This window comes from Dermacentor albipictus, chromosome 4 (assembly GCF_038994185.2).
Source record: "Dermacentor albipictus isolate Rhodes 1998 colony chromosome 4, USDA_Dalb.pri_finalv2, whole genome shotgun sequence".
NCBI lineage: Eukaryota > Metazoa > Arthropoda > Arachnida > Ixodida > Ixodidae > Dermacentor > Dermacentor albipictus.
Window position 1 is genome coordinate 42,984,517 of NC_091824.1, and position 72,089 is coordinate 43,056,605.

Genomic DNA, 72,089 nt, shown 5'->3' on the forward strand with positions numbered 1-72,089 from the left:
TCCCCCCACCATTAGTGTCTGTCAACGTCATGTTGGTGCAGGCATGTACTATTCCATTTTTACAAGGAAAGCTCATGACAGTAGCAGATGCATTTAGAGGTTTTAGATCCACACTTCTATGTAACAAATTAGATGTAATTATTTGCCTGTAATCAATTACATTTTTTGGTAGTTCTGTAATTGATCGATTATTGATTTTACTGAGGAACGCTTACTGTAATTCAACCCCATTTTCCAGTACCAATTACATATAACCAGTTACTTTATTGACGAACACGAAGGAAACCAGGACACCGTGTGCTCTTTTCCTTAGTTTTTCGTGTCTGCTTTCGCGTGGTGTGCTATTCACCATCATGAGTTAACAAAGCGCAGCGCAAGTCCTATGGCCATTATCATCATCATCAGTTGACTCCTCGCTTATCATCATCTTCTCGCATGACCTAGAGCAGCTGATAGGAGAATTAATTCCCACTATAGACGTTTCTGGTTGTTTCCCGAAGTCATGCTCCATTTCGGTGATCTGACTGACAACCGATGCGCGCATAATAACGAATGATCGCGTCGACCTGCACGCATTTGCAGCGAAAAAGACGAGGAAAACATGCAATCTCGCATGAAAGCAGAATGCAGAATATTTGTCATTTCATTTCTAGCACAGAAAAAAAATACTGCTGCACTAATTGGACATTCGCCCCTCTTTATTTTCCCCTTTGGTGTTCTCATCTCATCTCGGTCATCACTCAAGCGGTCATTGCTTTTCTTCATTTTCTTTCCCGCTTCTCTTTCGTTTTGAAATCATTTCCTTCTTATCTTGTAGTAGACGGACTGCTGAGAACATGTTGTCCGCCTTATTGTTGAATATTTAGGAAATATTCGTGTAACTTGAAATAATCGTAACATTATTAATAATATTTAGCTTTATTTATTGGCGCTCGTCCCCCTCCACGTGTCGTCTCCTCGTTTTGCGACCCGCTTCTTGCCGATTCCCTCCTTGTGGTTGTGATCCATTGTTTCGAATCATCATCGTCATCATCAGCAACAGCACCCTGCGCGCTCGCGAACCCGTGGCGACACCGCGTAACCCCCGTTTCAGCGAGCCCTGCGTGCAGTGTCTCGTCGGCGCGGTAGTCGTCGCTGTCCTCGGCGTCCAGCCGCCATCTCTCGCGCCCGACTCCCATGCACGGACCCAGCAAAACCAATGACGAGCCCAGCACGGCCTCGGCGAGGGCCGAGACGGCCAGCACCACGGCCGGCAGCACGAAGAAACACAGGAAGCACAGGTGGCGCGACGGGAAGCGCCAGCGCCCACCGCCCGGCGAGGAGGGAGGAAAGTGAGTGGGACTACACTTTGATCTTAGCCAAAAGGTCGAGAAGCTGAGTGAGACTCGAAGCCGTCGGCGCGAACCGCTCGTTCGGCCCACCGCTAGCAGAGGAGGCTTCGCAGTTATTGTCTACAACCTTCCTGCACGCAAGCTTCTTATTTTTTTTTATTTGAATATACTGCAGGCCCTTCACGGCCCGTGCAGGAGTGGTACAGAGATGCAATGAAAAAAAAAAAATCACGATGACAAGTCAATACATTGAATGCAGTTAATAAAAGAGTCGATGTTATTGCAACACACAATATCGTTAGTTAATTTGTTCCACTGGGAAATGGCTGACGGAAAAAGGGAATGCTTGTGAACATTAACGTGACTTGGGGGAAGATAGATTGTTTTGGAGTGATTAAGTCTGGTTGAACGTTTTGGAGGATCTTGGAGGTAATGAGAACGTGCTATTTGGAAATGACCATGGTATAATTGATAGATGAATTTTAGTCGCGAAATTACTCTTCTCTGCGAGAGGGGTTTTAGGTTAGCCCTTGCTAGCAGACCCGAGACGCTGGATTGCCTTTTGTAGTCCGAATATACAAACCTAACTGCTAATTTTTGTATGCGTTCTATTTTGTTTATAAGAGATTTTTGATGAGGGCTCCAGATTAGATCAGCGTATTCTAGGCATGGTCTTATTAGTGTTTTGTACGCGTTTAGTTTGAGGTGTGGTGGTGCTGCGCGCAGTCTCCTTTTTAAAAAGGTCAGTTTGCCTATGGCTTTTTGACACATGGTCGAAATATGAGGCTCCCAGTTAAGGTTAGGCGTGAGTTTAATGCCTAGGTATTTTACCTGGTTGCTTTTGTTTATTGTTGACCTTCCGATCGAATATGAAAAGTTAAGCGGGAGTTTCTTATTTGTGAAAGACATGTAATGTGTTTTTGATGTGTTTAGTTTCATGTCCCAAGTGTTGCACCAAGAGTAAATTGTTTGAAGTGAATTATGAAGTTCTATTTGGTCTTCTTGGTTGTGTACGACTGTGTACACGACACAGTCATCAGCAAACAGGCGCATCTGAATTGAGTTTTTAACGCAGAACTGGATGTCGTTTATGTACATCAAGAACAAAAGTGGTGCCAGAACTGATCCTTGAGGTACTCCGGAGTAAACTTCGAGTGGTTGTGAAAGATTATTATCGATTGAAACGCTCTGTTTACGATTGGTTAGAAAACTGTTGATCCAGGATATTATTTTATTACTAATACCGAAAGCCGATAATTTTGTGATTAAATCATGGTGCGGAACTACGTCAAACGCTTTAGAAAAGTCTAAAAAAACTGCACCTAATTGGCCATAATTATTAAGTACGTTAGCTATGTCATGAGTTAACTCTGCTAGTTGGGTTATGGTTGACAGGCTTGTTCTGAAACCATGTTGTTGTTTATATAGGAGTTCGTTTGTTTCTAGGTGAGTTATTATGGCCTTAAATATTACGTGTTCCATTATTTTGCAGCATGAGCTTGTTAATGATACTGGGCGGTAGTTATTTAAATCTAATTTCGAGCCCGATTTATGTATTGGAATTATTGCAGCCTTGCGCCAATCATCTGGTAGCACTGATGTTTGAAGAGAAAGAGTGAATATTTTAAATAGATACTTTGATGTCCAACTTGCGTATCGACTTAAGAATGAGTTAGAAATTTGATCGGGGCCGGTAGATTTTTTAGGATCGAGTTTATATATATATATATATATATATATATATATATATATATATATATATATATATATATATATATATATATATATATATATAATATTGCAACGGGGGTGTTCGGTTGTAGCGCTAGGCATACAAATAGATCGGCGCTATATCGTAATAGGGAAGCAAGCACTTCTCGTCGTCTTCTTCTTTTGCACCAGCACACCAGCACCATGCCCACTGCCCAGTGCCTTCAGTACAATATATATATATATATAAAGAAACCTTATCGAGAATTCATGGCTAGCAGCTCGAAGGAAGATACGTCTCCAAAGGTATATGCAGCGTTACAACAACGAATATATTACTATGACTGGAAGCGCTCGAAAGCATTATGCAGGTGTACTCGCGGTGTTCTCAAAGGTCGTCAACCATTAACCGACTGAGATACTGAATGTGGTAGAGCGACCGCCCCGGTAAGGCGTTGATCCCGGGTTTGAATGCCGTATCAGAACTAGTCTTCCTTCAACTGCGAAGTTTCCTTTCTGAGAAACCCGCACGAATTTCCTTTGTAGCTTTGTGCTACAGTCGAGTGGATGAAAATTTTACCCTTTCATTGTTAACATAAATATCTAGAGAATTTTCGGCCGAGTTAGGAATGACGCGCACGCCAATTTCGAGGTGCGTGGGCTAATAAGCGGCAAATAAGGAGCAAACGTGATAATGTCTCCATTTCCAATCTTTTTTTATCTATGTTGCCGAAGGCAATGCAGTCATGGCATTCGCGAGTAGGGCTCAATAAAATTACCTGCACTTCTCTTTCTTCTGGAACGGGCCTTTAGAGAGTTCGTGTATTGCTTACCTACAGAGACGCTGGTATTTCTTGAGGTGAACGTGCAGGAGACGTTACTGAAGAACGATGCGCACTATTCCCGTAAAACTGCGTGTAAAATTTGCAGCGAGAGCAGCTCCCTCTTGCACACGACGCACCTGGCGTGAGTGCGCTTGCTGATAAGTGGCCGCCATGGGTCGCAGTCCTAGAAGTTACGTTGTAGAAGCGGATACATTACAGGCCTTGCTAAAGTCTTTCTGTTTGCTTCGGCGCAGCGTCATTTGGCATGCACTCGATGAATGACGGGTTGTTTTCTCCAAATGCAGTGATCATCCTCGTACTTTTAGCGCTTTTCTTTTTATTTTCTGCGATTACACATGTGACACTCGGGAGTTTCCGAACAGAATGACACCCGGACCAGTCAAAATAACGAATATATCTTCCTATCGCAAGTAAACGTTCACGCTACGTGATGTAATAATAATAATAATAATAATAATAATAATAATAATAATAATAATAATAATAATAATAATAATAATAATAATAATAATAATAATAGTAATAATAATAATATATGGGGCTTTACGTGCCAAAACCACTTTCTGATTATGAGGCACGCCGTAGTGGGGGACTCCGGAAATTTTGACCACGTGGGGTTCTTTAACGTGCACCTAAATCTAAGTACACGGGTGTTTTCGCATTTGGCCCCCACCGAAATGCGGCCGCCGTGGCCAGGATTCGATCCCGCGACCTCGTGCTCAGCAGCCTAACGCTACCTGATATCTAGTAAGCCGGTTAGGGACACGTGAGTCTACAGCCAACAGCCTTTCATAACCAGTGCGTGCCAGTACATGCGAAATGCAACCCACTATCGGGACTAATTAAACACTGCAATAGTGCATGCCACATCTCCCTCTTCACCTCCCAGGAGTCCCGACTGGGCCGAGTCCGAGACGGAGAGCAGCAGCCGCAGCCGGAAGCGGTGGAGGAAGAAACGCGACTCTCGCGACTACGACAGCTCGAGGGAAAAGCCGAAGACTCCGAAAAAGGTCCCTGCTTCAGCCGCCGCTTGTCCGAAGCCGCAAGATGGCGCCTTCGCGACGCTGCCCTCTTCTCGCACCGACCAGATCCCAGCGGTACCGGCTCCTCAACAGGCTCCTGCATTCGATGTAAGAAGGCCGTTAGTTGCTCTCGAGACCTGCGCATAAAATGCTCTGCGAGGGCTACGCAGCGTGGCTGTGTTGTGAATTCCGTGAAACCGCATTTTAGATACAAAATTTAGAGGAGTGGATACCACAAAGGAAGGGAAATAAGAGCTGAGCGGAAGCTTTGGATGGAACCGTCGAAGCTTAGTAAAATAAAACATATATCTCTGGGGGGCGGCGCGAAGAAGTACCCGCCGTCGCCACGGCTTACCTAGGCTGGCCAGCCATGGTGTCGCGGGATCTCTCGGTGTTCCCGATAACGCGGCCGCTCAGGACTAGTGCGCTAGCGTGTTCTATTCTCTCGCTACATGCACATGACCTTCAGCGGCTCTGGAGTCGATAGGCGTGCCGCTACAGCGCCCCCCTCCAAGTGCGAATCGCGATTGAAAGAGTCTGCAAGCTCGTTTACATGAGTGGCGATTCGTAGCGTCCGTTACAGGTAAAGTACATTTTGCGGCCAAAGGCACAAATAACGCTCTGGTGGTCGTGGCTGAGAGTGCCTGGACACAGGGCGCATTTTCTTCTGCGTTGGGGACGTAGTCCTGTGTTGTCAACGTCAGCGCGCCCAGTACGGTGCAACTCGGCAAGCAGAGTTGAGGCGTAGGCGGATTCTTGGCGCGTGCCGAGAGTTTAAGACGCTGAGAGAATCAACACAGAAGGCGGCGTCGTTGAACGGCGTGCAACGGTGGCAGTAGAGGCGCAGTAGTAGTAGTGGCGCTGGGCCTTGTAACTTTTGGTGATTCATGCTGCGTCACCATTTCAGGTGCACCCGCCGTGGTTGCTCAGTGGCTATGGTGTTGGGCTGCTGAGCACGAGGTCGCGGGATCGAATCCCGGCCATGGCGGCCGCATTTCGATGGGGGCGAAATGCGAAAACACCCGTGTACTTAGATTTAGGTGCACGTTAAAGAACCCCAGTTGGTCTAAATTTCCGGAGTCCTCCACTACGGCGTGCCTCATAATCAGAAATTGGTATTGGCACGTAAAACACCAAATATTATTATTATTTCAGGTGCGGCTATACGGTTCTGCAGGGCGGCGTATTGTGACGACCAGCAAGACTTAGGTCTCGAGATGGTGTGTTCAGTCCGGCCGCTGCTGGTTTGTTGCGTAAATTTGCCAGTGCTTTCGTCAGAGGGGTTATGGAAAGTAGATGCTGTCGTCGTTGATAGAGTCGGTTTCACACGATCCGAGAGAGGTGTATCAGGCAGCACCGGCAGCGCAGGCTGTGAGCGAGGCGGAGCCACAACGATGCCGTAGTGCGAAATCGCGACCTACCGCGGGTTCTCCTAGCTTCCCGGGCCTGGTAGAAGTCGGATCACCGTAAGAAGACCGTCTGGCAGCTCGCGACTTACGCGGAGGCAGCGCAAGTGTTGGTCAGTCGCGTTGTTGACGTAGAAATGATTCTTTGGCTGAAGAAACCAAAAAGCAGAGCTGCCCCTTGAGAACTTTGGTACGCCATGCATCCGCGAAGGGTATGAGCTCAGAACGTCGGTAGGCTCGCCTGCTGTTTCTTGCGGCGAAATCTCTAATGACGATAGCATCAGGGTTCGGGTGGTCGCTGAAGGCATCGCGAAGGTCGTGCTTGTGGCATTACCCGCGAGAGTGGAATTTGGGCCTACTAGAGCCCGTGGGAGAGCCTCTGAATCGCTGATGAGTGAGGTGCTCCTGAACGAAAAACGGACAGCTCGTGGGAAGGCCCAAGGGAGAAGATCGGCAGGACGTAGAGTAGCTGAAAGAGCTTGCGTTTGGGCCAGTGAATTTCTTGAGAACTGTCGCCGCGCAGCTGCTTTTGGAATGAGGAGCAGGCTCACTGACTGAGTAGAGGTTTGATGTTGGGGTTGGTGCGTGCTGATGTTCAGCATGACTGGACGCATGCGATGTGTGACGATAAGACACGAAATGACGCGATGGCTCAAATAGCGAGAGATGCTGTCACTGAGAACTCGAGGTGACGTAGTGAGCAGGTACCGCTACCCGCAAGTTTTCCCAGAAGTTCGGTCTGGGGATTGGCAGCCGGAGCGTGGAACACAGCCAGAGCCTGGAATCTTTTTTTACACGGAAGTGGGTGTCCAGCTTGATGAACCACGTGTTCAGCATGTCGCTGTAGAATTCCACGACACTCTACAACCGCGGAACGTCTGCCGGGCCACGTGATGCAACGTCACTCTCGCCTTGGTAGAGTCGGCGAGTCGAAGTTGGCATGGCTGGGCTCGGTCATCCGGCTTCAGCAGTTTGTGGAAGGCGGCACGAAGGGGTAGCCGCCGTCTCCACGGTTTATTTAGGCTGGCCAGCCATGCTGCCGCAGGATCTCGGGGGCGCCCGATACCACGGTCACTAAGGTCGAGCGCACTAGCATGTTTTATTCTCGCGCTACATGCACGTGAGCCGTCTTCCTCTTCGCCCCCTCTGGAGGCGATGTAATGTTCAGCGAAGTTGTTGAAAACCACCACTGCTGCTACTGAGGGGGCTATGCAGTGCTTTATGGCTTTAGAGTGAGGACAGTAGTGGTATTTTAGAGTAATGATAGAAATGGGAATAACGGTAATTTTGAGAGCACCGCGTCGCCCATGGCGGTGCTACAACACTTAAATCAGGTTCTAGGCTGGTTATCTTATAGGAAAGGCTAGGGACGTCACACCCCACGTCGCAAGCCTGCGTCGCCGTGGCAGCTTGTGCAACAGTAATGTTTACCGGGTAACGTATGCGGGAGCGCTACTGGCTTCGCATTGCTATCACGAGCGCCTGATCATCAATTATGTGGTTCGAGTGCTTTATTATAGCTTGTTCTTTATTGAAACTTATGCTGTCCTGTATGTTGTATGCTTGATTCCAAAGGAAGTAAGCACCGTTCGCTTTCGCTGAGTGCTTTGCCGAGCGCTTACGGGGTATGAGCCATTCATGATGATAGTTTTCTGCCGGCGGACGCGAAACAATCCCAGAACCCTAGTCAAAAACTTCGCTTGATTAGCTATGTAGTGGGTGAAAAAACGCATAGAAACTACAGAACTGAATCCGACAAAGTTTTTATCCGCCTTGTTCGCGTGTCAGTTGGGATAGCAGGTACCTCATGCAGAAGAAATCACTTGTGCACTCGTTCGACGCGCAGTCTTATTGGGGCAATGCGTTGTGCTGTGCGAGAATGACATAATCACTATTTTTTGCTCAATAGAAACCCGTTTGTTTGCGTTGTAGTAGAGCTTTATGTTCGTACGGGTCTTATTGAGGAAGCCCTTTCGAACTGATACCCGCATTGCATACCGCACTCAGCAGTTGTAGAGGTAGTTTTCAACATTTTCACTGGGCATCCATTTTCGCAGGGCCAGGGTGGCGAGTATTTTTTTTTACTAAGTTATGAATGAGTATAGTTATGTCACAAATGCTTATTAGCTCTAGAGCGATACTTAAAATGTGTCGAGTGCATGATACCATCAGCGGGTAATACAACCGTTAGTGGGAGACGATTTCTCTGTTTTGTTAATGGCTTTGAACGATTGTTCACCGTGGATTCTGATTTCAACTTCAAAAGAACTAAAAGGTCGTCTACATGCCTGAACACTTTTAAAAAGCAGAAACCATTCAAAATATATGAACGCACTACCAAAATGGCTTAAGTATATCGCTAAGGCGCCAAACACGAGCAAATAGACGTGCATTGATTTTGTATTAAAATGTCGTCATTCCATTCTGTATATTTAGCGTTAAGATGAAAGTAAATCGAATTGAGTAAAAGCTTGGGATTGTCGAAGCAGATGTGTTCTGAAACGCAAGTGCGCGGAAACATATCAGAGCATTCTTGTACGTGAATCAATAGTTTCCTATATGCCAAAGAATACTAAAAGTTTTTATATGAATCAATAAAAATACCACAAAAGCATTCTTGGTTTTTTTTTTCGGAAACCTGCAAGGTTGCTATCTGCAAAGACGTTTTGAACAAGCCCGGAATGAACGCCCTTGGTTTTTAAGGAGAGTTGGAATAAATTTGGAGATTGCGCACCATTGTCCTACGCGTTCTGCTTGTCCTTGACAATTGTTGCGCCGAATACCTTGCAAAGTACAGAGAGTCTTCAAAAATAAAACATTCTGTAGGAGTTGGTATGCCTTACAGGGGAGATGACTCTATGCACACAATGAGAAAGAGAGTGCAAGACTACCATTGCAATAGTGACTTTTATTTCGCATTTGTTGTAAACATTAGTAAATGTTTGAAGTTAATCTATAGCTAAAATTTTACACTCTCCAGTTCTAAAAAGCATACTTTTATTTTAAATGCAACAAGTTTACCTAAGTTTTTCTTTGCCGTTGTAGCTACATCACCATGTTTTGGCGTGTCACAAGTAAAACAGAAAAATTTGGCATTAGCGCCTAGCTCAAGCTTCATCTGGTGTATCACAGGACATCCATTATAAAGCAGTCGGCTACATCGGATTCGCCTAGGATTCACCGTCGACATCTAGAGCGCTCGACGCGAACCTTTTCAATGAGCACTCAACTCTCCCGAGTAGCGCTGGTTTTCTGTGTGCTATAAAATTTAAATCAATGTCTGCTGTTATGAGCATCAAATAGCGCCTGCACATTGTACATGGAACATTTGTGTTGTTGTTTTCATCTGCTTTCAGGAAACATTTTCACGCCCGCCCCGATGCAGTCGCTAACTTAGGATCCCTGTACACGTTCCATGTTCTTTTTATTCGATGCAGCAACCTGCTCCGACTCATGTTCAGTCTCTGATTCAAGCTAAACGTCCGACTTGGACTGAGCCTCCGATCCGGCCTGAACTTCCGATCCGCGCTGAGCCTCCGTTCTGGGCTGAGCCTCCGCTCCGGGCTGAGCCTCCCTTCCGGGCTGAGCCTTCAATCTCGGCTGAGCCTCCGGCTCAGAAAAATGACGCTGCTGTACCGGACACCGAAGAGAGAAAACCAGATGGGTGAGTCAGCACATAAGACTGGCTCCAATTGAATGGAGGACAAACAAAAAAGTTGACAGTCACCTTAACATACGCTAAAGCGGATGAAGGCGGATGCCTGCGCACTCACGAGGCATCCTTTACACTTAGTAAAGCAATCAACGGGGCTAGTTGGTGGGCGATCATGATTGTATTGCGCCAAATATTACACTGACGAACATAAGTAACAAGACGCGGACGTACGTGGCGCAAACTATACCAACTGTTTAATGCTGTTAAATAACACGCTCATATACAAGGTGTGGCGAGGGGGGGTGGAGATATATAAAAAGATATGACAAGGTGACGACATGTGATGATGCTTTTGGGCCGGAAAAACATCGTTCACTTGCACACGTTCGCCCTGGCTAACTCGACCTCAGCTTCGATAAGCGTGATGGACGGAGGGCTTACGCACTTCTCTTTTTCTTTTGCTACTGCAAGTGCCTCACATATTTCTCTCTCCGTTTTTGCTTTTGATGTGCCATTGACCGTGGGGCTTTCTAGTAGCGGAGAACATTTGCACTGCTTGCAGTGCACAGCCAAGTTGCTAGGTGCTGTCAGAAGCTGGCACGTGTATTTGTGATGCCGTAACGTGTCGTTTAGACAGCGTCCGGTTTGCCCAATGTACACTTTCCCGCAATCTAGTGGGACCTGGTGAACCACTGAACTAGCGCATTCCACCTACTTCTTAACGTGCCTAGTCTGACAGAATGTCGCACCTGGTTTTCCTTCTTTGGATGCTGCGTTCACCCTCGTGCGCATGCATTTTAGTTTTTTTTTTGTTTGCGGAGCGGAGAACAGTACATGGACATCATGGCTTTGGAATGTCCTTCTTATTCTATGTGACAACCCATGCATGTAAGGCGAGACCACGTGTTTTTTTCCCCAATCTTTCTTTTTCCGGTGTTATTTTTTTTGCCTTTTTGTGTTGGCCCTATTTTGGGCAACATGTTTTCATAGATTTGCACCACCATACATAGGGGGGTACCCACTGTTTTTTAAGCAGCTTACTTGCAAATCAGCGCCCTCCCTCACAGCATGGCGGCATGATTTTTCAGCTGCTTGACTGATGCAAGCCTTAGAGATGCCTCTTTTTACGATTTTTTGAATGAGAAGAATCATATCGCAGGATTTCTTTCTCTCCTCTAGTTTTGTAGCACCAGCACGTGTGGGAGCCGCTGAGTCTTATGCTTATGTCAAGGTACTGCAATCGACCTTCGGTAGTAGTCTCGTACGGCAATTCTAGGTCTTCATACGCTTTCTTGAACATGCTGATAACAGTGCCTATGCTAACTAGTTCGCTTTGGTTTTCTGCCATGCAGACCAAATATACGTCAGCATATCTAAAACAGGTAGTTATGTTAGTTTCCCCAAACAAGACTGCAAGTTTTCTGTCTCCTACAATCAAAAATAAGTCGGAAGGATAGTGCCGAAGATAATCCCGGGCCGAGCCGAGGTGGAGGTGCAGTTCGCCAGTAAGGGGTCCATATTCACAGCTTCACTGGTCATCCTTCTTCACAGACTTGAAGGCGACTGACTTTTCGTTTTGTTCTTTTAATATTTAAGTCTGAGAAAATTAAACATAAAAGCCATGCGCTGTCAGTGTTTTTTTTTTGTTTCATGACATTTGTTTGTGGGCTGTCATTCTCAACATTTCGCGCAATGTAATTGTCATTAATGTAAGACAAGCTATGAGCAAATGAGCAACATTAGCGATAGAATGATGTGACAATATAACCCGCATATACCGTATGTCTTATAGCAAGGTGTGGCATACACATATACTTACACATACACGGAAATTTTCGGAAGACCGGCCCACGTATGGGGAGTGCTTAACGCCTGCTTCATCTCCGCCGCTGGTCGGCCTGGTATTGCACTACTTCGGGATCTACCCTCGTACGGGGAGTGCTTAACGCCTACTTCACCTCCGCCGAGGGTCGGCCCGGCATTGCACTATCTTCGAGATCGGCCCACGTATGGGGAGTGCTTAACGCCTACTTCACCTCCGCCGCGGGTCGACCCGGCATTTCACTATCTTAGGGATGGGCCGACGTGTGTGTAGTGCTCAACACCTGCTTCACCTCCGCCGCGGGTCGGCCTGGCATTGCACTACTTCGGGATCTACCCACGTACAGGGAGTGCTTAACGTCTACTTCACCTCCACCGAGGGTCGGCCCGGCATTGCACTATTTCGGGATTGGCCCACGTACGGGGAGGGCTTAAAACCTGCTTCGCCTCCGCTGCGGATGGGCCCGATATTGCGCTACTTCGGTATCGGCCCACGTATGGGGTGCACTATAATGTAATATTGAGTGACCTGTCAGGAAAGGTGAATTTGATATTAGTGGTCAGCCACTAGAAGTTTTCCAAATCAAGTTGAACCATTTCGAACCGGTCGTAGCCTTTATATTTTCGCTGCGGAGTTGAATCTATACCATAATGTAATGTTGACTAACCTGTCACGAAAAGGTGAATTTGGTACTAGTGGCTGGCGACTAATAGTTGAACCGGTTCGAACCGATCGTAGCCGTTACTTTATTCGCTGCGGAGATGAACCCATACTGTAATTTAATGTTGAGTAACCTGTCATGAAAAGGTGAATTTGGTATTAGTGGTCAGCCACTAGAAGTTGTCCAAATCAAGTAGAACCGGTTCGAAAGGGTCGTATACTATATAGCCGTTATTTTTTTCGCTGTGGAGTTGAACACTATATGGGCCGAAGCAGGCTTAACGCCTGATTCACCCCCGCCGTGGGTCGACCCGGCATTGCACTTAGCTGTAATAATAGAAACCTGAAAATTGTGTAATTTTTCTGGCGAGGTTGTGCACAACCTCCGGGATCGGCCCACGCAAGGGGGCGTTTATACTGGCCTTCGCGCATAGCATTCGCTGCCAGCGTTTCCCGGTAAACATTACGGTTACATAAGCTGCAGTTGCCGGGAAGCGTGAGTAGTAGTCGGGGATCTTTGAATGCTACTGCCTTCTATTCTTAAAGGCGAAGCTTAAGCGTTCTCCAGATTTTCTGTCTTCTGCCAGCTTGGGACAACGCTATTTTGCTGCCTTCTAAACTCACCTAAGTACCTGAATATGTTACATTGCTAATGTCCACCATCTCTCCACTTGTGCGCAGCACCTTTCTGGTGTCCACAGTTGCCTGCGTCGCAGTCATCGTGGCCTTAGTCCTGGCCTTGGTGGGCATCTTTCTTAGAATAAGGATGCCGGCCACTGAACATGGCTGCCCGCCGCCCAACAAGTCACTCGCAGAGGGCAACGTCATGGTGCGTCCAAGGCACGCGAATACCGCGCGCTTGAGTCTCTCACGACGCGCTCACAGAGACAGGAGACAACAGCGGCGTCACTGACTTCTCTTGTGTCACCTGACTCGGCAGCATTATATCCCAACACAATGTTTGCACAAGCACGCGTGATGGCCGCAGGATGGCGACGGGAATAAATTGAAGGCGCAGGATGGGTCAAAGATATATCCATATCCTGGTCCGGAATTCCGGGAATTCGCTGTGGATAATAATTTCACTTTCGCAAGATTTCGCTTCATTAACGGTGGATCGATGCGTCGGGTCTACCGGGGATAGCGTGCCTGAACCCTGAACAATGCAAAGAACCCTGTCGTAGTAAAGTGTCGAGTGTTCACTGTCGCCACACGCGTACGGGTATAGCCACGCGAAATGTCGGGAAAGTTCCCCGAAAGTGACCACCGAGAATACCGTCCGTGGGTATATGCAACCTTGAAATTTAGATTTCAGTCGGTACTATAATGTACACGGCTAACAAACTGTTGTATCTGCCGCATGCACAAACTGCATTGAAATCGCACAGTGCTGGCGTTTCGTAAATGTTTCCTGCCGATTCCAGAAACGTATTTCTATATTTTCCGCGGTGACTTGGTTGCTGACAGAGTTGAAGTGAGATTTACGATATGTGTGCAAAAAACTATAACGTAATTTTGAGTAACCTGTTACGAAAAGGTGAAATTGGTATTGGTGGTCAGCCACTAAATGTTTTCCAAGTGTTCATATATATGTTTGCCAAGAAATCACAGGGCACCCCGATCAGAAGAATATGTAGAGAATAATAAAAGTGGCTTGGCGCCCATGTGGTAGTCCCTCTCAAGTCGTGACCAGCAGCAAGCAATACTCTTGAAAAGTGTGAATAATTTCATTGTACCGGTACTAGCGTATGTGGCAGAGACTTGGAAAATAACAAAAGAACCTGGGAATCTAAGAACCACCAACGACCGACGGACCAAAATATCAAAGGCATACCACAACAGAACTAGAGGAAGACGGCGGGATGCATTCGAGAGCCAGAAGCCTCAAATATCCTAGTTGAAATCAAGACGAGCAACTGGAAATGGGCAGGCCTCGAAAGGTGTAGCGCGTAGTAACCAGTGGTGTGCTGGAGTAACCGCGGCAAGTCGAGGATAGCCAATCAGTACACGGTACGATTACGTATAGGTAGTTTACAGGCACAGCATGGTGTCAGCTGCAGTGTGCTGGGAGAGGCTGTCATCCTGCAGTGGACACATTGACGGTGATTATGATGACTGAATGGCCATGAATTTTTACGGTTGAAGTGGACCGCAGCGGCAGCGGGACGAAATAGGAGCACGGAAAAATTGGTGTACCACTTGTATTTTAGCGCACGGTGTTAAGAAGCCCAGCAGTGCAGCTTCCGTCTGCAGGGTCGATCCGAAACTTTTTTCGTTACGGTTCACTGAGAACGGTCCATTTTTGATGAACCTGCGCAGCGAAAAAAATGACGGCTACGACCGGTTCGAACCAGTTCAACGTGATTTGCTTAACGTAATGTTACGGTAATATTAGTAATAGTAATAGTAATAATAACAGCAATAATACTTACAGAAAAATAGCACGTGTGTTCTTCAAGCCGCGCGTAGTTACAAAATAATTATAATGATCCAACACTAACGCTTAAATCTATCTGAAGCGAAGCTTTCTTGAGGGAGAGAAAAAGACGAATTGATATTGAGCAAACTTAGAAGGCGCTCTAGCGTGCTATTCCCCTCAGGGAAAAGGAAATTGAGGAGAAAAGGTACTCAGGAGTAAGGATGAGTACATGCAGGCAGCAGGATGCGATTATATACAGGATCGTGATTGAAGGGCACGTTCGCTGCCTTGAACCTAGGCCTGCGTTAACTGAATATTCTAAGAAATCATTGATGGCTCTGTTGTTAGTTGGCTCTAACTGAGAGGTCAATTCCTGCCCTCCACAGTCGTAGTGGGAACAAGCAATGTTTGCTCCTCTGTCTCAGGTACATTGCACGCATCAGCCTGGCGAGTGCGTGCATCCGAGGCGGCGAAAATATTGTCGCGTTAATGTGGCACATAAGCTGTCCCTCTACGCGATGTGCAGAATACTGCATTAACGATGCTGCTAAATTTAAAATCACGAGAAGATATGTGTATTTACAAATAAGTCAACAATGCATGAAAAAAGGTCCATAGTTGGTTGCCTGCCTGAACAGAAAATGTTTGTTTATTTGGGAAAGTAATTGTAATGGTGCGGTTCGAGCAAAAATAACGATTTTTGTTCGCGTTTTGGTTCAGTTACGTTTCTGATGCTCTGCTTCCATCTCAGCCGACACGAGTTTAATCGACGCATACTGATTGTGATTATAGCAGCCACCTGTGTTATCATACAGCCACATTACAACGTGGGATCTTTCTCGGTCACTGTTCTGGTTTAGTTTGCATATCATTGCGTTTTCCTGTATTTATGTTAAAACCAACCTTTCCTTCCAGCACAGCCAAGGTCGCGCATGTACTTATTTCTTATAGCACAATGGGGCATAGGAAGTAAGGATTTTTCTTGTATGAGGCTCTTGTGAGTACATTTTCATGTTTTCGTATTTTTGATACCTCTTCATCTGCTATAATTAGTTTCGTGTGAAGGTTTGTTTTATTGTTTTATGTGTTTAATTCACAAGAAAGCCAGAGTGAGAACCAGTCCAAGTGGACCAGCCTCAGTCTGATTCTGGTGAGTGAGTCCGAGTGGGCCCTGCTGAGTACAGTTTTGGTGAGCCGGAGTCCTAGTTACACCGGCTGAGTAGAACTAAAGTGATTCTTAGCCGAGTGAGCCAGGCCGAGTAGAAATTTGATGACTGTGAGTCTGTGTGAGCACGGTTGAGTAAAACTTTGTTGAGTCGGAGTCCTAGTTAGCCCGGCTGAGTATAATTTTGGTGATATGTAGTCCTAGTTAGCCCTGAGTAGAACTAAAGTGAGTCTGAGCCGAGTGAGCCAGGCTAAGTAGAATTATGGTGACAATGAGTCCGAGTGAGCCCAGTTGAGTATAATTTTAGTGAGCCTGGGCCCGACTGAATCCTACTAAAAAAATCTTTGTCAGTGAGTTTGAGTGAGTTCCGTTCAATTTGCTGAGCTAAGCCGCTAAATAAACCTTACACGCATTCTCTAGCCTTTCATGAGCAAACTCCAGGCGTAGTGACAAAGGTTTCTTTTCTCGATGCGCAATCGCGTGTGACTAGCAAATAAAAAAAAACAACTAAACAGACACAACGTCAAAATACACGTACAGTGGACCATCTGTTCTCTCATCTTTTCACGACGCCACCATGACCTATAATCAAGCTGGCGTGTTTAAGCTCCGACGCAAACACAAAAGCCATGACTACGCAATAGCAACGAAGATATCTTAGTGACCTGTATTGCTCACTTAGTGTCAACAGTGTTATTACCCGTTGAAATTTAATTACTATTGCTTTGTCACCAGGGTTACAAGAGAAAGCTTTTACATCAGCGATTTACCAGTGGCTAGAAATTGAAACACTATTTCCCCTTCTGAAGCGCTTTGTTCATGCCGTAATGAAGCCACATGATACAGTCAGCTGTGTCCGTCCCCTCAGCTGGAATAGACTAGCGATGCTCTGTGGTGGCCTGCGACAGACCATTGGTGGTGTGCAGCATACTATACGTGTGGCCTCAGCAGAGTTAGTCAAGTAGTTCAACAGGGTTGCATAATCCTATACGAGTTAAATAAAACCCAATTTCGATGCCCCTTGGCGAGCCTGTAAGGACGGTGTCCTATGTACTGAACGGGGTCTAACGCTCTTCCCACCCCTTTACAACGTTTAACGGTATATGTTTTGCTCAAAGCATAGTGGAGATACAGAGTGCAGTCAAGACTGTAGAAACATCATTATATATATATATATATATATATATATATATATATATATATATATATATATATATATTGTTCCTTCAGACATGTCTGTATGTCGTACTTTATTTGCAGCTATGTAGAGCATTTTCAATGGCTACCGGTGAGTTGTTGGCCCGCCGTAAAGTTGCCGCCTGGCATGCAGGTTGAGACCAAAGGGGGCCGGCTAGTCGGCAGCAGGGTGACCGTGTACGGCGTGGCTGTGGCGCGCTTCCTGGGCATCCCATTCGCCCAGAGCACGGCGGGCATTCGTCGCTTCTCGTTGCCGCTGCCTCTGGGCACCCAAAACCCGTGCGAATTGCGGGAGTACCTCGAACCGCGTCCACCGTGCGCCCAGTGGAGCAACGGCAGCGTGTTCGGCTCCGAGGACTGCCTGCACGTGAACGTGTGGACGCCGGCTGCCGCAATCGGAGGCAGCGGTAGTAGCGGAGGACGTGCCTTGGTGGTGGCGGTCTCCGGAAAGTGGTTCGAAACGGGCTCCAACGACGACCCCGACTGGCCGATGCTGGCCGCAAAGGGTGAGTGGTCTGCCGGCCAAATTGTCAAAAAAAACATAATTAGGTGGCTTAAAGAGAAGCTGCTTGGATAACTTACGCTCGAAATGTCAGTCTTATCTGAACTTTCAGTCGTCCCATGTGAGCAGCCTTGGTCAGTATGAGAAAAACCCAGAAGCGCAAGACAGACGATGAAGGCACATAGACGTTGCGGGCATCAACTATGCGTGACCTCATCAATTTAACTACGTCTTCTCCAAGCTATAGTTAGTTGCATGTCCAGCAGTAAACGGTGACTGCAATGTGCTCTGAATAAGCGAAATACTCACCTCATCGAGCTTCGAGACATTTTTAGCAGGAAATGGCGCAAGCGCGCTAATACACTTCAAATCCATGACGTCATACTGGAGTACTATCACTGCAGTTTTACTACGTTATGGAGAATTCAAACTTTCGCTGTGTTTTCCTCAGCTAATAGCCAACTTTTTCTAACCAAATAATCTGAACCACTGTTTTGAAAGAACACTACGCAAGCGTTAACAGATTTACTGCTGTTCTCTGCGGTAACTTCCCAAAACATGATTCACCAACGGGCCAACACCCACACTCTTCCAAGTCTGGGACCCGCCAACATCATACTTGTCTGATAGCTAGATAACTAGCATTTTATGTTTGATAAATTGTTTTCACTTCTATTATGACATTTCTAAAAAAATTGCACATCAGCCTTACAGTATCACAAAGTGTCCCCTCGTCGAATCGTCACAAACACGACCAGCCAGCCGGCATGTCGTGCAGGAGACGTGGTGGTGGTGGCGCCCAACCACCGACAAGGCGTGCTGGGCTTTCTGCACCCGCCGTCTGTCGCCGGCCTGGACAAGGACGTCGCCGTTGATGACGTTGCGAGTGCAGTGCAGTGGGCGCGCGACCACGCGAAAGCCTTCGGCGCTGACCCGAACCAGCTCGTGCTTGTCGGTCGCGGAACGGGCAGCTACCTGCTCTCCGCTGCCGCTCGCAACATGGATAACAACGCTGTGCGCCGAGCGTTCTACCATGGCCCAGTCTACGGATCTTTGCTGCCCTTCGATACGGTGGGTTGGACCATTTGTCGTTGCGTATCTGATACCCCTGAATATGGCGATGATGATGATGATGGTGGTGGACGTGGAGTAGGTGGTGGCGGTGATGAATTCTCAATTCACAGTGAAGTTGCATGCGCGCTAGGTGTGGACGTGCCTTCATAAGACGGATATTACGGGGGGTATCGGGAAATGCTCACTAGTTTATAAGATAAACTATCAACTAATAATCATCGTCATCATCATTATTATCGTCACGAGCCTTTTGTTAGGTTCACTGCAGGATTCGGCATCTCCAGCGATCTCTTTGCATTTGCTGGTTCCAACGTACGCCTGCAAGTTTCCTCATTTTATCAGCCCCCCCCCCTCCCTAACTTTCTCCCGTCCTCGACTGCGCTTCCCTTTCCACTGCACCCACTCTGTAGCTCCACTTGTCCATTGGTTATCTCCCCTACGCATTATATGGCCTGCCCAGCCCAATTTTTTCTCCTAACGTTAACTGTAGAATATCGGTTTGCTCTCTTATCCACCACTACTCTCTTCCTGTCTCTTAACGCGACGACTAACACTTTTCGTTCCATCGCCCTTTACGTGGTCCTTTATTGTTCTCGAGCTTCTCTGTTAACTCGAAGTTGCTGCCCAATATATTAGTACACACGCGAATACAAATACAGGAACAGTCATCTAATATCATATCAAATGGCCCTGGCAGCTGTGCGTTCTTGCCCTGTTATTACAGAATTTTCTGCAATTCGGCTCACCACTTCGATATGATGCTGATGGTGGTGGTGTTGGTGGTGTTGGTGGTAGTGATGATGATGATGATGATGATGATGATGATGATGATGACGATGATCTGGCATCCTTTGAACGTGGAGGAAATAGCCACCTGGCTTTCTTGATATAATCAGGTTTTACTAAATATAGTGCTGTCAACAAGTTGCCTATCTCTCCTTTATTACTCTTTCCACATCAAAGTCTCTTTACATTGTATTTTTACATTGTTACCTGTGACTGTAATGACCCTTCTCTATTGATCTGTGCCCTGCTTTTTTACCATCAGTGCGTTTTGCGTCTTACGCCTATTGATTAACGCTCCCATCAGCTTTGAATCCCACCCCCGTTATCTACTGTATACCTTGGCATTACATAACGCGCTGAGTCGTTTACAGACTTCCACTGCAGCGGACAGTTGCCTCATCTTGTTTAGAATAATTGTACTGGTATGTCTTTGTCCTAATGCAGCCAGCCCATGGCTCGCATAGAAACGCACTGCTCTTTGTGTTATTGCACAGGCTTTTTCACCTGATTTCAAGCTTTTTTTTTTGCAAGTCTCCACACACTCTTTTATATCCATCCTTTGCACCTAATTTGCCGTCTCTGATTCTCTCGCTTTCATTTTGCTTCTTCCGGGCTGTCTAAGTGCACTGTTATGTACCTAGTATGTGGCTGCCAACATATTTAGCCTGTTCTTTTATTTTGTGTCTACGTTCTTGAGGTACAGGTATTTGTAAACTTTAGCCGCCCATTTTTTTCGACGGTGTCCCTCAGTCTTAATTTACAATTAATTTTGCTCTGTAATTCTGTGGTTTCAAATGAAGCCCAACCCATGTCATATTGGACTGCCTCATTTGGGGCTTTGGGGTTTCAATCTGAGCCCTCAATGCTAATGGGCCCACCGACATTTCCAACCCTGACAATACTTTTGATCTCGGGCACCGAATAGTATTTGCGAACGATAACGCTATAAGCCTATCACTATTACTCTTTTTCAAGTTCCACGTACCACTTCATATTTATTGTAAGCCCAATATACCATTCCCCTTCACGCTCACATTTTCTTGAAGGATGATTGAGTAGGTCTTTCGTATGTTGCTTAACCGAGGGTATGACTTGCTGTCGAATTGATACCACGTCATTACTCGCCTCTTTTTTTAATTTTATGATTCCCGAATTATTTGTGCCAAAATTAAGGCCTTGATAGGTCGCGTCATAGCCGCACCTTATTCGCAAGTCTCAGGTAATTCCCTGCATTGTCCGCTAGTAGCACTATATCAACCACATATATCATTCCAGCTACCATCTATTGCACCGTCTACATGCTAAGGTTGTGAGATAAATTAAATCATAATTCGTTGTTTTCCAGTCGACTTTCTTTTTTCTTAACCGAAAGCGTGAATAACAATGGACACAGATGGCAGCCATGCTTCCGACCACGGTGATTTTCTACTATTTCTATGCATTTCCGGCCATCCCATGCAATTTGTAGTTGGTTCTCCTTATATATCTCCCTAAGCCGTTTCACGAAATCCCATCTGTGCCCTCGTGCTTGATAATGTTCCATAACGATTATCTGCCTACGTTGTCGTAAGCTCCTCCAATAAATATAAACCCTATTCAAAGTGCACAGCAGCGCCGTCACTCGGCAGAGATGGCCGTTGCTCTTGAAACACAGTTCACAGCGATTCTCCAACGAAACTATTTAGCCAAGTTCCCTAGGAGTCCACTAGAATGCACTGGTGCCACGTGGTGCTTCTCGAGCATCTCCTTGTCGTAGTTGTCGCCGATGACCGATATTGAAGCGCGCTGTCTTCTTCTCTCGAAAAGTGTTGCTGTCTTTAAGTCTTTAGGTGGCTGATAGAAGATGTTACTTCGTTTACCTTCTGTCTTCAGAAGGTAAACGAAGTAACAAATCAAGTCCCCCCCCTCCTTTTTCCCTACAAGCAAGGAGCATATTTAAAATACCATGCAGAGAATAACTACAAAGACAGTAGTTATCTAGAAAGACGAGCTATCTCCGTGTACATCCTGACTGAAACTCATCTACAAGATGGGTAAGAGCTGCCTCTTATTGACAATATTTTGTAGGAAAGAGGTACGAAAATGATGATTAGGTAAAAGAAAAACATAGGCGCATGAATCCTCTTTAGGTGAACCAAACCGAGAGCTCGGCGAAAACTCCTCTTGTCGAAGATAATCATGACAAAGAAAAGTGGATGCTGACCACGCACTAACACTTAAGAATAAAACAAACGAGAGGTTGGTTTTCTTTTGAAGTTGTATTTCAGGGTGGGTGCATACTTTTATTTGCCTTCATTAGGTGAGGTTCACGTGGTGGGGCACAAGGTAAGAAAGACAAAGGGTTTTCATGGATGAGCGGCACGTTGGAGATAAAAAGTCGTTGCCATGAACATGCAGTGATAGCAAAGAGGAAATAAAGGATTGATAGACCCACAATATAAGTTAGTAATATAAATTATTCAAGGAAATCTGAATAACTCACAATATTATAAAGTGTGAGTGCGCACATGAAGGTGAACCGACGGAACCAAATTTGGTTAGACAGTCACATGAAGCCAACGGACAATCGAGACAAAAAAAGAATCGGTTTAAGTTAAATGGAAATGAAAATGCACAAAATAACTTGCTGCAGGTGGGATCTAAATCCGTGTTTTCTCACTGCACGTACGTTGCTCTTGCCAATAGAGCTACCACGGTGCTGTTTTCACATCCACTTTCTTTATTCTTAGAACGAAGGTTGTATTAAAGCTATATATGTGACTCTAAGGGTGGAGTATAGCTGACTGTCACATATACGACGCTTTTATTTAGAGCACATGTACTTTATGTACTGCCAACTCTGCCTTTTCCAGAGGGGTAGCTAGTAGCACTAGAATACTTGAACTCTACTTGGTGTCGTCTTCCTTCTGTCCTTGTTCATTGGCGCTAAATGCGCTTTCCAAGTCATTTTACCAACACGCCTAATAAATGGCAAACTTCAACTCTATTCTGTGTTAAAGGAGTAACTGCAGTACTGCTAATTTTACTCCGTTGTAGCTGGTTAGAGTAAATTCAGTGGTGCTGATTTTTTACTGCATCTTGTTGAGGCAGTTTTGCCCCTGTTTATAAAAGAAATTATTTGCTGAAAGCTTGATTCAGAAAATGCAAATGCAGGTATTTTCAGCCCTAAAGAATTGCCTTTCGACGTCCCAGCAGTCATTCCAGACTCCCTAGTGAATTGTGCATATGTCAAAAGCTACGTAAAGCTTTCACATTTATGAGGGGGCCTTTCAGGCTTTTGACGTACGTAGACTGGGCATGCATTCTTCGGGATCCTGGAATGCGCACTGCCACATATGTAGGCATAGTACAATTCTTTAGGATCGGACATCCTCGCCCTGTCGATTTCTGAAACTTCTGAACGCTTTTAGATATTACAAGAGAAGAGGGGGGAATACGCATCGATCTCACAAATCCTGCAAAAAGGTACTTCAAATGGGGAAAAAGAAACCGCATATAATTATTTAAATCGGCTAAATATAACATTATTATAAAAACAATATCACATAAGAAAATACTTTATTTTATTGAACTCGGATCACGTTATGGTAAGGAACAAACTCACAGTACAAGCTGCACAACAAGTTAAGCCGCGAGCAATTCCAGACGCTTTCGGGCAACAAAACATTAGCTTCAATCTGCTGGTACTTCTCACGCGAAAACAGTGGCTGGATACGTTCACGACTGTTCAGAAACCTGCAAAAGGGTTGATATTGACAAAGTTTGCGAAGTGATGGTTCATTTTTCGATCCCACAATTTAGAACGAGAAACAGAAGAGTGCCGTAGCAAAGTTAGATTTTATGAGAAATAAAACCAAGAGATGAGTCAGTAAATTGTTCACCAAAATTTATTATATTATGGAATTTCGTTTAATGCAGTACTAACTAATGAAAAGCAGAGAATATGTTAAATAAACTACAAATAGTGTAAAAGCCAGATATTCAGCCGGAAGAAGTGGTTTCACAAGAATGACGACGACAGTGCGTCGCTCGAACGATGTCTCGGCCCTCCTATATTCGGGAATTTCTTAAGATGACCATATTTACGAGAGCTTTTCAGTGATATGCGCGCAGTTGGTGCGCCGTATAACACGAAGTGACGCTCAAGGTGCAACATATAAGTGCGTGTTTGCGAGCCACAGTATCGATATCATTGTAACCCATAGCGGCACGCTTTTAATCTATCGTGCAATCATGAAAAAAGTCCCTTACCACGGTGTTCTTTCTCTTTTGACGCTTTTTCTCTTCTTTAAAAGATACGAAATAAAGAAACGCTTTCCTTTGCTCAATGATGCAATGACAGTAAACCAAGGAACTTTCCAGTCGCTTCACTGCAGGTCAAGTTTACTCCGTCTGAGGAACGTGGACTTGAGATGTGGGGGGCCATTGAGTTTTTTGCAGCAAATGCTGTGCTATCTCTGCTCTACTGTTACAAAAACAGTAAACACATTTCTTGCGGAGCAGATTCTGCGGTTACCCTGCCCTGATTCCTTTATTTCTTATGTGAAACGTCATTCCGTTCGGTCAGCAGAGGGTTCGCTTGCTAAAACTACATGCAACGAAAACATGTTATACCACTTCTGCATGTGTAACAGTACTGAACACGCGCCTTAACTTGGCTTCGTTGCGTAGAAGAACAAAGCCTTTACTCGATCGTGCATGTGTCACGTGCGCAGATGGCGCCGTCGTCGCTCCACACAAGAAGTAGCCGGAGCTAACTTTAACTTCGCGAACGGCATTAAAATAGGCTTAACTCGGCGGTATACGTTTGTCGATTTCAGCAGAAGTGGTCGCGCCTGAGATAGCTCACTATGCCATAGTATGTATATGTCATCGAACTCACGCTGATGCTCACTAGGAGTTACGAGGCCTACAAGGGGGAGGTAGGGAGTGCTAGGTATCATGTGCGTGCTGTATCTAGTCCTGACAGTGTTAGCCAGTGATAGAACCAACGACAGTAATGGCGGATGTAGAGCATATAATTTCATGGCAGAGAAGCAGCTTGGATCTCGCGTGTCTGGCCTGCCGTAGTGGTGGACATTACTCTCGAGCGATTGAACTCGGGTGTCATTTTTTACAGGCGACGGCTTTTCCAAGCAACCTGGGGTCACCATGTTGTGGGAGTCTTTAGCTTCGGGTCAAGAGTGCCAAGGGCGTAAGAAATTCCCAGCACTTCCACCCGCATGTCACTAGAGGAAACACCAGAAAATTTCACTGGTAGCAAACGGCAGCTTCACTGTAGTGGCAAGAAACAACTGTCATTCGCGTCGTCTTCTATACGAAATAATTTCCAAAATGGACCCCCGTTGTGAGGGTAGCGACTAGGCGTTAATCATGAGTAAAGCACGCGTGGCAACGTAAGAAGACGCAGAAGCCACAGCGAGTAATCTGGCACAATTTTAATAACTCTGCTAAGTTCCTGACTGGTTTGTGCGTCCGCTGGCGTAACATTAGTGGGGCTGGAGATACAAATGTTGGCCACACCGACATGTGGCTCATTTCCCGAGAGAAAGTGCACAGGAACGGGCAGATTCATTTGATCGTGCACAGAATCTCGTAGCAAAACTACAATTAGCTTCGGTTAACTTGTCTCGCACAGCTTAACCTTAAAGCTTTAAGGACAATTGAGTCAATGTGTATAATTGAGTCAATACTGTGTTCAGTCGATAGCGCGGTGCTTGGCTCTATTGAAATCTAAGGCCACTGAGTGATGTAGTCCGCATCTTGTCTGAACGTTGTCTACATCACTGCGCAGTAAGTAACACAAGGAGCCAATAAGACGAGCGATGGAATAGTTACAATGTAGAATCCAAAAGTGAAGGGTCAACTCCTTGACAAAAACACTCGCCTGAAATTATGGTGAGGGCTATACACCTATTGCTGTGTACCAGGTCGCTGGTTTCACTTCAACCTACATCAGTCAACTCCAATGATAGCGGTGTTCAATGATAGCGGCTGCGTTCATTCTGAAGACTCGGGCTGGTGTAAATTATTCCTCACGCTGGCCTACGGCACCTATCATAAACGTGGAATCAATTATATCAATCGAACCAAGAACAAGTCTCCTCCCATTTGGTCCTTCTGAACGCAGTCCCTTGCTTGCATGCTACATAACCAGACTATAGTTACTCATTGAGCTCTGGTAAAGTATAACATAGACGCTTCACAAACCTTTCTGCCTTTTCATTGTTGTTTTGAGAAGCGCGCTTTAGCGCTTAAACTACACGGAAAAGGATGCAAATAACAAACTTCGGGCTGCAGAAGTACCAACTTAAAACACCCGAAATTCAAATAGTTGAAGATTGCGCTTCAGATGTATTGCTTGTTTTCGGCTGCTAAGATCCTTAAGATAGCTCAGGCACTGTTGAAGCGACAGCGCTGTCATTGCTTTGGAGGTCTCGTTTGACGTCGATGTTATATCGCCCGTTCATTATCACCGGCGTCGAGAGCACCAAATCACCGAATTAATCAATCAGTCTCGGCGCTATACGAAACTCTCATTTCCAGGCATCGGTGCCAGGTGCACGAAGTATCGCGCCGGCATTTCCCAACGAGAGCGACGCGCACGCAGGCGGTGCCGTACCTCAGCCTGGCGCTGGCCTTGCACTGCAGCGGCACGGACCAGTCGGCGTGGGTGTCCTGCTTTCGCGCCGCACCCGTCGACAAGCTGCTGCAGGTCGCGCACGGGTCGTCCCACCACTGGCCCTTGCCGTTCGCGCCGTACGTCAACGTCGAGCTGCTGCTGGCAACGCCGGTAGCCACGCCGCGCACCGTCGTAGCCGGAGCGGACGCGGCCGACGACAAGGCGCTCTTCGCGGAGCGCATCCTGCCACTCGCACAGGTATGCACCTCTCGAAACAGGCGTGAGTGGGAACCACGCGATCGGTCGTATAGAGACTGGCACAAACGGCGAGGCGTGCAACAGGACGCCCAGGCCTCTCTCTGTCGAGGAGGAGTACCCCGGGTAGTTTCTCGAAGTCTTTCAACACGTCGACTACAGTGTAATCAATCGCATCACCGCACACGTCGTCCGACAGACGGGACGGTTATGAAGCACGCGATTTCGACACTTAAAAGCAAGATACCGGTGGTTCGACAAGCGGCGTCCGGTGCGAGTTGCGAAGACTCTGGAAGGTGGCAGCTTAAGCTTTTTTGGAAGGAGTCGGAATGGGATAGAAGCTGCTGTAAACCTGCTCGATGCAGTTCATGGGACAGCGTGGGTCACATGTGAAACTGCACGCGTCCTCCTCGCGATGCGTTGCCTGCCTAGAAAGTCAGCTGGAAAGCCTTTTGTAGACGGTTAGAAAGCATCTCGATCTGTAGGCAATGCGGCCGCGAACGGGCAAGTAAAATTTTTCGCTCTATGCAGCTGCGAACACAGTTTTTCGTAAGGGATCAGATGGTTTCGCCTTGGGTTGCTAAAAGAAGGGCGAAAATTGACACACCTACACAAAGCAGACTGTTCAATTAGGCCTTCAAATTGCGCCTATATGCATTACACCTAATTACAGTACATGTACAGAACCGCATCCCAACAAGTGAAATAACAGAAAAGAAGCACATCTTTTTTTTTTCTACTCATTGTTTAAAATCACAAGACGCTTTCTGGCGGGATACGGGAAGGACGTGTACGTGCTTCCGTGTCAGTATTCATGACATAAAGGCATCTCGTGACCGAAAATGTCCTTGCCTGGTGTATTTCTTGTAAAGGCCATGAAAGGTGGATAAGGCTGATTAGATAAGGCGGATAAGACCACGAAAGGTTGAGCATGTGAACATTGTCGCGTACTTATAATCGTGTAAGTAGGGGAAGAGCACGAAAAAAATTCGCCGACGAGGTATGAAAAATGCGTAAAATACATACAACTGGGTATGTATCCATGGGGCCGTATCCATGAGGCCGGTATCCATGGGGCCAGTGGGTATGTGCCCAGGAGCCAACGGTCATCTACCGTTCTTCAGTGAGCCTTTTTTTACGTAAAATTGGGTCACTGCAAGTATTACGGCTACACCACACCTATACACGGTGACATTCACGTAATGCGATTTTTCTTGCAGATGAGGGTCGGCGTCGATATTGCGGTTTTTTTAAGCTCTCAAAAAGCGCGTCCTTGCTGCATATGACCTTCAACATGGCGCCTGTGCTCTTTAAGGGCTTTACATGGGAGATATTGAGCTAACAGTCTTTCGCTGCTACCGAAGCGGTTTACGATGGCTCGCTGATTTTCTCGTTGATCATACAAGGACGAGGTACTTGACAAGAAGACTGCGAAAATTGCCAGTATCACTGCCGTGGTCGTGAGAGATAACATGTAGGTTTACGCGCGTATTATTCGGCTCCAACGACCGTGCAGCGTGGACGTTATCCACACGTATGGTTGGGTAGGCTCCTGACGCCACAAACGCAGCAGCGCGACTGTTAAATTTGTACGCATGCTGCTCTCCGCCAGCTACATTCGAGAACCTCCACAACGAACACCTCTATAACGGAAAGACCTGTGCCACGAAGGAATAGCTATGTCCCTGTTCTTGAGTGAGCGGTGCGCTGCGTGACCTTTGCAATGAAGTGACCTTTATAGCGAAGGATTTCGGAGGCCCCAAGCACTTTGTTATTAAGGCGTTCGACAGTGTTAATCTTTTTTTTACACGGCTGGCACATATACGTCGCGTCCCCCACAGCACGAGCTAGAGCACTTGTGTGCGCTCAAGCTTCCATTCGGCCACCAGACGTAATGACTTTCTTCCTTGCGTCACAAGCGAGAGCGTGTCAGTTTGGCTCATTCTCGCCTCGGGACAGCTAACGCTTTTGGGCGCTGTGTAAAACTGCAACCCCGCCGTCGGCGTCGGCTGCCCTCACTCCCCAGTCATTTCCTTATAGCAGAATGCTACGATGTCGCTGCGAGACATTGTACTGCCTTCGGGTTCGGACTAGGTCGCACCGTTTCTTTCAGGAGTAAAAAAATTGCCGGCGAATACGATACTCCCTAATGGAAAAGATATACGTGTTTTCATTCCGCGAAATAGTGGCCGGCGCGGAAAATCTGTCTCGTTGCGGCACATTGCAAACGGAGTGAAGTGCGGCACGTCTGCCACGCTAATCGGGAGATCGCGAGAGGCAGCGCGTGGGTGCGCGCCTGAGCGCGATTCAGATCAGTCGCTGCAGACAGACCCCAACTCATGCAGCGCTTTGTTTCACGATATGGCACCGGTGAACGCACTCTCCACATGCCGATGGTGAAGAGACGACGGCGCGCTATTCTGGCGCCGTTTTGTGGCGGTCGTCGCCGCACAGCCCGTCTTGCGCGGCACTACGCTTTTCTTCTCACGCTTTCGCCATGTCCTCCTCCTCGGCTTTCCACCTCGTGGTTCCGCTGCACCCTCATCTTGCGCTTTCTTCAGTGAGCTGTCTCCGCTGTCGCAGCCTTTCACGCAACACTGCGCTCCGCTTTCGTCTTCGATCCTTAGCTGTGCTCGTTGGCTCGGTTACGCCGACGCTTAACGCAGGAACTGGCGCCCAAGAGCTGCGTTATAAAATTAGGCACACAAATAAAAGGAGCCTTACGTCTCCCCTTTTTTGTTTCTTGAGCTGCTTCGCCGATCGGACATGTGCGGGTAAGTTGTCGTTCTCTGTCCATTGTAATTATTGTATCTTTGCAATGCTTCATCATTCTTAATGTCTTAGAAACTAGCTATAATCTTCAGACATAGTCCATTTTACGCAGCTTTCCGCGACGAGGGCCGCCGGTGGTAGCAAGTGTGAACGCACCGGTGCGCTTGCATTCGCCGTTGATGCGCAGCAAAAGTCATGTGCCGGACGCAACTAGAGTTGAGAAGCGCGAGGAAGGCAAATATGCCCTAAAAGGAAGACCGATGCCCTGAATAGATGACAAAATAGCGGCTACAATCCTCTTTGTTCGCCTTCATAGCCCAAGCTCCGTAGTCGTTACAGCAGCAGAGGTGACGACAGGAAAAATTGCCATGGGAGACGAAACTCTTACGTATGAACGGCTCCTTTATTAATGTTAGAACTACTAGACCATAGCAAAGTAGCGCCGGAAATGTGCAGTGCTCATTGACTGACACGCTTTACTTGGAGCGCGCGGCTGAAACGGCCTTTTATTTTTTTACCTTTTTTTGCGCCACACGCGAGCTTAAGGGCATCACCGTGGGACCAAATGCAGTCTCAATGCGTCAAGAAGGTTCTCGCTTTCACTCGATGCATCAGCTCGATGTTCCCAGCGCTTACAGGCGGTGCAAAAATTATTGCCCGAAGAAGACCGGCAAGCGGTTATGATACTCCGGTCTCTCATGAGTACTTTTCGAATGTTCTTGAATAATCTGCACACTCTGGCGTTTTGGAGTGGAGCCACCCTCTACAGAGGTTACTGCGACGTGGCCAGCACTTCGAGACAAGCGCCAGCAACCATGCGCTTTGGGTATCGCGCTTCAACTGTTTAGCCCTCTCTGTTGCCTACAGACCGCGCGTATCCAGGCCTTCCGCCGTTCCGTTTGCTGAGGCTGAGATGAAAAGCGATTGAAGTGAATGGCCTAACCAGCTTGAGTCATGTTTCAGTAACTGTTCGAGCACCCAAAAACGCAACATGCTTGATCAGATTTGGTGTAACGCGGTACTTAGACAACGCAAAACACCCAAAAACGACGGAACCTATTAGGTCAACGTAGCAGGCGGCAGCGCCTGCTGAACCCAGCCCGGTCGTCACGTGCCAGTCCATTCGTTGCGCCGCCGCATGAAGGCGCCACCGGTCCAAACTCATCCCGCGCCCGGTGCCTATACACCAGAACACCGTGAATTCAAAGGGCGCCGCCATATTGATGAGCGCCGGTCGCGCCATCTATCCCAAGCGCCGCGAAGTAGCAGGCCTGGGCTGCCACGCCGGGAGATGCGACCCGGCGCGAAAGCGAAACTTGGGCTTTTTAGTTGGGCGGAAGGCGTGTTTCACGTTTTTTCTAACCTGTCATTTTCGCTGTCTGGATTCAATCAAACTTCAAGACCTCGTGCAAGTCCACAATGGACACACTGAGTGCTGTGCAGACTGCAGAAGCGAATACATCGGGTAGGTACGCTATTAGGTTTGTACAAACCGCGCGCTATATTCTAGAACACCTGTGAGCTTTTTGGCACGTAACCTGTGAAGGAATTTACAGCACTGTGTTGGTGCCATATATTATTAAAGCACGCAGAACACTGTCATCTGCACTTTCAGTTTGGTCTTGTTTGTAATGGTCTCTACTGGTTTGGCCGCGCTTGGCAACCAACTGGCGAGGTCGTTTCACTGCCTGGTTAGCAGACGCCTGCCCTTCACCACCTGCACACTGAAAACAAAATAGATGTTATAGTAAGAAGGGCTGTAGTTCTTTACCATGCCATCACTTTTGCGAAGATATAAAGTCCTCTCAAAATGAAATAGAAAATACACCAGGCCAAGTGTATCGTGCAACCACTTAAGAGTACAACATTCAGAACAAAAGCCTACAGCACTCGAACAAGCAGCATATGATGCTAAACCTGCACTCATTGGAAAATGAGGTACTACAGTAGTTATAATGTTCAACTACATGTGCAGTCAAAGCCCGTATAACAGGGCGAGCATGACAGATGCAGGTGTTTTACAGTTGCACAAACCATGACAGGGCACGTAAAATTACCATCCCTACTTAAAGCTGCATCATCAGGACCCCATTGGTACAAGACAACAACCGCGCCTGCATTCCAAGAAATTAGTCCCACCAACTGCAGCTACCTGGTACCAGACCTGTTTCACTTGTGCGAGGCCATCGGATTGTTGGCGCTCCCTTAGAAAAGAAAACAGTAAAAAAAAAACTAGTGAGAACGATCAAAATTTTGTTACAAAATACAAGAATAATTAAGCACCTTATTTTCCTCGCCATATGAACGGAAATAATTTGCGCTTTGCCCCGCATAACAGCCCGCACGCAGTTTAGAGCTCAGGAGGCTCAAATGAATTCGTTACGAATGACACCTGCAACACCAGCTCGTAAAGGTAGGTGCGCTGCAAGAACACTTTCGGCGACGAGTCGTCGTCGTTTACGTTTTTGTGGACGCATGCTACGTGACGAGCAGACTTCGGTTTACTTTCATTAGCAATAACGCTCACCAGCAAGGCCTACAACTTGTCGTTCACGCTTAATGGTCATTCCGTGCACCAGCTCCAAGTATCGCTAACCGCAAACTCAACTGTTCCGCTTAACCGTCGGGAGCTCTGCCTGAATGAAAACACGAAAAGGCTTGCCTTTTTGTCATAGCCAAGGCGAAGCACCGGCGCGGGATTCTGCTCTGTAGGCTTGTTGCCCAGAAAGTGCTCGGAGCAAACCTGCGTATTACGTTTGTAGGGCGCAAAGTTGAACGTGCACCAAAATATACACAGATCGAATACTCTCTCGTGCATTTTCACTGGGTTGGTAGTTCTTCCTATTCAATGCAGCTATCCACCGGTGGCGCAGCTTGGCATTCTTCGTTGCGGATGGAAATCGGCGCAGGCTGAAAACACCGCACCGGCACGATTCCCTACGTGTGTTGTGCTCTTCGCAAACAGCGCTAAGCAACCTGCTCCTTTCCCGCTGGTTGTTTTGGCACCCAAACACGACGCAATGATGCCCAGATGACTTCTTCTACTTTGGATCCGTGTGAACGGGCACATTTCCGCACTTTGGAGCCCTAGAGCTGGCGCTTGCCATGTCTACTGGTCGCCGGCGAACACACTTTGGCAGCCCAGTACAAAATAGCGCCGGTCGACCGGGCAACCCGGGTGCGAGAGTATGCGTTCGGTTAGTCTGGGTGCGAGACTAGCGTGCTCTTGTCTATAGGATAGGCGAATATTCGAAGTTTCGAAAATGAATAGTTGATGTGTTTTATTTCATCCGTATTCGAAAGTGAACTATATGGATATTCTCGAATATCAAAACTAACCAAATTTTTTGCAATAGCCGACTGTTCAAATGACAATGATGTTATTTGCATCAGTACATGACGCGAGTTACGTGACACGAGTTAAATCAGGTTACTCTTCTCCGCCTGCTGAACAAAGTACCGCAAATTCTAATTATCAGAATTAAAACAGTGACAAAGGTTTCGAATTATCAAACGGAAAACGAGACACCCACCCAATCGTAGCAATTGCTACAAAGGTAACGCATACGGGTTCCTCAAAGGAAAAGCCTCGCAGTTGAAGAAAAATACGCCTTGGTCCGGGACTCGAACCCGGGACCACCACCCTTCCGGGGCAGCCGCTGTACCATCTGAGATATTCAGGCGGTTCGCAAATGGTAGGGCGAAGTCGAATTTATCTATAACTCGAAGCAAATGCAAGACTTTGGCGTGGTAGTGCTGCATAAACAAGCAAGGTGGAGAAAAGCAATTAATAAAGTAATAAAATCGGATGGACGTCTCATTTTCTCTTTATTAATTACTTCTCTCCACCTTGCAGGTTTCGTCACTGATTACACTCATTACACAAATAATCGTTGATTTTCGCACACCAAAGCACACAACCGTAGACTTAGAGACGTGAGCACAACTTTCGCAAAATTCCTGGAAACCTGAAAGAAGAAATCAGAAGTATCACTAATGCCGTCACACACAAGAAAGCGGCGTGACATTTAGCCGACTAATCAATGGAAAACAGTTGCCTGCGACAGACTGAACATCTGACCAGCAGAGCAGGTGTGACGTCACTCCTTCTCTCGCTTTTCCTCTCCCGACGCGCACTTGCTCGCTCGCTCGCTCACTTGCTCGCAACAGCTGCGCGCGCGCTCATTGCATGCTCTGACGTCAGCACCGGAGAGGGCGCGTAAGATGCTCTTCATGCGCCGCTCGCTAGGGGGCTACGCCCCACCAGGTGGGGCGCCATGCGCTTACTCCGCCTCACCTCCACTCCGCCTTACGCCGCTTACCTTACTGCGCCTTACACCCATACAAACAGTCGGGTACAGTAGTAGAGAAGCAGTTTCCACGTTTATTTTATGCGGACGACATTGTGTTGCTAGCTAAAAAGCAAAATGATTTGCAACGTCTGACTAATATCTGTAGACAGGAAGGCGAGAATTCAGGCTTGAAATTTAGCGTTAGAAAATCAGGTGTTATGGTATTCAATGAAAACAGTGAACAAGAAGTGGCAGTACAGGTCCACAAAATGCGTCGGCTAAAAGAATACACATCTATTGGTATATAGATAAATGAAGGCCATAGATATATGGAAACATGGGAAAAATAATAACAGTAAAGTGGAAGTGAAATGCAGCCACAATGAAGCACAGAGGACTATGGCAGTGCAATAGGTATGAGGTGCTCCGGGTATGGTGGAAAGGTGTAATGTAGCGCTATGGGATACAATATGTACGAGGTGCTCCGGGGTATGTGGAAAGGTGCAATGGTTCCAGGGTTTTTAGAAATGTGGTTGTTTGCATGAAAATAGGGATACAATCAGGACTCGATGGCAACCAAACGTCAATGGGACGCCTGGCATTGGGCGTTCACGGGAAGACTACAAATGAAGCTTTGCATAATTGGTATGGGCTGGACAAGCTTTAAAGTGAGGGATGCTCACAGTAAAATTGATTGTGAATAACGACTGACGAATATGGAAGGAAGTAAATGGGCCGGGGGCGTGTTGAGGTACTTGTACAGGAAAAACATTGATTCACAGTGGCGGAAAAGAACTAGAAAGCTTACCACCAAGTATGGGGCCTGTAGGGTGAGCAACACAGCAACAAAGAACGTCAAGCGGAAAGTCAGAGAGGCTGAAATAATCTCATCGTTGGCGGCAATAGAAAAGAAACCTGCCATTAGTAAATACTTAATAGGAAAAAACGAAATCAGGGAAGTCAAATAACGGAATGTAGCCGGCAGATTGTGGCAGATCAAGGAATGAATGCTTATTGCTTGGTGCTACTGGTTTTATAATGAAACAGCAAAGGTCACATGTAAACCGTCCTGCTTATGCTATGCATGAGCACGCGTGCTAGACAACACTACATCCCGCGTGCTTGATAACACTACAGAAAGAAACAATTTCTGATAGCTCAAAAGGAAGCTCATTACTTTTCGAAACCAGATCAGGATGGCTTAGAACACGCACCTATAAAACGAGATATGAGAAGGAAGAAGAAGCATGTGCTTGATGCTGTAAGGCTAGGAAAACGATGGAGCATGTTTTATTGAAATGTGAAGATATCTGCCCAGCGGTCGATTTAGGCTCCACTGGACTCTTTCAAGCCCTTGGGTACAGCGAGAGTAGGGGGAAAGTAAACATGTTCGCAATAGAGATTAGTAGGAAGCGACTGGAAGATTGGTGGAATAAAAGTAGGGAAACGACAAGAAAACGGAGACGTGCAAAAACAAAGTTCACAATACGGGGTGAAAAATTTTGGTTACGGGAATTTATCGTGCGCTTTCTTCTTTCTTTCTCTTTTTTTTTTTAGCCTGGGTAGGACATTAGGCAGTATATTAGCAGGAGCTTGGTGACACAACCCACCACCCCGTTACAAAGGAGACGCTCATAACACCCATCCATCCATCCACCATTCCTCGATCCTCGCCCGCATATCGACCCGGGGGAAGGTGTTCGCTCGCTTAATCTAAAGAACATGAACGCCGAGGTGCGGGTGCCACTAAGAAACACCTAAGTAAAAGATTTGGGTTGGTTACTATTTTATTTTCCTTTTCAATAACTTCTGATACTCTTAAAACAATTATTTATGACGCGCTCTTGAAAATTTGATCCCTTTCAAATGCCTTTCATTCTTAGAAACCTTGTTTACCACCAGGCTTAAAGGTGTCACGCAGCTATTAGTAGGACAGTTCTTTTCATGACTGTTGTGATCTTACGTTTAAAACAATCCTAATTGTGCGTGATATCTGACTGTCCATTCAGCACAAGAGTTTTCCTAATTAGGCTGCAACAAATGTTCCTGCTGTATAAATGTGCGTCTGCGTATGTCTATTCGATTCGATATTCGATAGTTAATATTCGTATTCGATTCGTATTCGATTCGTATTCGTAAAAGTCGATATTCGATCGCCTACCTCTAATGTAGACATACTGGATTATGAGAGCTTAAATGTTTAATTACCTCGATATTGGAAAGTTACAATACAGGACGACTCAAAAGAACGCAAGCAACGTAGTTTTCTTAGCACGAAAATACATTTAGCCTGCATATTATCCCTAAATTTGTTGTGCTTCTCGACGTTCGTGGTAGCCAAACAAAATTCTGTGGAACGCGCTTGGCCGCATGTTGTTAAGGTGGCAATGACAATTACCCGAGCTTTGTACAGATGAAATACCACATATTCGCCCATGATCTACCTGAAAACCACCGTGAATTACAGATTAGTTCGAAGCCATGAGAAAAGGAAGCGATTTGTTCAGTCACGCGTGGAAGAGCTAGGCCTTTCCATTATTTACGCCTCTAATACACAGTCGACATGTTTTATATTCGTCTGCTGTTCTAAATCTGAACATAAAATTTATTCCACCTGGTTTTGGTACATTAGTTCTCTGACACGCTTGCCAAGCGTCTACCGAACGAATGTATTTAGTGACGCCGCTGAGCCCGGGCCGTTTAGACGCATTCAGATAGGTTTTGTAAATATTGAACTTCAATTTTGTGAGCACAGTGTGAAGGCTATGATGACCGCAATGCTGTGAAGCCCAATCACAAGGTGAAGTCTACCAATGCGAAGGCAGTCGTTGGTTCATCATGCTCACGGAGCCTATGCATCGTACAGCGCGTTCCGGCCCCTCGGGGGGGGGGGGAGGAGGGGGAGGGAGGCGCAAGCCCACCTTGCCCCGCCGCTAGATACGAACACTGTAAACATGCAGTTGCATCGACTAAATATCAGTCATCAACCACGTGGTACTCGTATACTCATACGTTTATTTCTCATTACTTTGCTTCTTTCTTTAATACTCATTAGCCTCAACATATCTCACCTGGGAGAAGCCACTTTCTCCGATTGCCTTTGCTTTGTTTGCGACACAGAGTAACAGACCTCTTGCATATCGCCGACAAGCGTGTGGTCTCGTTGACTTCCCATGGCACCATCGAGAAACAGGCTTGCGGGGGAGTATACTGGACACGCATAGAAAGTTTGTGGGCCGCGTGTCGACCGTTCGCCCGTATTTCGCACAAGTTCTAAGTTAGGTGCGGCTGATAATAATGCGTACAGCACACACATGGGGCTATAGTTATTCGTTGTTCACACTCATGAGCGACAGCGCCGTGTGAGCTGCGTGCCACTCGTCGGTGTAGGCGACAGCAGTCGCGTTTCTTGAGCCAAGGATGATATGCCTGTGGCCGGGCAGCCGTGGCTGCGCCAAGTTGACCCGATCTTGCGAGGCTATATACTTCGGCAGTGTTAAATTACGGCCCTAGCTTGCTACACCAGTGCATAAGATATCACAGCTTGCCGCACTTGTTTTGAGTGTGTGTGTGTGTGTGTGTGTGTGTGTGTGTGTGTGTGTGTGTGTGTGTGTGTGTGTGTGTGTGTGTGTGCGTGTGTGTGTGTGTGTGCGTGTGCGTGTGCGCGCGCGTGTGTGTGTGTGTGTGTGTGTGTGTGTGTGTGTGTGTGTGTGTGTGTGTGTGTGTGTGTGTGTGTGTGTGTGTGTGTGTGTGTGTGTGTGTGTGTGTGAGAGAGAGAGTGCGCGCGCAGTTTTTCTTTTTTCTCTGGTGGAATTGGGAATGACGTTAGACTGGACAAAAGTTGCAGGCCTCGTAGTTAAGGCCGCTTCACGCCGCTGTTTTCGCATTGTAGCAGTCAACGACGCATTCGCAGCGCTAGATGGGGAACAGGTCAAGATATATTCTACCTATCCTGTTGCGGGAAACATACCTTGCATTCGCAGGGGCATGTTATGGAGCGAATACGTCATCCGTGTTTCAGAACACTGCAACAAGGTCAGTGAAACATAACTTTGACGGCCCACAAACTTCCAGTGCGCCTCCTGCGCTCGCCCTCACCCAATGCGCGCACGTGATTGTAGGCATTATGCAAGAGGTCTATACTCCGTCAGTATAGAGTGCGTGTATTAAGCATGCGTAAATGATTATAGTGGCATGGAAGTAGTGAGTGTCTTTATGAATGAAGACTCGGCATTGGCTGGGATCGTGTCTAGGCCCTGTAGATCGTGAGACTGGTTTCTTATCTATTGCGCCTTTGTGATAATGGCTACTTACAATAATAGACCTCTTATCAATTGTGCCTGCAAATATTATAGAATCGTACGCAAGTGTTCTCGTGGGCGCAAATGGAACGACCCAACGCGAAGCTACTGTGCTTCGAGGAAGAAGTGCAGAATGTTTTGTAAACTCTTGCCCATTCCTAAATTATCTGCTGATTACCGTTGACAATCAGTTGACAAAATTTGGATTATCTGCTGTAGAATACGCTGTAGAGGGAAGCCCATTGTGTCTCGTCTCTTTGTCCTAAGTTTCATAGCCAGCATATAGTTAATGAACTATAATTACGCGCTACTGGGAAGATTTCCACGAGAAGGGTAAACGTCATTACAGTGAGAACAAACACGTTAGCCGGTCTCGAATCTGCACCTTTTTGTTTCTGAAGTCCCATCCCACTTAAATGCGATATCCTGAAATAGGCTGTGCCCGGTGCGGGGTGAACGCGCCGCGTGCGGAGTTCCGATACCGATTTCGAACAAGCTACAGGCCTACCTTACGCCCGAAGTATACCGTGAGACTGGTATACCGTGAGACTGGTATATAGTATACCAGTATAAGTATAGTATAAGTATACCGTGAGACTGTTACCGTGAGACTGGTGAGATGCACGGTTTGCTCGTCGGCAGAACCGTTATGAACATGCTACACTGACAAAGACAGGAATAGGAATACAGATGACGCAAGACTGCTGTGGCTGGTTCTGCCGTTTTTTAAAGCACTCTTTTTTGTACGGGATTCCTTTTTGCCACTGAGCCACCAACTAGATGCGATGCAGGACATATTGCCAAATGTCACACTCACCAGGGATGTCTGCGCCACGCTTAAATCTAGGTTAAACGCTTGGATAAGCTGGCTCGTTCTCTCTCTCTCTCTCTCTCTCTCTTTTGAACGCGTAGCGTGATGGTAACGCGTCTACGCCAGAAGCACTGGTGGAGTTCGCGTTCAACACGTTCAACGCTCCCCTGGTCGTAAAGTCTTCCCTCAAGCGGCGGTTCAAAGCGGACTCGGTGGAGGACGTCGCCAACGGCATTTCGATGGCGATCTCCACGTGCGCCACGCTGAAGGTGGCCAAGGCGGTGGCCGAGGGCTACCACTACCGGCTGGACTCGGCCGTCGCCAGCGGGCTCCTGCGGCCGCCGCTGGGCATCGGCCAGGTGGCGCAGTTCGCAGCACACGGGTGAGTGGAAATAACCAGGGGTGCGAGACGTTGTGCAAATTGCAACTTCACATGCATGTTTCAGTGATGACTCTGACGAACTAAAAGCGTGAACAGAGACGTGATCTTGAACCTTTGCTTTGTTTGTAAAGTCTTCAGTCTTCGTTTTTGTTCGTTCCTGTTCATCGATAACTTTTTGCATAACAAAACAGCCCAAATCACTGCTTTAAAATAGGTTTACTAAGTATTAAGGCTTTGTAGTAGCACGGACTTGTCCCGTTATTCAAGAACGTTCCTCCACTCGGGGCTTCACATCGACTCCAGTAAGTGTAGCGCAGCGCCAGCCATCGATTGGAGTAGCCAATGCGCCTTATTAATGCTATACTCGACGATTTATTCAGCCTAATCTACTGGACTGTGCAAACTCAGAGGCCACTCGAACGCACAGGACTGGAGAGGTGTACACCGACCGAATTCTCGTTCTAGGAACTACCGAAGAGCACACACTGCGTCTTCTAAATTGCTCGCTCCACTTGGCGGACTTAAGGAAGAGCTCCAAGTAGAGGCCAGTTTTGGGAATCCGGGATATTGCCTAACCCTCATCTTAAGCTAAATATAGCGATCGCTTTTGCATTCCGAGTAAGAATTTTGATTGCTCACACAAGCATATTACACATAGCCGCTGGGCCACTGTGTTGTTCAATAGCTCACTCCATACACGCCAGGCTTCTTCGAGGAGCGAGGTGCAACTGTCGGTGGTCTGGACCACGGGGGCTACTCTGCAAGAGTCCACCTAGCGGGCTGTCCATTTCCGCCGCTGCTGATTGGATGCATCTGTACGAGCGAGGAGATGAGCTGCCCTATATGCAATCAGCAGCGGCAGAAATGGACAGTCCATTAGGTGGACTCTGAGAATACACCCCCCCCCCCCCAGGTCACCGTCATTTGCACTATATATATATATATATATATATATATATATATAGTGCAAATGACGGTGACCTGGGGGGGGGTGTATTCTCAGAGTCCACCTAATGGACTGTCCATTTCTGCCGCTGCTGATTGCATAGGGCAGCTCATCTCCTCGCTCGTACAGATGCATCCAATCAGCAGCGGCGGAAATGGACAGCCCGCTAGGTGGACTCTTGCAGAGTAGCCCCCGTGGTCCAGACCACCGACAGTTGCACCTCGCTCCTCGAAGAAGCCTGGCGTGTATGGAGTGAGCTATTGAACAACACAGTGGCCCAGCGGCTATGTGTAATATGCTTGTGTGAGCAATCAAAATTCTTACTCGGAATGCAAAAGCGATCGCTATATTTAGCTTAAGATGAGGGTTAGGCAATATCCCGGATATATATATATATTTATATATATAGGGGGGGGGGTTATGCCCCTACAACGCGACCGGCTTCCCAGACTCAACACACACACTTTTTCACTTTGACACTCCTAATGTTAGCGCATTTTAAAGAAATGGAAGTTCGGCCTCCCAAGGCGCCAAAAAAATGTGAAAGCGTAGCTCTATAGGTTAACCGTTGCGCTGGAACTCCTCGCACGGTGTCGCGACGGAGCAAGCGAGGCTCGGCAAGAAGCGGCACTGTCGAGGTACTCTGCACCCGAGGCGAGCGCTGCTTTGCAGCTGCCACAGCTCTCTGTCGTGTGTCACCACGCTTACGCGATGAGGCACGGTGGCACCCCGGATTACACCGGCGTCGCGCCTCGATCGTGCACGAGATGAGACCGACGAAATACCGTCGACATTTGATAGTGCCCAATCAAAGGTGTACACAGACTTACCTTTGAAGTTATGTCCCCACTCCCTTCAGACAAGTGCATGCCCCACGGTTTGGTTCGAGAGAACAGCTGCCGTGCAGGAACGCCAACTTGTTTGTGTGCGCACCACGCTCGTGCAAGCAGCGGAAGCATTTACGCTGCCCTGGCTCCGACGCAGCCCAGTGATGATGATAGTGATCTGAAGGAAGGAAGGACGCTTCATTCTGCAACCCATGAGGGAGCACGGCGAAGCGTCGTCAGGGGAGAAGGAGTGGGAAGTGAAAGATGATAGAGGACGAGGGAGGATATGGCCTAATAGACTCCACTATGCGCGACAGGCGGGGAGTGAGCGGAGATCCCGCAGCCAAACGCACCGCGCTCCAGACGAGGCACCGCTGTCACCGTCACGCGAGATGCACGCGAAGTGTCGCGTAATTAGGAACCCCCGCACCGCGACACCGGTGGCTTGTTTGCAGCACCGCTATGGGTGGACAACGCGTATATAGTTAGGACTATACCGAAGGGCCGCGTGAATACGAGGAGCGGGAAAGGGAAAAAGAAGTTACAATACAACGAGCGGGAGGCGTGCTGTCAAAATTACCATCCCTCCCATTATACTATCGTTACTCTAAACTACCATTACTGTCATTACTCTAAAGCAATACGTCATTGCTTATCCACCCACGTGGTTGTAGTGGTGGATTTCAACAGCTTCGCTGGACATCCCCTTTCGCAGGGCCGGGATGGCGAGTCAGTTTTTAATTATACGGGGGTGAATGCTCAAAGTCCTACGAGCGCCTTCACTAATAATATGTGAAGCTTAAGGATTAGCTGAAATGTGTTCTTACAAACGATTCTAGCGTAAGAGCATTTTTGTCAGTACGGACTCCGATGTTACGCTATGGACAGAAACCGATATTGAATAAGGGTAGTAAAAAAACGAAAAACAAAGTGAATAATTCTCACTTTTAGGGAAGCGTAACGGGGTGATCAAATAAAATTTATGCCATTCATATAGGACTGAATCACTGGACATATATAGGGAGCGAGGCCCTCTGATTGCTTCTGTTTGACGCAGCTATCACTGCGTGGTCAACCGCGCTACTGTGCCTCGAGGTGTTACCTCTTAGCTTCATTTGTGACTTTTGTTGGCTGAGAAATGGCGACACCTATGTTTCGAATTAACGTTGCTCAATGGGCTGCCTCGTGTTACGTCGGCTTTGTCGTCGCAGAAGCCGAAGCAGTTCTTCATGTGTAGGCCAGATTTGCAATAAACAGGAAGACCTCGCAACACGGAAGTATACAAAGGAAGCGGAAGGTAAGGTCATTTCATCGTGATCGAAACAACGCCACCCAGCACACTGATCTTATGTCGTCGTCTGTGGGATCGAACAGAAACCATCGGAGGCCGGTAAAAGAAAACAAAAACAACTCAGGCATCTGCACGTGATCCTGCTGACAGTCAAGCGTAGCGATTACCAGTATCTGGGCACCGACCGCACCAATAGAAATGCTGGAAAGCTGAAAGACACTTTATAATCTACATAAATTATTGCTTTAAAAATGCGCGATAAGCAACCTGAACTTCCTACCACAAAGCGGCATCAGCCAGCCGACATTAGCTTAATAGGCTGTGGTACACCACTTCGGCTAGAACTATAAAACAAAACAAAATGCAAGCAACGTACTGCGAATTAGATTGATGCGCTGCTGGCAGCCGCATAACACAGTGCTGTTTACGCTTTGCATTGTAGTTCCTCACTTAAATTACTAAAATTTATTTAGTATTGAATAACGAAATTCACCATTTATATACAGTTGTTAGCGTTATTCATGTGAAAAAGACTGCAAGCTCAGTAATGTCGCAACACGCAGGTACAGTCGGCAACGAATTCTTTTGGGACATAGGATTTGCGAGAAAAGCTGAAATATGGCGGGCAAATACCTTCGAATTTAAAGTTTCGGTGTGCCTATGTAATGTAATGCCGTCCTTACTGCTGAAGTTACTTCCTTTGGACGGCGCAGTAACCCACGCCTTTTCGTTCGTTGAAGAGACTTTGGGTAACTAGGAAGACACCGTGACCGGTACCTAAATTTGGCTTCGGGATAAAGAACCTCAGCAGATTGATATTATTCTATAGAGCCTTTCCACAACGGTACCTCTCTCTCTCTCTCTCTCAGATAGCGACAATGGGACTTTGGGACGTTATAGAGGCACTGGTGAGGAACACGGAGTTTATGTGAATTGATAAATTTGTCTTATGAAAAAGTCCAAATAATCTCCTCACCACGGGCTGAGGCTTCAGAGATAAAACATATTCCTCCTTCATTTTCCTCGCTATAATGAACAACATACAAATGACGAGTCTCGAAAGCAAATTCAAGTTGAAGAAATACTTTCCTTGTCGGAAGTAGTGTAGTATAGGGTAATGCCCGACCATGTATAGTTCTTTTGATTAATCAACTGCACTTGTGCTTTCCTTGCAACAACACGTCATTGCGCAATGACTGCATTCTCGCATCCGGGACAGTTGTTCTCTTTACACAACCCCATGTGCGATGGTCCATGCAGCACGGTGCCTCCATTGGCCGACACCAGTCCGTGGCCCCCGCTCGGGAAGCTGTCCAAGACGCGAGTGGTCAGCGCGGACGGCCACGACAATTTCACCAGCTACTTTGCTCAGTGCGCATTATAGCGCCGCATATCAATGACTAGTTTATTGTACTACAAAAAAATATGAAGAAGGGACGATAAACCTTACTTTTGCAGCAGTGTGGGTTAATCTGTCTGATCGCCGTTCAAATACACGATGTCCCACCGAAAAAAACAGCTCCAAAATTTTCGTTTCGAGTCGTTAAATACAGCCGTACATCAAAGAAAGTATGCGGAACCGCGGCTGCCATGCACTGTGCAAAATGGCGATGTGCTCTGCTGTTCTGTCCTCTACCACGTGTGTTTTTCATTAGAGGTAATAGCTATGTGTCAATAAATTCGGGTATAACACTTCATAAATTAACAACAACGTGATGTGTAACCAACGTGACATGTCACCAACGTGAGGTGACTTTTCACGTCACAAAATGTGATGTGAGAATGCAAAGAAACGCTACTACTATAGACACAAGAGTGGTCGCGGACAAAGGTACAGTATGGTGCGTTTTTTTTCTATTTCCGAAAAAAAAAACACCATTTAAATTTGTCAAGCGGACAACTTACGCAGGGCGTAAAGAAGCAGAGCCGCATTAAAGCGCACTACGGGTCTACGCGACCTAACGGAAGCGGTCACATGTCAAATCAACACTTCTGTGCCCGCCGCGGTAGCATTGGAGCTGGCATTGCTCGAGTGTGTGGGTTTGATCCCGATCGCGGCAGCCGCATTTCGACGGGGGCGAAATTAAAAACACTTGTGCATTTAGATATAGAGACACTTTAACGAACACCACGTGTCATACTTGACCCGGAGTCGGTCACTACGGCGTGCCGATTGTAATCCGATTGTAGTTTTGGCACGTGCAATCCCATAGTTTAATTAATGTTTAATATTTGTGCCTCGATGCGATGTGCCATGTGAGGCAATTATTATGCTCAACCGTGTCAGAGGTTATGAAGTATGGCGCACAACGCCGCCTCACGGGTGTTGAACACCCCGGTGTGTTCTGTGTGCTACGTAGACAAACAGAAGTAGTGCCGCCCAAGTTAACGTTTAGCATACTCGCCACTCTCGTCTTGGAATAAACGTTGAAGCATTTAAGCATTCGCCGTCAACATCACCCCTGATTATCGGCAGTCAAAGTAAACAGCACAGAAAGCTTCGCTTACATCGATTCCCACAGCGCGCGTCTTTTAAGCGTAGCTTTCTTCACGTCTTCTCCCCATTTTGCAGCTACTCGCTGCTGCATTCTTTTCAACTATACACTTACTTGGGTTACTGAGTATGCGGTCATTCTGGGCCGGTTACACAGAATGGGTAAATGCCGCAATATGCCAGCATAAAGAGGCAAGAAATGAAGAGAGACAGTGGTTTTGAAGAGGAAGTGAAATGAACATCTCGGCCACTGAAACAGCAGCATGTGTAGAGGGTTGAGAACAAGATCTGACCGGAACATGCATAGAGCGAGGAATGTTGATCTGCATAGAAGAGAAGATACTAAACATCACAGAAAGATATCCTTATAACGAAAAAACAGACAGAGAGAGAGTGTGTGTGTGTGTGAATCTGAAGAGGAAGTGAGAGAAAAGTTTAATGATAAGAAAAGTGGAAAGGTAGGACGTAGGAGCTTGGCTCTAGCTTGCTACTCCACAACTGGGGTAAAGGGTTAGGCAGAGAAAGGGAAAGGAAGTAAGGAAAATGCAGTGATGATGCAGTGCTGTAATGAGTACCAGATACCAGTCCAATGTACGGTACGGTACACTCACCAGGCACGACGCGTGCTTTCTTAAGTTATTGCGGACTAACGCCAAGTTATATGGCGTCCACGCATATGTTCGCACGCCAACGCGTCACACGGGTTAACGAAAAACGATATGCGTTAACGTTGACGATATACGTGGGATCGGTGACGTTCGTTTGTCTGCTTGAGTTTTTTTATTGCGATAGCAATTATATCGACACTACAGGCGCATTTCTGCCGTCGGCGTCGCCGTGATGTACCGTATGAGTGAACGCGTGTGAGGGTGAGTCTCGCATGCGCGAGCGAAGAACGCGGCCCGGACGCGTGCCCTCTCCTGTCGCGTGCGAGGGAGGAGGTGCGTTCTTCTCGAGCGGCTGCTACCCAGGTAGCACGTAGCGTTTTCGTAGCGTTTATCCAAGACGATAAAAACCGGTTGAAGAAGACACGAATGAGAAAACTTCGGCGGGAAAACGTCGTGTATGTCTGCTGATGTCCGGCTTAATTACTTTCTTGAGACGATCTAGAACAGGTCTGCAAGACGTATTCGAAAAGCTGGTCTAGAAATAGGATTGGGAAAGGCACAAGTAATCCCTTTGCCAAAACTATTCGTAACCAATTTCTAAACGTTTTTAGGACGTTATCAAAAAGCTGGTCTAGAAGCGGTCTTGAAAGGTTTACGATCATCTGAAGCTAATTTTCGCGGGTGACGGGCGCGATCATACATCGTTGTTCAAAACACGTGTTTAGTTTCGTCTCACGCGACTGGCCTATGCCGCGCAGACGTCGTCAGCCCTACCCGTTGGCACGGCCTAGGCCAATCGCGTGAGGTGAAACAGATCGGGCGTTTCGAACAACGATCTCCAATCGCGCCCCAGATGAGTAGAAGCGTCGGTGTTGACTGTAAGAGCCATGGCGCAGTGCCAAGCACTGTTCCCCGGATGGCCGGCGCATCCTCTACCAAGTCACACGAAAATGAGCCTGTTAGGAATAATAAATCCTTAATACCGCCTTTAGTAAGCTATGATGCTTACAACCACAATGGGAATGACATCCTGCAAAGAACAAATGGCCACGTCTTGGCATGTGGCCAGACAAAGCCCTTCATGCCAAGAGTGCATGAAATGAGAACATTGTGACAAAGCAAAAACACTTTATTAAAATGTAATGCTTAAGCAAGGTTCGAACAAACTGTGTGAGAAATGCAAATAGAAGTAAAAGTACATCAACAATGACAAAAGTCGCAGAAAGGATTCGTAATGAACTCGAAAGTGAACATTCACTAGCACATAAACAAAATTCCAAGTACACATACAAAAATGAACAGAAAAACCTGGAGTGTACTAAAGTGTCTAATTTATCATAGTAAAGTGCACGTGCTATCACATGGACTAGAGTTATGCAGAAGTGACATCGGAGCGAATGGAAGAAGTAGACTGAAAAATGCAAGAGTATGAATCGGATGGTAACTGCCTCCAAGCAATGTTACCAATCAGCTAGAAGCTTGAAAAGAGCACAAAAAGAAATACCACCGCATACCATCATAAAACAATCCTGTGACAGAAATAAAAAAAAAATGGGAACAATGCGAAATTGGAAATATTGCCTTTAGGATATATCAAAGAAGGTAATGGCGAGAAAAAATAACCATACAACAAAAAAGCACTAAAATGAAATTAGTACAGTATACTTAAACGGGGGATTCAGTGTAACAAGTGAACACTACTGTAGTACAGCGAACGATGAGACAGTAATGCTGCATCTTGCCACTCCAGAACGTGAGAAATGAATATACAAGTCTCATATTAGAAACTTACATAAACATGGAAATGAACTGGAATGCACTGGAAGCTGCATTTGTATAACAAAGGAAGCAATGGTCATAATAAATAGTAAGTGTTTTATCTAAAAATCTCTTTACAAGAGGCAAAGTTGTACCTCTCTGGCAAAAACAAAGTTGCATCGAATAATTTGCAAACCAGCAAATACATTAATTAGCACACTGACATGTCACACTTTGCGCACATCTCCAGTCTCCTAAAGTAAAAAAAAAAGCACTCTGAATGAGAAAAACGTTTAACACATGTAGCCCAGAGCAAATTCTTTGCCAGTTCACTCACACTTTCACATCCAAAAACATTTGCCACAAAGTCCAGGCACAGTTCCACTGATGTTTACCAATTCACCCCCACTTTCACGTCCAAAAATATTTGGCACACAGTCCAGGCAGAGCTTCATAGATAAACAGCTTGAGAGCACCCTACTGATTATTGTGCAGTCCCGCTGCTGGAAATAGAACTGCCGCACATGCTGGTGGTGGTTTCAATCTAGACACACTTGCTGCCCTGGACAGGTATGCTCAGGTATCTGCACTGGTGCTCCATTTTGTCGAAGTAGACACATTGATGCACTACGCCGGTAATTAAAATGTTTTGAATGCACAAGTATTGGCTTCACCAAAAAGACTTGCCCACATACCACCACTGGCTTATATATGCACTTGCTCTTCACTCAGTAGCATTGACCTTAAAGTGTTCCCCATGTGGGAGCCATGTGTAAAACCGGTGTCACACGACCACTCTCGATCGCGATCAAGCCCGATCCGGATCGAAATTATCGATCCGACTGGCTCCCTCTCGTAGCTTGCGCAGAGGACCCAATCACGACAGAGAAATTCGATTTCTAACGGACTGGATAGCGGCTAAAAGAACCCTGTGTTAAACCGGTATCAAATAATGCACAGACGTACGCTAGGAAAATGTGTTGCACAAGGACAAAGAACTGCGACATGCCCTGTTGTGCGAAGTGCGCGGACAGAACACATGTATATATATACAAAAAAAAACTACGAGAGCGCTTCGCGAACTCCATGCGCACACATAGCAACCGCACGAACTCGGCAGGCCGCCGTAAAGCGCGACAGGCGCACAGCGTACATTCCGACACATGTCCCAAACTGCAAACAATCGTACTACCTATAGCATACAAGTTATTTTATACCAAGGGCATACTCGACTCACGTATACAGTATCCACAAGCGAGTTATGCAGCGTACATGCTGTATCCATTCGCCAAATAGTAAAATTGATAACAAGCACAAAGCTACAAGGGACTCAATACATTACTACCATTTGAGGCGTCAAATAAAATCGACTTTGGCTGTTTCATATATTGTACACAATATATGGACACATGCGGTACCCGGTAATACCATGAAATACCCATCACGTGGGTAAAGAGGGCGAAAACACAATTGAGAACCTGAAGCAGAAACGAGAAAAGCACGGTATGGTGCTCGCGAAATTCTGTTAGTGCGCTGTAGCGTGAGGGAAGAAAATAGGGCGAGCACTTGACCTCACCTTTTGGGATACCGCACTAGTACTGAAACATAAAAAAAGCCTGTTTGAACCAGTTCCCTTGTCTGCAACACTCTTGCTAAACGGGAGACTAAAATACCACGATGACGGCTCTATTGCGGAGATCGGCAAGGTGCGCACAGAAAGAAATTTTGCCGCCTTTCTTCGCATTCTGCAAAATGCTTTCTTGTTAGGATCACGCATAGCGGCCGATCCCGATGCTAGGGACACACAGGCACGATTTCGTCCCTCTAACTTTCGTCCTTATACTGCCCTTAACGCCTTAATTACAGAGTCAGCGAAAAGGCGCCTCACATAACATGACAATGAACTTGAAGAGCTGATTAGTGCCCTCCACTCCGCGCCCTCCAATTGAAAACACTACTGATTTCCAAATTAAACTACACAAACAGATCGCACAACCCAAACTAATCACAGAACGTCGTTTTCTTGACGGCAAAACCCTGCAACACTTACATGACAAAGGGCAGCGGCAGCACATTCAGAGCAGCCGCTATCATACCACAGCGCAATGAAAGTGCGATAACGCTATTATGCCCGGCTCAAACAGATCGCACAACCCAAACTAATCACAGAATGTCGTTTTCTTGACAGCAAAGCACTGCAACACTTACATGGCAAAGGGCAGCGGCAGCACATTCAGAACAGTCGCAAACAGACCATAGTGCCATGCGAGTGCGATAACGCAACTATGCCCGGCTTCACGAATAACGTGGCCGCCTTGGTCACATAACAATTGAAAACACTACTGATTTCCAAATTAAAACCACACAAACATATCGCACAACCCAAACTGATCACAGAATATCGTTTTCTTGAGAGCAAAACGCTGCAACACTTACATAGCAAAGGACAGCGGCAGCACATTCAGAACAGCCGCAAACACACCACAGCGCAATGTGAGTGCGGTGACGCGACGACGCCATGACGACGCGATTATGCCCGGCTCGCCCGGCTGCCCGGCATCACGAATCACGTGGCCACTTTGGTCACATGATTTGACGACGGTATCGCCACCTTGCGCAAGGTTGGATCGCGTTGATGGGTTGTTGAGTATTGTAGAAGCCACTAAAGAGGCTGACGCGCCGTGGCGTGGCGCCTTGAGTCCTTTTCAAAACGTATTCACCCCTCGTTTTTAAGCTGCCTGGCTTCCAACGTTATCAAAACGTATTCACCCCTCGTTTTTAAGCTATCTTGTTTGGAACGTCTTTGATGCGTCGATTTTGGTCAAAAATCCGTTTCAGACGTTGAATCCCTTAATACGACGTTTTCAAGACTTTGTGTGCTACCTGGGTAGGGTGCCTCGATGTTCTCCTCGCCCGCCGCTCCGTACAGAGTGGAGGAAACCGCGGCGTCTACTGCGGCGTTGCCACGCGAATCGCAAACGCCGTAGTAGACGCCTTTGGCGGACGCAGTAGGCGCGCGTTGCCGGCGTTCGTGCGCATTGAAATCGATCTGCGACGTGGCCTAAATGCGCGCCCGTTCATCTTCAAAGCGATCTGCGAGTGCCGGTAGCTTCGTATGCGCTGTGATTTCGACGTTTCGTTCGCGCTGAAGTGAGAGATGCATGAAGGTCAATTCAGGGCATGCTGCGGCCGCGATTCTTTACTCCAGAATTTTGACAGCGAGTTTCCGCGCCCATCGAGCGAGATGTGTTCATGTTTACCTGTGCGCGCGTGACACCGTGCTGGTTAATTTAGTTTAAACACAGTGGCAGGTTAGTTGGTTTGAATCCATGATATAATGTGTAAGCGCGACTGAACATAGAAAGAAGCAGACACACAATGACAGTTTGCTTCTTTCTGCGTCCTCGCTTACACATTCTATCATTGCTAATTTAGTTAGTAAGAAAATGTTTACAAGTTTATACGGTGGATAAAACTATTATCTTCGTACGGCTATCTCCTAATTTGCTATCGCAATCAGTGCTTCGCCTTTCAGGAGAAACTTGCGTTGCACGGGTGTGTATGAGTTGTATACTAAACACCTGTGACGGGATCGAACATTTACTAGTAAATTCTGATTCGTTGTCACGTTATATAATTTATTGTGTATTACAGCGAGCTAAGTGTTATTCATCTTCACAGCACTTTTTGATGTCATATCTTATTCTACTTGCCTTCTAGTGACCATAAACTTTAATTCCGCAGTAAACCTGCTTTAACGCAACAGCATTAAAAGCTCCGCGTGCTGTATAAAATACTGTGTTTCGTTGACGGAATTGTCCGTGAGCAACAATTTCCGTATATACTTAGTATATGTATATGCCCCGCCTTGCTCTATGGCATGCGGTATATGCGGGTTATATTGCCACACAATCGTATCACTAAAATTGCTCATGTCTTGTCTTATATTCTTGACAAAGTTATTCGTCGAAATTTTGAGAATGACAGCCTGTCATGTTTTCTTTCATGTCATGAAAGAAAACATCGACAGCGTATGTCACTTATGTTAAATCTTTTCAGGCTTAAATAATAAAAGTGCAAAACAATAACAGAAACATGAAAATGATGCAATTTTATGGCGCAGCCGGTTGTCTACTACCTCCGGGATCGGCCCATGCAAGAGGCTGCGTTTCTTGCAGAAAGCGTGCGCCATCGTGCATATCGTTCGCCGCCAGTGTTTCCCGGCAAACATTACGGTTACATAGGCTGCAGTTGCCTGGAAACGTGAGCAGTAGTAGACAGGAATCGTTGAATGCTATCGGAGGAGGGGGGGGGGGGTCCACTCTTAAAGACGACGCTTAAGCGTCCTCGAGAGAGAGAGAGAGAGAACAACTTTAGTGAAAATGCCCGCAGAGTCGGTTAGGCTCCTTCCACGCAGAGAGGACAAGCTTTTACCGCGACGCGGCCACTACGCCAGTCTCGTGCATTGTGCTCCTCAAGGTCTTGGTTCCTCGCTACTTCCGCGGGTACGAGAGGGCCGCCGCCCCCTTCCTGGGGGTGCTGCCCTCTTTCTCCTCGGTTTCGCGCGGTCGCTGCCTCTCTAGAGCTTCCGAGACCTGCTGGACGGCCTTGAGTTGCGACTGTTGGTCATAGCTCCTCGTTGCAGTCTCTAGCTGCGGCAGGATCGTCGTCTTCTCGCTGGCTTCTCGCGGATTTATGCTACAGTCCCAAAGGATGTGAGCCGCGGTGGCTCTCTCCCTCGCGCACAGTCTACACACGTCACTCGCGTACACGCTCGGACATACGTGCTTAGCTAGCACCGGGATGAGCAGGTACCCTGTCCGTAACTGCCTGTATAACACTGCCTCCTTCCGGGTAAGCCCCGGGTGAGGTGGCGGCATAGTCTGTCTGTTCAGTCTGTACCACTTCACTATTTCGTTGAAGGTGGTCATCTTGTCCTTGGCACTGCACCGCGACCAACACTCCGAGTCGGCCGCGCTTGCAGCTGCGCGGTTGGTTAGTCCTCGCGCGGTCGAGTTGGCCGTCTGGTTATGGTTCACGTTCCCGCGTTCCGACACGTCACTGCCCATGTGGGCAGGAAACCACTTGTTCACCACAGCACTTTTGCGTCCGATGTCTTCGGCCTTGCGCAGTATGCCCGCGGCCTCACTACATACCCTACCCTTGGCGTAGTTCTTCACTGCCGTTCTAGAGTCACACAACACTGTAGTATATCCGGGGTCGGAGACGGCCAAGGCGATGGCCACCTCCTCCACCCGGTGCGCTTCTCGAGTTCGGACGCTCGCCGCAGTCTTCGTTGCACCCGTCGATGCCTCGACAGCCACCACCGCGTATGCGTCGCTGCTCCATCGATACTCCGCCGCGTCCACGTAGACGGCGCCTTCTTCTCTGGCGTGTAGGTCCAAGAGAGCCCTGGCCCTCGCCAACCTCCGCCCCTTGTTGTGCTCGGGGTTCGCGTTCCTCGGTATCGGGCAGATCCTGAGCTTTCTGTTGATGCTATCCGGTATAGGTACGTCTTTCTGCTGCTTGCCTTCCCTCCGCTCGAGGCCAAGGTCCCGCAGTATCTGTCTTCCGGTTAAGCGTCCTCCAATAAATTTTAGTTTCAGTTTTCACAAAGCGCCCATAATTATCTCTGTATTACTCTGCAAAACAACTTAACCGAAGCTCACACTGCACGCCAAAACATGGTATAAAGTCATTTCATCTGATAGACACCCTTTATTTAAACATGAACGTTTTGTAAGCGGGATGGTGTGTTGAAATTTAGCCGCTTAATCAGGCTGACTACCATGCTATCTTCATGACCTTGAATTTTCTTTATTATGCGAAGCATATTACGAGAGCTCAACCCAGCTCCTCAGGCGCGGCGGTGTCGCCTTGAATACCACGTGACAATGTGACATCACGACAGAAAAGAAACGGAGCTCCAACTCGCGCCGTCGCTCGCGGCGTCGCCCCCCGCATCGGACGCGGTGAGCGTCGAACAACGCAGCGTTCGGCGCGACAACGAAATGTGCGCCTGAGCAAGCGCCGCACGCCTGAGCCGACGCCGACGACACCGGCTTTTCTGCGACACGAGCTCCTTAACGCTGTCGCGTTAAAATAAAGGCTATAGTATGCTTCGCATTCTGGGCTTAACCTTAGCTAAGCCACAGCCATTTTTTTACCCGTAAGGCCTTTCGGAAAGTTCATTGGAGCTCTTTCTGAAGGGTGAACACCTAGTGTATTGAACAAAAAATGGCTGTGGCTTAGGTAAGGTTAAGCCCAGGATGCGAAGCATACTAGCCTTTATTTTAGTTGTTGAACCACTGTTTAGCCTGGTGAACTGCTGTTGCTTGGCTATATTTGGTTCGGCTAGACGAAGAAACAACTCATGCATTACTGCTTCGCCTTCAAGAGTGGAACGCGACAGCGTTCCCGTCGACCCGCCAAGGGGTGTAAGACAATGGGCTACAGGGCAGCGACTACGCGCCCCGCATTGGACGCGGTGAGCGTCGAGCAAAGCAGCGTTCGGCGCGGCAACGAAATGTGCGCCTGAGCAAGAGACGCACGCCTTAGAAACAGCTCGTTTCTAAGGCAACACCGCATTCACTAGAGGCGCTTTTGTACCGCTTTGAAGCATCGTACTCGTGGCTCAGTGGTAGCGTCTCCGTCCCACACTCCGGAGACCCTGGTTCGATTCCCACCCAGCCCGTCTTGCAAGAGTTGAGCCAAAGCCACTTCTCCTCTGTCGTGACGTCACGGTGTCACGTGGTTTCAAGGCAACACCGCCGCGCCTGAGGAGCTGGGTTGAGCTCTCGTAATATGCTTCGCATAAAAACTTCACTGAGGTCACGCGAATGCCCATAGGGTCACCTTTGTATTCTGCTTAGATGCCCTGAAAGTTAGGCTGCTCAGTTTACAATTTTCCAACACAGCCACGAGATCAGCACACAAACTCTACTAGGCTAGGGTAGTATACATCCAGATCTTCATTTGTGAATCAAGTGGTCGGGTCGAGAACGTCGCCGACCTTGAGACATTGGCGGATGCGTAACCAACAGTGCCTGGGAAGCGCGCTCAGTTGCGGTCGCCCGTCTGGTTCTGGGTAACAAGTGACCTTTAGCCTGACTACACCCGTGACACGCATGAAAGCCTGCATCTCTAGAATGCGCAGCCAGGACCTCCGCATGTTTTCTTGTGTTTGCGGTGAAAAACCGCGTGCGGCAGATCGGCCGAAAGCATCGGTTCCGCGTAACTTGGAGCGACCAGGTGAAGAGCCTCGGCGCCTCTCTTGCGCTGCAGGTCGAAGCCGATTATGATCCAAATATCCTCGGCGGCGTATCGCGCAGCCCTCGCTAATAGTAATTTGTTCCTCAAGGCGACCGCTTGCAAGACGAGCCAGGGCTGCCGACGACCGCTTCTGATCGGGCGAACGTCAGCGCAGAAGATTGTGCGGTTGTCGGCAATCGGATCCGCTCTGCCAGACTGGAAGCTACAAGCTGGCTGCTCGTTTAGTCGTCACTGGCGCCGTAGAACCGAAGCACAAGGAGCGTCCTGCTCGTCTGCGCGACCGCGGACAGGAACGTGGCGTTTGCGCCGAGCTTGATGGTCAAAAAACGCACACTCCTGTTGACAGCGAGTGCCTCGAGGATGGTGCGTGCCGTGTTTACCCTGAAATCCATTATCAGCTCTATGAGTGTCGCAGTGCTCTTGAGAAGCTCAGCAATCGGGGTCGCCTCATTTAAGCTCAAAGGCGTACTCAGGCATAGCTCGAGGGTATTAAGGTGCCCACAAGAGGGAATATCCACGAGGCAGTCATACACGGCGGCTCGCGAGGAGTGTTCGCGCGTTCGTAGAGAAAGAGCCGCGACTTTGGCATCTCGCACAGCCTGAAAGCCAACTTCGTTCACGGAGACCGCAGGAAGCCGCAACCTCTCGTCGGTTCTCGTCCTGCGTGCGGCTTCGCGAATCTTTGCAATACTGTGCTGGTCTACGTGTTCGGCTAGTACTCGAACCTTGCCATTCCGCGCAAGGGCTTCGAAGAATGAGTCCAATTCTTCCGCGTCGAATTTGTTCAAGTTCAGCGTCATGTGTTCTAGGCGCCTGCTCAGCTCCAGTATCTTGACAAGTGGCGAAACGCGCGGCGGAGCGTTACTGTCTGGCAATACTTTCTGCCGCGCTTCCGCGTCTAGCACAAACCACTGGCAGTCTAGGAGTTCTAATACCCTAGTTACACGGGCGTGCTAACCACAGTTAAGACGCACCTCAGTTCCGGCTAACCGAAGTTACACCCAGTTAGACGGAAAGCCTAACTGCGGTTATTCCACTAACCATGGTCGCTGCAAACTGAGGTTGGCCACCTCAGTTAGCGAGGCTAACAGACAAGATGGCGGCACCCATGCAGATGGACGCAGGCGGCGCGACTCCGGCAGAAACATCTTCCCAAAGGCGTGTCAACTGGTCTGTTGCAACAACAGAGTCGTTGATACGCATTTGGGAGGATAATCTCGCCGCGCTGCGTTCTAACACGCGTAATTCGCGCATTTACCAGCAAATGACCGAAGCACTGAATGCACGCCTGCCTGCCGGCGAAGTGCCGTACACGGCCAAGCAGCTTCGCCAGAAGCTCGAAAACTTGAATAAGCAATACCGGTGAGTACGGACACTTCAATAATCACGTTGTGATAGTGTATAGCGTCTGTGTTTGTGCGTATGTGTCGACTAAATCCGATGCGTAAACTCAAAAGCATGCAAAATAAGCGCTCGCACGCTACGCCTGCCGGTGCAGTTGGGCCTAATCTTGTGTGTGTGTCACACGACGCACAATCGATCGCGGTCGAGTCCGATCGTGATCGAATTTCTCGGTCGCGATTGGCTCCTCTGCGAAAGCTATGGGGGTGTCAATAGTGGTCGGGAATTTCAGTCCGGATCGTGCTCGATCACCAACACAGCATTGCTCCGACATACGATTTGGATGGGCCGAGGCACCGACAAGGAGTCTTGGATCCGGCCTTAGTTGAAAAGTGATAATGCATGTGCTCGCACGTTTACGACGCGGTTATTCTATTGTTTTTGAAAGGAAGCTGGCCAGCGAAAATCAAGCGACTGACGCTGCGTAATCGCGTGCCCGTTTTATTCTCGGCGTCACCGCACGTTCGCCGACCTTTTTCTTACATCTGTTTGACTGCTTCATAAGATTAGGCAACAGACCTCACAAAGTCTGCGTTCCTTCCGAGTTCACACTAAGCATTTGGCATTGTAAGCATCGTTTACGGGCATAAAAAGAGGCATGCGAAGGCAGGACATACATAAAAAGTTTGAGTGGGTTCTTCCGTTATACCTCTCTTTATGCAACCCAAAGTAATGTTTAGCAGAACCCACGAACTTGCCCAAGAAGAATTCCGATTGAGCTATATTGACATTGTACACATTCTCAGTCCGTCGCCAGACGGACTGAGAATGTGGCCTTGGCCAGACGCTCAGTCTAGTTTCAAGGCCATCAAGGCATTACTGAACTTTTTAAAAATTACGGGCCTGGACTGCAGACTTTGAGCATGCCAAACTGCTTGCCATATGTGCTACATCTTCCTTCTATCGTCATCGTCACCCATCATGCACCTCTTTCTTCCCTCTTTCTTTCCCTCTTCCCCTTCCCCCAATGCCGAGTAGCTGGCTAGAGGAATGTACCTCAGGCCGACCTCTCGGCATTTCGTGTCATTAAACTTCTTTCTCTCTCTCTCTCAGTCCGTCGAATGTTCAAGTGCATGGCAGTGTTCTCTCCCTTCCTGTACCTTTTCTGTGCACAGTTCCAGAGAAGCGGGCGATATGTAACTTGTGAAAGCAGTGCCAGTCTGTGTGCAATTTTTTATATCTAATAAATAGCAGTGTATGTAATTCTTTTTTCCCCTAATAAGGGGGGCAATTCTATTAAAAGTACATTTGCATGCTGTGAGAAGTTTTGTACACTAAATGAAATTTTCTTTTAGAAAGCTGAGGCGTACTGGCACATCGACTGGATCAAAAGGTGTTGAGTGGCCTTTTTATTGGCAGCTCCACTCATTTTTGGGGACGCTTCCTGTAAACGACACTGACCTTGTGGAGGAGAGCGTGGAGGTAATTTGAACTGTTTATCATTACAGCGCTATACATAGTTGGTGTACTCACTAATGAGTACTCTCTCATACTTGCTCCCTACTCATTTCACAGGAGTGAGCACTGGTGCTTGATTGGGACTGATTAGGATGAATATTAATGTGTGCTAGTTAGAGTATGAATGAAATTCAGTGACGGTGATTTTGAGTGGACCGAAGCATTAACAGGGGGTGATTGTCGGCGAGTGTGAGTGGGTGCATGTGAGTGAGTGTCAGCGAGTGCGAGCAGGCGCTAGTATGAGAGTGAATGGGTGCTAGTAAATGTGAATTGACTTTGAGCGCAAGTCAGGGTTGGTGAACATGACTGGGCGTGAGTGTCAACTAGTGTCAGTGAGTACACAGCCTGCAAAAATACAGTTTCTACATGCATTATAGCATATAAAATAGTGCTTTAATTGCAAATTTCCAACAAATGTACAGGGGCTTCTGGACTAAACGCATGCAGCTTTGCTTGGCAAGGCACACAGCAATGCGAACAAAGTGCCTCAGAGTTATGAGCACATCGACAAACAATGCCAGAGCAAATTACAATTTATTAATATAATGTGAGGATATTGTAACACATGTATGCACTTTAGTAACTGATGATCATCAGTTACTGATTTCCCATCATTAGACACAAGATATTCAAAGGAGAAACAATAAAAATGGCTACTTATAGCACAGTCACTTCGTTGAAACATGTATCTCGACTGTGTGGAACAGCGAACATCTCCCTGAAGTTATAGGTACTTCATTATGCATTTTTCCACAAATGCATTAGAGCGTACGAATTTGAGTGAAAACGCACACAAAAATCTTAAGGTGTATTATATTTTGAAAGAAAGTATTGTTAATCAAATTAAATATGGCATAGAATGTCCACACATGTGTAAGCAGTAGATAGCACATTTGTAGTGTGTGAAGAGCAGAAATGGTTTTTCAAACAATGTTGCAGGATTCTATATATCTGTGATAACAGTATCTTAAGTGGCACTGGAAGTGAAACAGAAATACGGTCATCCACCTGACTGTAGCATGAAGTTGCAGAGCTGACGACAATTTTTCCCATTCGTGAAATTTTCTCCACCTTGCGAGCTTCCGCAAACTGATTTGCCAGAATGCAGTTTGTATTGAAAATTTTCATTTGTTTTCAAATGTAATGCTGCAAATATGTAATATGCTGCATGCAACATGTGAGAACACAGCTGGTTGGTCTACTGGTTTTCAAGTAGACATGCTGCTGATCCAGCAACTAGTTTGCAGAGGTGCATTTTCAGTTTACACGTATGTGCCGTCATCTTTTCCTGCCATACACAGGTGCCAGAGGTTAATGAAGCGCCTGATGACGCTGAAGTCATCGCTTCATGGGAAGCAGAAGAACATTTCACAACAGGAAGTGTGGAAGGCAGCCCTGCGCCACCAAATGAAAACGAAGACGAGAACACTGCAACCCCTGCCGCCAGCTGCCCACCTGGCAGCAGAAAGCGAAAGCGGCCGTCATCGCTTTTGCAGGATGTGTTGGCGCTTCACAGTCGTGCAGAAGAGAGAGCACAAAAAAATGCCCAGCAATCCATTGAGCTGCGCAAAGAGTTTGTGCAGCTCCAAAAGGAAGCCAATGAGATTAACAAAAACACCCTGGAGGTTATAAAGAACTATTTTGCATTTAGACAAAATAAAGATTGAATGGGAGGAACTAAACATGATTTTTGTTTTGCTTTCGTCAAACTCGTTAACAAAATACTCATTTTGGATGTCCCATACATCCGCCTGTACTTGTTTACACTAAATGTCTAAGCCAGACCTATCATTTTTATTCTAAATAGGCGAGGCAAAGTTTAACTCCTGCATTCATTTGTGTCAGTGAGAAAGCCACAAGACAATTTTGCTTTAAATATACAAAGCACACTATGTGTAAATCAGCCTTTCAATAAGATAAAAGTCTACCTATCGAAATGCCAGCCAGCCTTTATGAGGCATTTTATCCCTGTTTATACAACTTCTATTCACACAGTGTACTTCCATCTATCGGTGCCTTTCTTGACTTTGTATATAAAAAGCAGTCATCTACTCCAGCCTTCTGTAGTCTACAATTCATTCACAATACAAAACATACCGAAAGCGGTGCCATAAGCGACACACAAGCGAGTGCAAGAAAACCAAAGCAGAGAGTACATTTACACTGCACGCTAAGTAATGTTCACAACACACTGGAAAAGTAAGGAGCAATGTCCGTGGTTGGCGTAAGAAAACTTTCCTCATCGAGCACTGCACTGAAAGTGAGACCTTGCTTGTAGTAGACACAACTTCTTGCACAATTCTTACACATTGTGCAAATGGAATTCGTGCAGCATATAGATTGTAGACCGATGCTTGTCACTGTCTCATGGTGTCTCCCTAAAAGTGTCGTGAGTAGCAAAACTTAGCTGGTACAGCGCGCGGCAATATGCTTTGCAAGTGCATCTCTCACTTCCACTCCTAGTGGCTCATTATGACTGCTTGTACATACTGGCTGAGCCCGCCTTACATCTTCACTGCGCGCAGCTTCAATCCAGCTTGCATCACAGTGATCTGTTAGCTGCTCACATATGTTGTTCAGAACACAGCAAGCACGGATGATGCAGTTCACGTTATCGATCTCACATTCCAGGCCCTTATGCATGATTCGGAACCGCGCTTTCAGTCGCCCGAAGGCGTTTTCCACAACACGTCTAGCGCTGGACAGATTATAATTGAAAATATGCGATACTGAGCCAGTAGGACCTGGCCTTGCAAAAGGTTTTATCAAGTGAGGCTGCAGAGGGAATGCTTGATCAGCCAAGAGAACAGGCCCGACCGATACTCCTTCAATTGACTTGGCATTCAACCTGAACAAATTGCTGCTCAGTACACTTGGCAGACGTGACCGCTCGAATACTGCCGCATCATGTATTCGACCCGGGGATCCAACGTTCGTGTACATAAATCTGTAGCGGTGATCAACAACAGCGAGAAGAATGGTGCTGTACCATCCTTTATAGTTGAAGTAGTCGGCGGCGTGTTCTTTCGGAGGGCAGACTTCAATATGACAGCCATCCAGGGCACCAATTCCTTGAGGAAACCCTGTAACAGCGTTGAACTGACGCATATGCTCTACTAGTCCTTGTGCCGAGGGGAAGCGCACGTACCGCGGTTCTAGGCGCCGCACAACAACACTGCAAAACTCGCGGAATATTATATTGACGGACGAACGGCTGACGCCAAAGAGATTGGCCACGGTTCGCTCCTCAGCGGATGTAGCCAGCCGATACAAAGCAATCGCCACGCGCTTCTCCAGAGGGATGGCTCTGCGCATGTTCGTGTTTTGCCGTGCCATCGATTTGCACACACTCACAATATATCGAAACGTGCCCCTATTAAGTCGGAAGTTTTCCTTAAATACACTTTAGGGAAAATGCGGGAGCGTGTCTTCATACCAAGATTGTGCCCGCGGGTGCGACCACACATGCCGCTCACGGGAACAGAGTCGAACAGCGGTGGCCACGAGTAGGCGACAGCGTCTCTCAGCGTTCTCTCTGTCATGTTCAAGTTGCTCAATCTCTTCCAGTACACGGAGCACTTCCTTCTGCTTATTGTGCAGCGCTGTTCGCTGAGCGGCAAGCACAATGAAGAAATCGTCGAGGTCTTCGTCCCCACAAGAAACAACGTTGCTCAACGCCATCGAGCAGTTGGTGTCACAAGATTAAAGCTGCCAGAAACGACTGAATAAAAAACGTGCAGCAATAACGGACACAGTCTAGCAAGAACACCAGAAACACAGCTTATCACAGCACACGCGCTCAGGTAACCATACCGATACAGCAATGGATTGCCTTGGCTTTCGCACCGACCGTGAAATAGACTTTGGCCCTTGGTTGACTGACTGGCTCTAACTGCTGCCAAACCCCGCTAAAGCAATTGCATCAGTATACTTAGAGAGTGCAGATGTTAGTACGACGGACACATTTTAAAGAAAATAGAGTTTTTATGTCAATATACTTAGAAAGAACAGCTAAACAAATACATTTTCATTCGCAGTAATGAGTATCACGTGACCTGTTTCACAGCGCTGCAGCGGCACTAACTGAGGACAGGTTTTCCCGTGTAACATATGTCCATCCGTAGTTACCGGTAACCATAGTTCAGCCCGGTAACTGAGGCGCGTCTTAACTGTGGTTAGCACGCCCGTGTAACTAGGGTATTATACAACAGCAGTCAGAACTTCACCCCTTCAGACACAGTGATTACCAAATGGGGTGTCCGTACCCACTAGCTTACCGCGCGCGCAGGCAGCGGTGGAGCGTAAACAAACTAGACCGCACTCCGCAATGCCGGCATGCCTGGGGAACAAACGCATACAACACGTGTAAAGAAACCTCCTCCTTTGTGCCTAGGCAGACTCACACATTCAAGGAGCAAAGGCCAACAGATTTTCTCTCTCGACATGCTCGCGGACAACTTTTCTTGGCTATGAAGCGAAGGCTACGGTAACTAAGCTCGCCTCTTTCACCGCTGCTGGAAGTAGTCCCACGGTTTTGTTCACGTTTTTTCACGTCGGAAATACAAATCAATATTATTTTTTGTTTTTTACAGCACATAATTTGAAACGATATGTAAAATGCACCAGTCAGCAATTGGTATTTTATTGTATTTTAATTTGCTCTTTCGACTTTCTCACGTTTTACACATTTTACACAGTTTACACAACTGTCGCACGTTTTACACATTCATCAAACGCAAAATGGCGCCCGTGTCTTCTGGCGAGTGTTTGTCACTTGCTGTCCCGCCAATCAACTCCCCTGGGAGGCTGTTGACCAGCGTTAGCAACAAAATACTGTTGAAGCACGCACGCACGCACGCACGCACGCACGCGCACGCACGCGCACGCACGCGCACGCACGCACACACACACACACACACACACACACACACACACACACACACACACACACACACACACACACACACACATGCACACACGCACAAAATCGTGCTTGCAGCGTCTGCGCAGAAACCAAGCGAACCCATCTGGAAATCGCAAACTTCGGAATGTACAAACGAGTGAGCGGGCGAGCTGACTGCTGCACCGGCTCTACCGACGCCAGCTTCGATTGCACGTCCAAGTCCTAACCGATGCCATACGGCTTCTTCGGAGCTCAGACGCAGGCTGCGATGCTCGCTGTTCAGAACTTGGCACATGCCGGATGTGAATAAACATTGATTCACGCCGAGTTAATTGTATGTGCCTTCACTAAAGTAAAGAGGCGCGAGGTTGGCGAAACCGAAACCGGTGCCGAGCGCGCCAGGACTACGTACATTGGGTACGAATACAGTCATGTGCAGAAGCTCCACCCCCGTAGCTCCACTTCATAGCCAAGAAGCGTTGTCCGCGAGTATAGCAATTGTAAAAAATTGGCAGTGGCTTAGCTCGGCTACGCCAGGCTATACGTAGCGAAAGCTAAGGCATAGCATGGTTAGCCTTGGTTAATCTTGATTGCAAGTCCAGACTAGTCTGGTTGTCTAGCTATGCTGCGGCGTTTAACCAGTCATTCGGCGCGCTGTCGGTCTGCTTCCTGGGCGTTTCGTTTCCTCTTAATCTCGTTCAGATGTCGATTCCAGACCACCTCCTGCTTATCAGAATTGTCGCCGTCCATACTGCCGTCTCAACTGTGGTTGCGGCGCACGCGAGCTCTCCTTTTCCATCCTTCGACATGTTATGAGGCATGCAACGCAGCTGGCGAAGCGAGCGGAGGCGAGCGCAACGACGAGGAATGGCAGAACGACGAGTGGCAGAAAAGCGCGGCGCGGCGCAGCGGCGGAACACCTGTGGCTAGGTTCGGAATAGGTTCGGAGTGGCGCATGCGAAGTAGTTACTAGGGAGCGAGAGAGAGAGAAATATGCGCGGGGAGGCGCGCATTGTGATGCCATGTGCCTCCTCGGAGTACCGCCACGGTGAAATCGAAATTTCGCGGCCAGTAAGGTTTTCGCTTTAAAACGTAGCCCGGATGCGTCCCCTCTCCTGTGGGGCGCGACGCAGGGGAGTGAGGCGAAGGAGGAGGGGCGTTTGTCTCCGGTGGCTGCTATGAAGCCTCGATTGCTCCTCGCCCACCGCTCCGTACAAAGTGGACACAACCGCGGCAAGTACCGCCGCGTTGCCACGTGAATGGCGGACGCCGTAGTAGACGCCTTTGGCGGACGTCGTAGGGACGTGTTGCCGTGTGTCTTGAAAGCGGTCTGCGACGTGGCTAAAGTGCGCGCCCACGTGGGCCTAATCTTCAAAGTGATCTGCGATGTTTACAGAGTGCGCGGAGTGCCGGTATCTTCGTATGTGTTGTGCTTTCAACGTTTCATGCGTGTTGAAGTGACATATGCACGGATGTCAATTGGCTCGCGGCTGCTGAAGCGGTTCCTAAACCCAGCGTTTCCCTAGACAGTTTCCGCCATCAATGACCGATGTGTGTTCATGTACACCAGTGCGCGCGTGACACCGTGCTGGTTAATTTAGTTAAAACACGTTCACCGGCTACTTGGTTTGAATCCATGATAGAATGTGTAAGCGTGACCCAACAAAGACGTAGAATGAAGCAGACACACAAAGACAGTGCTGTCTCCGTGAGTTTGTTTCTTTCTACGTCATCGTTAAGTCACGCTTACGCATCGTATCATTTTTAATTCAGTTAGTGAGCGAACGTTTACAAGTTTATACGGCTGATAAAATTACTTTCCTTACTTCGTACAGCTAACTACTAATTTGCTATTGCAATCTGTGCTTCGCCTATCCGGCGGAACTGTGAATTTTTATTAATTTGCTGGCTAGGTGCAACGCGGCGGGGATCGAGGGGGCGTTTAACAACGCGTTACTTAAATTGTCGTTCGAGCCAACCATGCGTTCTGTACAACAAAGAGTGCTAAAACTAGAACACCGCAAGTTCGTGTTTCGAGTTGGCTGAATCTTTCAGAAGCTCCCTGGTTGTTCAAGGAGGCTGGACAGATTTTATAATTATATTTCACGAGAAAAGGGGAGAAACCTAAAGTTTTTTATGAAGAAAAATAAAGCATGCATACTTCGCGTAACTCTTAGTGCGATAATAAATTTGCAAGCAGGAAGATATTTTTATTCTAATTATGCTACAGGAAAATGTCGCGGAGTTCGTGGACAACTCCCTTGTTATGGTGGCGACGGCGCGAATTCTGCGTGTAAACCATCTAGATGCATGCGTGGCAGCTTAATCAAGCAGGCATGATGAGAATCGGTCTATGTCAACCTTCATTGATGTAATTTTGCTTAATCACATAGCTAACTGTGCTGTATCGATGTTCGGTGGGGCCACGTTTATGTAGAACTTATGTAACATTACATTACATGCCATGTTTACGCTATTTACATGCTACGTTTATGCACTGACGTCGCTTGTGTTGAAGAAATGCACTAGAACGAATTAAGTTGCCTGATTAATTTCTAGAACGTAGCGATTGTCGCTGCTAAGTTCGAAGATATCTGCACCAGTGACAGGTGCGAACACAGCGAGGGGTAGTTGTTCTCGCAGTGGAGGCGAAATTCCGGTTAGGGGCAAAAGTGTTTCAGGTTTAACCAACTCCCACCGATCGCAAGAACACGATCAAACGAACCCCCTGATTGAGACTTTTGTCGTATATGTTTTGTTGTTCCTCTAAAGCCCAATTAGTGCCGCATGAGCTCTGTTGCAAAGATTCGTCGCCGTTTAACGCATTTAAACCACGTTTCTCGAGTGATAGCATGGTTTTGCTAGCTTTATTTGGGAAAGGACACAGACGCTGCTCGGCGCCGTCAGCAACTATACCGCATCTACAATTTCGCTACAATACACAGACGCGTCTCGGTGCGGCAGCAGCTGCGAGCCGAATTAATCTTCATGCTGCGTCTCACTTCAGCACGAACTGTACCAGCACTCGGCGAACTTTGTACACATCGCAGATCGCTTTGAAGATATACGGCACCCACGCGGCATATGACAGGCTAAGTGCCAGTTTGACCTTGGCTGAGCTTGAAGGTCAGATTTACGGAACCAGGCGTCTTCTGGGTTTGTACCTTCAGTAGTAGAGCCATTGCTTTAAAAGCCAACGTCTTCCAATTTTTCCCAGAGTAAAACCGGCGCGTTTTTCAACACTGGGGCGCTATAGCGTAAAACTATTTTAAACTTTTCTATTACAATTCGGCATTCAGCCCACCGCGATCGGTCAAAAACATTCTTGAACCACCCCCACCTAACCTGTTTATCACGCGACGTCACGAAAACCGCGATAGCTCCCCGTCGGATATGACATGTGCACACTGATTATGCATAATTTGACCGAACAAAACAAAAATAGTGTTTTCTGATTCGACGCCTGTTGACAGGCCATTGGTCAAAAGTTTTCGGGCTGCACCCACTTCACCTGCCTCACCTTTTTACCTTTTGACCTTTTTCAGCTTCACCTTTTGTGACATCACGCGATGTCACAAAACCACAAAAAATTTTCGCGTCGAAGTGACGTGTGCGCGTTAAGATGCATTAATATGCCGAATAAAGCCGAATTCCCTTGTGAATAGCCGCAGGCTGCCCTGTTCCGAAAGGAATAAAAGCTGGCTGCCGCTGATCGCTCCGGCACTGATTACTCCCCCCTGTCGAAGAGCATGGGTTTATTTGCGTGTAATAGAACTTTTTGCACGGCCGTGTAACGTTTTCGTGAACTTTCGGCACGTTTACGACCTCGTTCTTCCAACTCTTTGTCGAGGATCCGTTTTAGCGTCATTCTTAAACTTCCGTTGCATGCCGTCGCGATTGCCGACGAGCCACCGCAAGCTAAGAGAAAGCGGACCAATCGAAGGCGCGGGCACCACCCTCTTCATCCGGTTATCGATATCCAGTGCAGTGGCTCGGCCCCATCGAATCCCTCCCCACTTGAGCATGCTCCTCGCCTCTTGTCAGCCAATTAGATAAGACAAGCAGCTCAGTGCAGGCATTGCTATTCGTTTTTCAAGCAAACAAAAGTGACCTCCTATGAACGAAGGGAGTATTTGATTGGTTTGTTCACACAACCATGCGGGTGACCGCCCGATGCTTGTGTCGACGGTTACGCAAATTTGACGTCAAGAGATTGAAATAAAACATATTGAAATAGTTTTAGGTTATACGGCCCCTGGATTGCACGGGGCACGCTGGTTCTCGGTGAGAGTCACTGGAACTCCGGTGCAGTCGTTGAAAGTGTTGTGGGTCACGCCGGAAGAGAACTCGGTTAACCTGCCATGGCTCTGAGACCTACCAGGCGGTGCTGGAAACGCGCTGGTTGCTATTGGAGTTAGCTTCCTCGCACTATAGAAACTGCGCTGGCTGAGCTACTCTCGCACTGGTTCCAGTGCATTTTCAGTCAACGTAATGTGCCGGCACCGCTGAATATTCACTTCTTGATTCGATCTTAGCCCAGGACTGATGCCCTAAAGAGCGCTATATTTTGAGGTCGCAAATGTCTAGTTCGTTTTGCTGCTTCGAATAAAGATTCATGAGCTGGTCTACTAGGCTTGCGCAAGCTTATGACCTAGAACGTCACATTCGTTTGTCGCGTTTCCCTTTTGACTGTGTGGATAATAGTATTATAGAACATTCTAAAAATAAGAACGTCAGGGTATAGCGTTCATGGAACATCTACTCAAGCCAGAACGTAATTAACCTTTTACAAGTTTTTTCTTGTATTGGCGTAGAGGACCTCAGAACATTTGCAGCAAATACTCTATTGAATGCACAAATGCTATCTGACTCGACGGCGAGAACTCTGCGATAGAACGACGCCGCGGTAGCTCAATTGGACAAATCCTCGCCCGCGTAATGGGAAGACTTGGGTTCGTATCCCACCTGCGGCCAGTTCTTTTTTCGTCCTCTTTCAGGGAGGCGGCACGTTCCGCCGTACATAAATAGGTTGGGTTCCGCTTTATCTCGCTGCGCAAGGTTCGTCACGCCATTTCTGGACCGGTCATATCGAATGCACAGGGCCACAGCCGAGCAAGCGTGAAATTTCTGCCTGAAATCGCACACTTTTAGGCCCTATAACTCCTGATGAGTACCAGTATGAGTTTCATAAATTATGCCTATAATATGGCGCAGTGAGCTCTCTGAATCGGAATAAATCCTGCTTGGATGGCCAAACGTACTGTTGAGCCAGGCCTCCCTGAACTCCCCGTGAGGCTAAATTTAGCTCCGCTTGCGTCATGCGTGGTGCGACAACGGCTCCATCTGCGCACGTGACACATGCGTGATCGAGTCATGGCTTATTGCTTCTACACAACGCTGCCAAAGTAAAGCGCATGACTACTGTTCGCGCATTCGAAAGCTTACATGCTTAACTTATGACACAGCTACTGAAGGCAATGTACGGTGTAACCTTATAATCATGCTCGCGTAGTGGGCACGCGTAGGGGCGCGCATAGCATAACTGGCATAGCTTTTTCGCTTGCTGCTCGAGTCTCAGAAGGGCTAGTTGTGCCCGACTCTGTTGACGTCCTTTCTGGACGTCTAACGCTGGGCCTCCGTGACCGAGACAGCACGAAATTTGTATAAATGTTGCGCACTTTTAGCCATTACAATTCCTGGTGTACTGCGGAGCACAAGTTCTGGTGTACTGCCGCTCCTGAGTACGAACGTACTCCGGAGCGGTGGTAAGTTTTTACGACAGTAGTTCTCTGAACTTCAAGCGACAGGCTAAGCGCCGATTGCGTCATGCACAGCGCGACAACGGCGCCATCTGTGGACGCCACACATCAATGATAGAGTAATGGCTTCTTTCGTCTACACAAATATGCCAAAGTAAGAGGCTTGGGTATAGTCCAGTTGCAAATACATAAGCAATAATGCTATAACTTGCTTTCGTTACACGCAGGCATAGCAAGCCACCCTCTGTGACAGATTTTAAAGACGTTTCACGCCAAAATAGCAGTTTCGTGAGAAAGGTGAGGCACTGAAAGTGATAGCAAGGTTTAGCTTTACGTTTCAACTCCTCGAAAGGTGTTTTAACTATATGCTGGTATTGTGGCCAGAAGGAAAGGTGGAAGCATCGCCGGCCGCAGAGCGTAGTAGCAGATCATGCCAGCATCAGCGGCGCTGCTGTAGCTACTTAGTTAATCCTTTGAAGTCAAGAGAACGCAGCGCAAAACTTGTTTTCGACAAAGATTCAGGAAAATGGATCAAAATAAAAGGGGGGTTAAGTGCACAAGTGCCTGTACTTGAATAGAGTGGACAGTGAATGGAAGAAGAGGTCAAGGAAGTTGGCAACTAAGTACTGCAGAGTAATTGGAGGCGTAAATGGGCAATCAGGAGCCATCAAAAAGATAGTGGAAGGAATAGAGACAGTCGAGTTAATGCGAAGAATGAAAAAAAGAAGGCCACAGAGATATCCAAGAATGAGAAGAAAGAAATTAGAAAGGAAAATCTGTACGATAACAGAAAGTGCAGTGCCGTACTATTTGCGCCTACAGCTGGTTTCCTAAGGGAAAAAGCAAACCCGAGCAGTCATTCCCAACAAGATGAGGCATTTGTCTGCTTCAACGAAAATCCGAACACTGAGAACACGAAGAACACGAAGAACACTATAAGAATGCGAAGAGATTCACACGGTGATGAGACCCGTAGGCAACGTTCATCTTGCGAAAGCGGTGGGCTTAAAGTGGACAGAAGCACCAACAGGTCAGCAGTCGAGATAAGCTAGAAACATCGAGAATCATCATCATCATCATTATAATCATCATCATCCTTATCTTATTTTATGGTCACTGCAGGACGAAGGCATCTCCCCGCGATCTCCAATTACCCCTGTCCTGCGCCAACCGATTCCAACTAGCACCCGCAAATTTCCTAATTTCGTCGCACTTCTGTCGTCCTCTAATGCGCTTCCCGTCTCTTGGTACCCATCCTGTCACCTTAATGGTCCAGTGGCTATCTACTGTACGCATTAGATGACCTGACCAGCGCAATTTTTTATCTTCATGTCGGTTAGAATGTTGCCTATACCCGTTTTCTCTCTGATCCAAACCGCTCTCTTTCTGTCTCTTAAAGTTATGCCTAGCATTCTTCTTCCCATCGCTCTTTGAGCAGTCCTTAACTTGTTCTCAAGCTTCTTTGTCAGTCTCCAAGTCTCTGCCCCCATATGTCATCACCGGTAAAATGCACTGATTGTATACTTTCCTTTTTAATGATAACGGTAAGCTTCCAGTCAGGAGCTCAGGATGTCTCCCGTGTGCGATCCAACCCATTTTTATTCTTCTCTGAACTTCCTTCTCATGGTCGGGGTTCCCTGTTACTAGTTGACCTAAATAAACGTACTCCTGCACAGACTCTAGAGGCTGACTGGCGATCCTGAATTCTTGTTCCCTTGGCCGGTTATTCATCATTATCTTTTTCTTGGCGGAAAAAAAAGTAAAGCCAGTTCTACGCAGTGAAAGATGTCAAAACAGCGAAGCTGGTGGTCGTTTTTTCAAGTTTGAATTCATGTTTAGCGCGATTTTAATGAAAGTCTTTTGTCTCGTTGTCGTCGTTTTGCTGCATTCATGCTTCGGTTCTGGATTGCACATACTCTTCAATCGCGTGAGGTTGTGATCAAACCACAGTCTATCACATACCTTGCAGCTGTGGCCGCACTCACGGTCGAGGAACTTTCTCTTGAACCGTCCATCGGCACCCTGCGTGGGAGGAATCTCTTTGCGTTGACATCTCTGCTCGGCCTCCTACTCTCGACTTTGGGGGTTAGTTTGCCTCTGCTGTCGCTCGGCTAGGGTTGCCTTCTCTTGAAAGCGAGGGTTGGCCGGCCTCCAACAACGCTTTGCTTGCGCTTCTTGCTCTCGAATCTCGGGGCTTGTGCGACGTCTGTGCTGCCACTCTCGTGCGAGTTCCCGCCAAGCAACTCTGGTTGGTCATCTTTTGAGCAGAAGAAACAGCACCTAGTACACTACCAGGCGTCTCACAACGGCGGCGTGATTAGCGCTGCACGTGCTGTTGTAGGCGTCGCACCTCAATGGCGCACAACATGCGACTAACAGACAACCGTCGGTTTCATTCAATGTCCAGTGACGTATCAGATAACGCTAACTTGACTTTACTGCTCAGAGCAGAGAATACGCGCAGCAGCTCAGCAGGAACGTTACTGTGCTATAGTGTCCGTGCGCAAAGCGCTCATGCCAGGACCAGAACGCTGCCGTTTTACGGTGACCGAGGCGACTGAGCAAAGCCTCTGTATGTAACTAAATGTGCGTCACAGGGTATGTGCTTATGTTCAGTTGAACCTCTTTCACGCCAACTTTTGTCACTGGGCGTGAGCTACTGCGTATCTGTGAATCTTCAGTAACCCTCCTTGACGCCAACTTGGGTGTCTGGCTATGTGCCGCACTTCCTTGACACCAATTTAATTGGATATCTGGGTATGGGACGCTTTGCAATGAACTTCAGCCACGCCAACTTGGGTCACTGGGCATTTGCTTTTAGGTATGTGCCGCTGTTCAATCAATCTTTGTAGAAGCTCGTCTTCAATGAAAGAAATCCCTTAGAATTTATCGGGTGCTGGGCGGAGTCCAGCTCGCGTCATATGTGTTAATATGCGCGTCATATATACGCGTGCATTTCCAGGCGGTGCCGCTAGAAGGCACGGCGAATACAGAGGGATGCGCGAGAGAAAATGCCAGCTGCATACTCGGCTCACACATGACATGTTTCGGCATTTGCAATACTGTGTCGGACTACACTGCTTTAGGGCTGATCGCGTTAACGTGGACATTCTCAGCGAGAGAGGTTCTGTCGGAATTCTTTAGAGCGATAGCTCTACTAGTCCATGTACAAACACAGCAATTGCCTGGTTACATAAATCTGACCTTCAAGCTCAGCCAAGGTCGAAATGAAACGCGCAGAGCGCCGACGGCGCCGAGCAGCCTCTGCGTGTTTTCTGTTAATCCCATCTCGTGCGCCCCCGAAGGGCGCCGCCTGTAACGCTACTGACACGCTCATCACGCCAACCTCCTGAGACTTGATCGACACTTTAGAAGCTACTCAAAATCATGCCTCCCGTTATATCTTATCGAATTATGACAACATTATCAGCGTTACTAACTAGAAATTATCCATTGGTTTGTCCCTTTTAGCATCAAGACGTATGATTTCGCAACTCTGCCTATTCCATAAATTGCACTATTACTTTCCGGACCTTCAATTCTCGCTTTTATTTTCACCCGTGCGCTCATCACATCGTCTATTCAATTATTTAAGCATCCAACGCCTTCATGGCTCTACAAACACTTTCAGCAAATATTTCCTTCCCTTTGCAATAGAACAATGGAACTCGCTTCCGGAATCCGTTGTTGTAGAGCGACACCCTTCGAAATTTCGAGAGTTACTAACCACCCATATTTTCAACTAATTATGCAAGAACCTGTGTTTTTTTTCAGTGTCTTTTCAGTGGTTTTTTTTGTTGCTTTGTACATGACCATTCCTTCGACGTTCGTATTATTGTTTTGTATTCGACGTTCCTTCGACGTCTGTATTATTGAGACGATGAGCCTCAGGCCGCAGACGCTGCACCGGTTTACAAACTCGTGCTTGAGGAAGCGGCACCCGAAGCACCGGTCGGCTCTCGCCTACGGGTAACGTACGTTGATAAGGGGAGCGCCAACTATAACTCAGTGCAACATTGTGCAACAAATAACGACCATCCAAATCATACTAAACGCACTCTTGGAAGCCACCTGAGTTGGTTCTTTATAATTTTAGAGCGAAAGCACTGATACGCCATGCCTGGCAAGGTCATTCATCGCGTCGCAATGACCTTGAGCCGCCGGAGCGCGAGTATGGCACGTGTCGCGTCAGCCGCCTGATCCACTGCGGAGAGGCGTCACAACTGCTCTCGCTCGGGGTTTCGCCGCTGTGGTACCACGTGACCAGGCCAGGGTCTAACGGCTGCTTTGCCGGCGCTTGCTCGCTCAGCGTCGCCATGGATGGCGCGCGCCGGCTGGGCCGT

The 72,089-nt window shown here is 47.4% G+C and overlaps 1 protein-coding gene across 3 annotated transcripts; it reads left to right on the forward strand.

Annotated features, from left to right (window-relative positions):
- The first annotated feature begins 1,057 nt into the window (after positions 1-1,057).
- LOC135907165 (neuroligin 4-like) lies at positions 1,058-43,555 on the forward strand. Of its 3 annotated transcripts, none has more exons than XM_065438834.1 (9): positions 1,058-1,331; positions 4,776-5,016; positions 9,752-9,978; positions 13,133-13,280; positions 17,366-17,738; positions 18,441-18,805; positions 26,205-26,474; positions 38,749-39,029; positions 43,354-43,555. In XM_065438834.1, the coding sequence occupies exons 1-9, from the start codon at positions 1,177-1,179 to the stop codon at positions 43,475-43,477; spliced, it is 2,184 nt and encodes a 727-aa protein (XP_065294906.1). In that variant the 5' UTR covers positions 1,058-1,176; the 3' UTR covers positions 43,478-43,555. The 3 variants fall into 3 exon arrangements, with proteins under 3 accessions (XP_065294906.1, XP_065294907.1, XP_065294908.1); XM_065438835.1 differs by having other exon boundaries at positions 18,513-18,805; XM_065438836.1 differs by lacking the exon at positions 43,354-43,555 and having other exon boundaries at positions 26,141-26,474; positions 38,749-38,886.
- The last annotated feature ends 28,534 nt before the right edge of the window (positions 43,556-72,089 follow it).

Coding starts and splice junctions, on each gene's coding strand:
- LOC135907165 (XM_065438834.1), top strand. CDS start 1,177: ATGCACGGACCCAGCAAAACCAATGACGAGCCCAGCACGGCCTCGGCG. Junction 1,332..4,775: donor CCCGGCGAGGAGGGAGGAAA/GTGAGTGGGACT, acceptor TTCACCTCCCAG/GAGTCCCGACTGGGCCGAGT. Junction 26,475..38,748: donor GCATCCTGCCACTCGCACAG/GTATGCACCTCT, acceptor TTGAACGCGTAG/CGTGATGGTAACGCGTCTAC.